The sequence below is a fragment of the Lynx canadensis genome, chromosome B2 (assembly GCF_007474595.2).
Source record: "Lynx canadensis isolate LIC74 chromosome B2, mLynCan4.pri.v2, whole genome shotgun sequence".
Lineage (NCBI taxonomy): Eukaryota > Metazoa > Chordata > Mammalia > Carnivora > Felidae > Lynx > Lynx canadensis.
This window is the reverse complement of record NC_044307.1, coordinates 120,539,201-120,610,058: the sequence shown is the minus strand read 5'-3', so window position 1 is coordinate 120,610,058 and position 70,858 is coordinate 120,539,201. Positions and strand designations below refer to the sequence as shown.

The 70,858-nt window shown below is 42.1% G+C and overlaps 3 protein-coding genes, 3 non-coding genes and 1 pseudogene across 8 annotated transcripts; 2 read left to right on the top strand and 5 right to left on the bottom strand.

The window, feature by feature from the left end:
• Positions 1-3,218: 3,218 nt before the first annotated feature.
• Positions 3,219-5,978, bottom strand: RPS12 (ribosomal protein S12). Its single transcript, XM_030316382.1, has 6 exons — positions 5,898-5,978; positions 5,725-5,775; positions 5,423-5,539; positions 4,264-4,366; positions 3,729-3,830; positions 3,219-3,308 (listed from the first exon to the last, which is right to left on the bottom strand). Exons 2-6 carry the CDS (start codon positions 5,736-5,738, stop codon positions 3,246-3,248), a joined length of 399 nt encoding a protein of 132 aa, XP_030172242.1. The 5' UTR covers positions 5,739-5,775; positions 5,898-5,978; the 3' UTR covers positions 3,219-3,245.
• On the bottom strand, positions 3,435-3,564 carry LOC115515157. Its single transcript, XR_003969209.1, has one exon. It is a non-coding gene; the product is annotated as a small nucleolar RNA SNORA33 (small nucleolar RNA).
• Positions 3,930-4,006, bottom strand: LOC115515162. The gene has a single exon (XR_003969214.1). It is a non-coding gene; the product is annotated as a small nucleolar RNA SNORD100 (small nucleolar RNA).
• Positions 5,123-5,195, bottom strand: LOC115515145. The gene has a single exon (XR_003969197.1). It is a non-coding gene; the product is annotated as a small nucleolar RNA SNORD101 (small nucleolar RNA).
• Positions 5,979-17,173: 11,195 nt separating the features above from the next.
• On the top strand, positions 17,174-45,702 carry SLC18B1 (solute carrier family 18 member B1). 3 transcript variants are annotated; one of them, XM_030316379.1, is made up of 14 exons: positions 17,174-17,369; positions 18,540-18,679; positions 22,704-22,799; positions 23,509-23,582; positions 24,863-25,010; positions 28,088-28,244; positions 32,661-32,797; positions 35,812-35,913; positions 38,164-38,255; positions 39,395-39,490; positions 42,181-42,255; positions 42,943-43,036; positions 43,128-43,177; positions 43,856-45,702. In XM_030316379.1, the coding sequence occupies exons 1-14, from the start codon at positions 17,327-17,329 to the stop codon at positions 43,920-43,922; spliced, it is 1,371 nt and encodes a 456-aa protein (XP_030172239.1). In that variant the 5' UTR covers positions 17,174-17,326; the 3' UTR covers positions 43,923-45,702. The 3 variants fall into 3 exon arrangements, with proteins under 3 accessions (XP_030172239.1, XP_030172240.1, XP_030172241.1); XM_030316380.1 differs by lacking the exon at positions 35,812-35,913; XM_030316381.1 differs by lacking the exons at positions 23,509-23,582; positions 24,863-25,010.
• A 925-nt stretch (positions 45,703-46,627) lies between these two features.
• LOC115515004 lies at positions 46,628-50,984 on the bottom strand (annotated as a pseudogene).
• A 4,148-nt stretch (positions 50,985-55,132) lies between these two features.
• On the top strand, positions 55,133-59,911 carry LOC115515003 (vascular non-inflammatory molecule 2-like). Its single transcript, XM_030317111.1, is given in 5 exon segments — positions 55,133-55,304; positions 55,307-55,344; positions 55,427-55,557; positions 59,765-59,814; positions 59,817-59,911. Coding segments are annotated over 5 exon segments (486 nt in total).
• The last annotated feature ends 10,947 nt before the right edge of the window (positions 59,912-70,858 follow it).

Genomic DNA, 70,858 nt, shown 5'->3' with positions numbered 1-70,858 from the left:
GCTTATGCTACTTGAAGAATAAACCATGTTTTTTCAAAAAGGACTCACAATTATTATTTTTGCCTGGGGAGCAAGCACCAGTCTGAATCCCTCTGAACACTCTGATGCATTAATATGTGGCCAAAGTCCCAAATACCACATCACCCTCTGAAAGAAGTGAGACCCCTCTGCCCCCAATAGGGAGTCAGGCTTCACTCAACAGGTTCCATACAGGAAGATGAGAGTCTGATGGCCTCGGTGTTGGACACGTCCTTAGCCCAGCCATCGTGCCCCCATCGGTCTTGCTGGAACTTACTACTAGGAAGTTCTCTTCTGGCTTGTGGATTGAGCTGAGGACCCTGGCTGGGAAGACAAGGTCTTATCCTTCTCAGCCTGTCCTATATTCAGTCTGGAGCGTTGAAAGCTGTGCTCGTTTCCTCTCCTTGGCTAAATAGCCTCACCTCCTCCTTCCAAGGGTCTCAGGAGTACAGGAAGAGAAACTAAAAGCTTGCTTGTGCTTCACATATCCCTTGAACCTAACTCTGTACACTTACCTAAAAAGGAAAAAAAAAAAATTTACCTCCAACTTAAGGACTACATTAGCCTTAAATGGTATTTCCACTTTTTTAGGACTTGTAACACCACTGCCCAAATAATGGTTCCATTGCCTCTACGATCCAGCTGAAAATGAACAAATTCCTGTTTTTAACACATCCCAACTTAATTTGGCTTTTACAATTCCTCTGTGATGTCCTGGTTAATTTTTTAAAAGCATTTAGCTTACCAAGAATACATGTAATAGAAATTTTAATAAAATCAGGACCAAGCAAAAATAAAAACTAAGCTAAGGACAAAGAAAATGGAATATTCGGCTTGGAGGTTTCTTATTGCCAAAGTGAACAGGAATGAATGTCACTGACCACCAGAGCAAGAAAACAGTATGAAGTGCTTAGCTCAGGGATCTGTTTGGGTCCATGAGGTTAGTCCTCAAGATTAAGTGCACACAGCAACTGGTTTCACAAAACTACCATCTTCCCCAGTGAAAAATGAAGACGTCTGCTTCTACCCTGGCACCTCACCATGGTTGAGCTCCCTTGCGAATCCCATAGAAGCTACAGACAAATCCCAACTGTTGTATTTAAACTGGGTTTTGAAGGATGAGTAGAAGACTGCTAGGTAGAGAAAACTGCACTTGAGGCAGAATGAGCTCAGATGAATTACAAAGAGCCGTGTGGACTGACTGAATGGAGCCGTGACTCACACCAGTTAGCCGAGGGGCCACCACAATCCCTTGAAGAGTCTGCCATAGCTATACAAGGTAGAGGCTGGAGCTGAGGATGCCCCAGGCCTCCGCCTTAAGTTGGTACAAAGTAGAGGTCAACGCTTGGTGCAGCACTTGATACACACTAGATATTCAAGAACGCTACATTCTAACCGGAAACATTTTAAGATGTTCGCTTTGAGGCATACAAAACTTGAGCTACAAATGGGTATTCACGGGATACCCCCTAGTGCACACCATTTATCTAGAGTGAATCAAACACAAAACAGAGAACTCAAATTGGAAAGGAAAGGAAATCTAGAGTAGAAGCTACAGGAGTAGGATGTCCCAGGCCACTAAGGCTGCACGGAAGTAAACCGGACCACAGCCAAATTCTGTTACAAAGCAGCAAAAGGGGCTGAGGACTGAATCTGGCCAAGGTTAAAGTACAGACAAAATTATTCTAGAAAATGCCACCAAGAGGTAAAGAGGAAGGCTGTGAAACTACTGGATTTGACCAGAAAGAGGTCTTGGTGACTACACTGACATTTTACCTGAGGACAGAAGACAAAAAAAGAGAACAATGAAGTAGAATAAGAGGATGGAAACCATCTCTAGTAGGATTTTGAAGAAGTGCCATACTAAGGTAGTACTTAAAGGAAGATGTAGGATGTAGGATCAAGGGTAGAATATTCAAGAGATTTGACTAGGTTTTGCAGCTGAAGGAACAGTAAATACGGTAATCCAAAAAAAAAAAAAATGCTAAGTCAGTGGGAGGGAATATTCAGACTAGCATCAGCGAAAAAATCAAACGCAAAGCTATATACTCACAGCTGTTTTCCTTCACACTAACTACATTTCACATAAACCACCAAACCTAGTATTTGAAAGATAGGGTTTTTCCTACTGCATCAACAGCTCCAACAGTGCCAGATGCAGAATAAGTGTTTCAGATGTTGGCATATACCAGAATTCAAAGTAAATACAAACCCATCCCCTTAAATACCAGCTGGGTCTGGTTGCTTTAATGTTAGCAGATTGACCCCATGCTACATTATCTAAGCAACTACCCATGATGCTTTGTGAGTTGTAATTAGCTCAAATTTCATTTGAGGCCATTCACTCCACCACTGTAGTTACCACATGGAGGACAACTAGCCTTCAGCTATACCTGAGATGGCTACAAAACTTAAAAGTAGATCTTAGACAGGGGCTTAACCCTGTAAATTCCCAACATGCGGAAGAACACCATACAACTTAGCATTCAACACACCTGGAGCAACTGGGCGGCTTAGAGCCCAACAGTGCAGAGCCTGCAAGGGATTTTCTGCCCTCCCCTGCTTGTCTCCTAAACTTACAAACCCATCTGGCTCCAGTTGTTTCACATGTGCTCCCGTAACTGCATGGCAATACTGGGAAACTATAGAAGATAAACTCAAAAGTATACCCAATTTACGTGAAATTGTGATGACATTTCCACGAATCCTACCTAGCTCAATAATTCATGCTCAAACCAATATAATCAACTTGTTCCAGGCTTACTAAAATAACATGGATCATCACTAATTCCCCCCCCCCCCAGATTGTGACTTGAGTATCCTGCTTCTGAGCTTTAATACTTTATGTGACCTTCAGTCTGTGGTCACAAGTTGTAAAGACACACCCACCCTTGACCAGCCTCAGCCCATTACTCCAGGTCCTAGGCTGTTCTAGCCTCAGTTGTGGTGAATGTGCACCCACCCAAGAAGCCCTGGCTGTCACGAACTGATCACTGCAAAGCCAACTTTACTCAGGTCATTCTGTTTTCAGTTGTCAACACTGAAGCTACTTACTGGTTGGAGTAGGCCTTCATTTAGACACCAGGAGACAAATAACCTGCTTCTAGTCATTTGGCTAATTTTACGATTATCTTTTGTCTTTTGCTAACAGAGACCTTATTTTACTGCCCCCAATAAAATAAAAATTAAAAAAAAACAGGTGAGGAACAAGAGTCAAGTTTATTTGTTCATTTCTTGCATTTGAAGTATTCCTCGATGACATCCTTGGCCTGAGACTCTTTGCCATAGTCCTAAAAAATAAAAAGCAATTTTTTTTGACTAACATTAATAACTCTACCAAGTTGTTAGCATTAGTTATGGTGAAGCTTTACAAAACTAGTTCGTGTCTTAGGAAAATGTTTCCCATCACTAAAATTTCTTGTAGCCATTTTCAGGGACCTTAATGACTTCAACGTCTTTAAGGCTCGTAACATGGCGTTCCTATTGCCAGCGTTTTTTAAATTTCTGCAGAAACACATTCAGCTAAGCAGATTCATTGGCCGGCTTCATTACAGCCTATTTTCCTTTTCTGAAAAGCTGAAAACGGACTCCGAATGTTGAAAATCACACATCTTTTTTGTTGAGGTTCTGGACTTTAACAATGAAAACTGAGTACAGAATTATGCAGTTTCCCAGCACAACCTTCAACCCAGAGATAAAAACGGACTTACCTTAACCACCACACAACTGCAACCAACCACTTTACGGGGTTTTCCCTCCCTGTCAATTTTACAGAGGCCGACCCATTCCCCTAGTTTCTTGTTGTCATCAACCTATTGGGACGGAATTTAGAGGGGGTAAAAAAAAAAAAAAAAAGATCACCGTATTAGCAGACATTAATACTAAGGACAGTAAGTCAAACAGAGACGGTAGCTGTAGTCAGATAGGGTGACATGGCAGTTTCCTCATAGCAGTTCAGTAGAGGGAGCCAGTTGTCATCATGTACAGCACCAAAATCACCCAGAAGCACTGCCACTTTTTTCTGTACCAATACCAAAATTAGCAATTCATTCTGCACGAATGAAACATTCCCATAAACTAGCCCAAAATACCAAGTTTAAGCCGTGTTTTTCACAGCACCAGAAATGACCCATTTTTATACAGAACTTGCTCTGGTATAATAGCTTTAACCCAAACATGACCCTAACTGGCTCTATTTTCACGAAGCTAAAGCATCTCTCAACTCAAAAAAAATGGACAACTCACCTTAATTAGGTTGATCTGGTGCTCAGCACAAAGGGCCTCCACCAACTTGACATACATAGGCTCGTCGCAGTTGGATGCAAGCACACAAAGATGGGCTTGGCGCCTGAAATGCACAATCCAACAGAAACCGCAACTCGAATCTGAGCCTACTACTACCGACCCTTTAAGAGAGTTATCCTGGCAATGGCTACACTGGGGGAACACAAGCAGCACCCCCACTGGAGAACAACACAACTGCCTCAGTTTGAGAAGCCGGTCAAAAAGCGTATATATTCACACGTCTTTAGAACCACCAGGCCTGCAGTGATTCCCTAAAAATACCAACTTCACATACAACCGGTTTACCCATCTGTGGCCAAAGAAAAATCCTTTCCTGCGAGCCACTTACACGTTTAAAAGGCAGTATGAGAAACGAACTACCGATATCAAAGTCGTTACCGGCTACCGGCCTAAAAACTTAATACTGCCCAGCACTACCATTGTACAAACAGCGCAGGGGCTTCACGCCAGGACCTGAAGGGCTTCCGGCAAAGTGCGACTTCGCAGGGTTCAAGAAGCCAGTCTACACCAAGGCGAACTAAGAGATCTTAAAATTTAACCCAGCTGTAAGAAATTCCTAAAGGACACAGATGCTCCGCTGCAATAGCGAACACATACAGTTGTCTTGCCCGCTTAAATAACTGAAAACCTAAACGGGTGTTTTTACGAATATTTTGTACTTACGTGGGTTTCTACGGCTACCACTTTCTGAACTCGTTTGTAAGTCCAGTTGCTTCTGCAACGTTAGCTTGAAATCCTCTAGTTTCACTCAAGGTTACCTATCTGCCCTCTAATGTGAAATCAGCCCCACAACCTACAGGTTTGTCAGACTGTTAGGTTTCACTCACAGAAAGAGTGAAGGGGTATCCGACAACTTAAGTCATCATTCAAACACTGTAGTCTTGCTTTAAGAATAAAGCGCTCATCCCCACTCCAAACGAACCCACATACTTTAGGTGGGCCACACAGATCTGAGTTCTGATACCTTTTCCTAGGTTTCCTGTGGAACGGATGCCATTCAGAACTTTTGTGCTAACACCATGAACTTCACGCTTTCTCTCCTTGGCTGCAGTTTTGTTCCGGTTCCAACAACCCACAGTATTGAGACTGATACACGTACTTGTCTAAGGCTTTGGCAGCTTCGCGAATTCCACGTGCCAGGCCATCGTGGATGAGGGCGGTCTTCAGCACCTCTTGTAAAGCAGTATTAACGTCCATTACACCTCCAGCAGCAATGCTGAAAACGGAACAAGTCAAAACCATCACTAAACTCCCCACGCACCACCGGACGGCTTGGGACTCAAAAATCACAAACGAGGCACAGCAGGCGCCCTTAGGAGGCCGCGGCTGACCCTGAGACCCGACAGCAGGCTCGCTGCCCATGCCCTTCCCCGCCCCCCACGGCTCCGACCCTGGACTCACCCTTCCTCGGCCATGGCGGTGGGTTACGGATGGAGCCGAATCTTGACCGCACTGTAATGCAAAGAAAGAAAAAAAGGTTAAGAAACTAAGACAGCAGTTGAACAAACAACTCCGCGCAAGCCCAATCCTGGCCAAAAGCACCACAACCACCACCCCAGTACCGTTCAACTCACCCCGAGCCTCCGCCTCCGCGCGACTCGGCGGCGGCAGGGAAAGAGGTCGTGCGCGCCCGCATGACGGTATTTAAGGGCTTCCCAGGACCCCCACCCCTAGGCGCATGTGCACTCCCTTTCACGAAAGAGGTGGCTCTGGTGGTGCCGGGCCTCGAGAATTTCTATTTCCGGATTGAGGCCAATCCGAGGCAAGATCACTCTTAGTCTTCCGACTCTCCGCGGCCACTGTTACGCGCAACAGGCACCAACGCGGGCAGCCCCACATCGTCCTTCCCCGCCAGGGGCGGGGCCTACGGAGGCCCAGAGAGTGGGTTCTACGGAGCGCGAGAAGGGCCAAGCGCGCTTCTGCGTAGTCTTAGCTCCCTGGTTCCCTGTCTTCCTCGTTAAGTCAGTACCTTGTAATTTCCTGTCGAACCCATTAACTGGGCCTTCCTGCACGGCCCGCTTTCGCATCGCTTCTCAGTTACTCTAGACGTCTGCGATTGTGTCGTTTTGTGCGTGTTTTGTTGTGAAACGAAAGCCAGCACGTCTTCACTGCTAAGTACGCCGCAAATTCTTTACCGGCGTTGTATGACTAAAGTGGAACCTCTGGTTAGGTGGTTGGTTACAGTTTCTAAATGCAGTTGGTTCTAAAATTGTTTTGTTTTGTTTTTAACGCCAGATTGTTCCCGAAATTCGTAAACCCGCGCAGATCGGGATTCAGTAGGTGCATTTCATTAGGTGCATTTAAAACGCCTACGACGCGCCAGACACAGGAACTGGGTTAGGGATACAGTAAAGAGAGAACGTAGTCTTTGAGAAATCCGGCATGAATTTCGCCATACAGACCTAGAAGAGTTAGGAGTGGAATCTGAGATCCCTGAAACTGACTTTTACTGGAAGCAACATTTTGAATTTTGCATTGATTGGTCATTCTCCTGTCCCCATTTCAAAACGCAAACATATGAAATACGGCCGCATATAGTCAGTAGTCCTTTTGCCTTTTATTTTATTTTATTTTTTGAACTTCCTCTCCTGATAAGCCCCCAAGCCTGTTGTTGCACGATTTTTTTTTACGTCAATACCCGGGGTTCATCATTGTCTTGCGGCTTTGGAGAATGAAGAGGTGGAAACAAAATAAAATGAGCAGCAGGCAAAAGTTTATTAGAATGTAAGAAAGGAAGAAAAGTATGGAAGCCCTCTTTTCAGAGAGGTGGCATTCGAAAGTGAATGCCCAGGATCGTAGGCAAGGGTACTTGCTTTATGAGGTTCTGGTTGCCCTCCCTTCCCCCTGGTTCTTTCTCTGCTCCTACCCGTATTGGCTTGATAACTAGGCGCTGGGTTGTCCATTCTGATTGGCTCTTTTCCATTGTATGAGGGGTGGTCTATGGCCATACCCTTCCTGGTGGGTCACACGGTGTTGTGGTCTCGTTTTTTAGTCAGGCCTTTTGTCAGATTTCTGAGGGAAATCTGGGGGGTGGGTAGTGTCTGTTAGATTCTTAAGAGGACCCTTGTGCCTGAGGGGGTTTGCTGTGGGCCTACACTCTGCATTGTTCCAAAACTTGTGTTGTTCCCCACCCAGGGACCTTAGGTCTTAATCTTCCCCTCTCTGCCTCTTGTATCCTATCTTTTGCCTATCACTGTCAGCAATTATTAGGTGTTTGATAAGTGCCAGCACCATGGATACAGTGAGCAGATAATGTGAGACTCCCCAAGTCTGTGAAGAAAACAAAAATGGGTAACATGGGTGCGGGGCAGAGTTAACCAGAACCGAGAGAGACTGGAGAGACTGGAAGTATAAGACATTTACATAGTTCCTTTTTAGCTTTTTGTGTGCTTTCAAATTTCCATTTTTTTTTTAATAATTTTTTTTTTCAACGTTTATTTATTTTCGGGACAGAGAGAGACAGAACACGAACGGGGGAGGGGCAGAGAGAGAGGGAGACACAGAATCGGAAGCAGGCTCCAGGCTCCGAGCCATCAGCCCAGAGCCCGACGCGGGGCTCGAACTCACGGACCGCGAGATCGTGACCTGGCTGAAGTCGGACGCTTAACCGACTGCGCCACCCAGGCGCCCCTCAAATTTCCATTTTAAAAGTGTTGAGCTGCTGCTTTCTACTCATAACTCCTCCTAAAAGGATGCTGCTCACTTAGTTGTCAATTTAGTTACCTAGTTAACTTTGGCTTAAAAAAAAAAAGCTGCAGGATTTTTAAGGATGAGATTTATTCCTGCCACTCTCATGTTTGTGGCCGGATTAAGATTTGAACCGAAGATTTAGAATACCTAAAGGCCACGGGGAAGGTACAAAGCGGCATGGGGGTCAGAGAGTGGGGATGATGTGGAAAGACAAAGGATTGAAGGCTGTGGCAACATTTGAAACGGGAAAACACAACAAGAACAATTAAAAGCATCCCAAACAGGGAAGATGAGAGAAATGGAGAGAGTAAGGGCAGAGGCACAGATGGCTCCTTGGCTGTTTTGGAAGTTATCATACCACATTTGTATCTTTGAAAGAGAATGCGGTAGTTTCAGCAAATGTGTAATTAAAGTTAATAAAAGTTAATATGCTAAGCATTAGGTTTCATATTAGATGTCTTCCCCTCCCCCCCCAAACCCAAATTGGAAAAAAAAAAAAAAGTTTAACTTTTTATTCATTTTTGAGAGACAGGGAGAGTGAGGGAGGAGCAGAGAGAGAGAGAGAGAGAGAGAGGCACAGACACAGAATCCGAAGCAGTCTCCAGGCTCTGAGCTGTCAGCACAGAGCCCGATGAAGGGCTTGAACCCACGAACTGTGAGATTGTGACCTGAGCCAAAATCCCACGCTCAACCAACTAAGCCACCCAGGCGCCCCTAAATCTTTTTTTTAATGTTTATTTTCGAGAGAGAGCATGCACGCAAGTGCACGAGGGCAGAGAGAGGGGGGGACGGAGGATGTGACGCGGTCTCCACACTGACAGCAGAGAGCCAGATGTGGGGTTTGAACTCATGAACTGTGAGATAATGACCTGAGCCTGAGCCGAAGTCAGACGCTTAACCAACTGAGCCACAGAGGCGCCCCCAAAAAGAAATCTCAGAATGTGAGAATTTGGTAAAAACTCAAGATACATAAAAGGGGAAAATAATCATTTCCAAACAATGTATTTACATGGGGGAAAACAAGTACCTTTTAGCTTATGTTGTTGGTTTCTGCCTTCTAGAAGCTGGTAGTCTAAAATATCATGGGTCTATGCCTTAATATTTCACCTTATAAATACCTTTTCTATCAGTTATAAACCCCTCTCCTTAAAACCAGAGCTACAATTTTTTTTGTTTTTTAAAGTTCTAGTAATATAGCTGTTTCTAATCCCAGGAATGAGCTTAAAAGACACACTGGTGATTCAAGGAAACTTTAATATAAATTCTCCTAGTTCACTTGTTTAAGTTTACCTCCTTTCAACTTTAGATATTGCCAACAGTTGGAAGACAATGGTTACATAGAGACTAAAGGCCAGTTACCGATTATAATACTTCTAGACTGTACCCCAGTGTGCATCTGAAATACACATGAAAGTTAAATTCTGAAGTTTGCTTTAGGAACAATAAACAATAATAAGTAATTTTGTTTAGCACTTTCTATATGCCAAGTAGTGTGCTAAATTATCATGTATTTTCTCCGTTGATCGTCCTTGAGAGCCTATGTGGCAGTGGTCTATTTAGCCCCCATTAACAAAGTAACAAAGCAAGCTCAGAGAGTTGCTGAAGATCACACAGCTAGTAAATATTGAAGCTGGTATTTGAGTCCAGTGGACTTCAAAGCTCATGCTTCCAACCCTACATCCATTCAGATGATTGCCCAGATGCAGATGAGAGGTCACAGAATTCAGCGATGACTCTTCACCTCTCAAGTTGGGAACAATGTGACTGGTTCTACTTCATCATGCTAAAAAGTTGGACAGACGGAGAAAGGGAATATTGCAGTTTTAGGCAGAAAAAGCAGTAGAAATTTAGGTTCTTGATCTAGGTGTAGATGTATTAGTTTGCTACAGCTGCCATAAAATATCGAAAGCTGGGTGACTTAACAGAAAGCTATTATCTCACAGTTCTGAAGGCAAGCAGTCTGAAATCGGGTGTCTCCAGGGTTGCCTCCTTCTAAAGCTGTGAGGGGGAATCTGTTCATGCCTTTCTCCTGGGTTCTGGAGGCTTGCCAGAAATCTTGGTGTTCCGCTGTGGCAGTACGAAACACCAGTATTCACGTGATGGTCTCCTTATCTATGTCTGTGTCCAAATTTTTCTTTTGTTTTTCAAAGTAGGCTTCATACCTAGTGTGGAGCCCAATGCACGGCTTGAACTCATGACCCTGGGATCAAGACCTGGACTGAGATTAAGAGTCAGATGCTTAACCGACTGAGCCACCTGGGTGCCCCCCCAATTTTTCATTTTTTAGGGCTACTAGTTATCTTGAATTAAGGGCCCACCCTATTCTAGTATGACCTCATCTTAACAAATTACATCTAGAACAGCCCTATTTCCAAATAGGGTCTTGATGTGATTAGGACTTGAACATGTGCATTCTGAGGGAACACAATTCAGCCTGTAACAGATGTCAAAGAAGGAAGAGATGTAGGACAGATTAAATGCTAGAAAAGATCTTGGAGTTGAACTTCAACAAGCTTACTTGGAAAACCAGAGCTGGGAAGAGAAGCTGGGCCAAGGCACATTAAAGATTATACATCTTGGAGAGGTGGGGACCAGCTAGCTGAGCGGAGTCCAAATCAGCTCACTTTGTAGCCTTGGGCAAATTACTTCCTTTTCTGAGCCAGCCAAATTGTGATAATACTGTGATATTGTTACGAGGATTACATGGAATGGTTGCTTAAAGTGTTTACCCCTATAGTTATTATCTTATAGAGAACTTCATATGAAAATAACTATATGTGGAAAGGTTCTTAACTATTACTTTCTCCTGTCCTAAACCACACAGCACTTAGTAGAATGATTTGTGTGTTGGAATCACTAATGTGTCCTGAAATGAACACATCGAATGAAATAAGTTTCAAGAAGCAACTGTGTAGATGACATACCTAAAAGAAAGCCATGTGGAGAATTGCAGGCGTAAATTAACATCTCTTAGGACTTAGCTGGAGGCTTAGGGCATCCCTGGAAACCACTATTAATTTGAAAACTTTAAAAATGTCCCCACCTTTGGGGCTAGAAAAAAAGCCCAAAGGATGGAAATGGGAGCTAAGAAATAGGAGAAAACTCAGGAACCATCATCCCGCTGCAGCTCGGGAACATATAGGTCTAGTCTTGGCTTACATAGCATATGGTTTTAAACATACTGCAGAAAATTAGTTGTAGCTGAAGAGAGGTTTGGGCCAAAGAAGATAGAATCCTAGCATATCAAGGGTAAAATCAAAGGAGAAAGAAAGGTTGGAAAGAGGGAAGAGAATAAAAAAGAAAATAAAGAACTAGACGAGTAAGAATGGAATGAATTCATAAAGACTGTAGGTAGTAGCTTGTAAAGTTAATCTGTGAGGCCTTTAATTGGAAAACCTAGTTTATTAAGGGGGAAAATGGTGATAGGGGAGAAGGGGGCGAGGTGATTGAAACGCTAACTAGGAAGCCTATGTCACTAGGTTGTATATTTGGAAGGTTTTGTGTGATTCTCATCGAACTTTTTCATAAGTCTTACTGAGAATGTTTTCTCAGTCCTTATTTTGATTGTTCCCCAGAGTTGTTTGGGTGCTATAGCTGCTTGCTACAGGGCTGATGCAGGATTGTGGAAACTAAACATACTGAGGAAGATAAATAGAGATAATACTTAAAGTTTATGAATAATCTAATTATGTACCCAGCGACACCGGTAATTTATAAATGAAAAAGAGTAGTGGCCAAGAGAGCAGACCCTGATTCTCCTCTCTATCATTTTCTGAGTCTGTAGCTTTGATCAAAATACTTTTAGCCTCTGATCCTCAAGTACCTCAGCTGCAAAATGTAATAGAATGAGATGTTCTTAAGACTTTTGGTTTGGACATTCTATGTCACCATCTTGAAACAATAATTTAACTTCGAACAAATGTCGAACGTTTATGTGGTCTGTTGTATTCATTTTCTGAAATCATGACTTCCTGACATGACACTGAGCTATAGCTGATGCCAGCTTCCCTCCTCTGTATCCAAGTTATAGATGATGTCTTTATTTGTAAATGATGGTTATTGGTGGTGGTTGTTGTTGTTGTTTTTTTTTCTGTTAGGACAAGAAAGCATGTTCATTGTAGAAAATTTGGATAATATTGTACCAATTATGGTAATTTGGGTACAACCGAATGACCTATGGCCAACATTTAAAAAAAAAATGAATTTACTGGTTAGCTTTTGGATGGCTCAGAGAATTAAAGGGTTTGCTGAGCAATCAGATTTGAGGAATGCCAGACACAGGGTGGTTCTAGGGATCTTGGTTCTAGGAACTCATGAAAAGTCTCAAAGGCAGTGCTTTTCAAACGAACTGACTGTATGGGAGATTTTTCACCCAATACATCACAGGTTATTAGCTTAATAAAATACAGCATAACTACTAGGAGGTTCTGCAAGACTAACCATCTTGCATATAACAAACGTAAGCCTAAAATTTTTTTAAACAGCTACCTAAAGACACTGAACAGTAACCAAAGGTAGACAGAACTGGGGTGGGTGGGTGGGGGGTGGTGAGGATCGTGGTGATCAACACTTGAAAAAAAGAATAGCAGTGGCTAAATTCCCTTTTTTTATGGCTTCTAGTATAAGGGCAGACCCAGTCAGTGCCCTATGGGGCAACTAATAGCCCAGATTTGTCAGTTTTACTTCCTGAAAACCCAGAAGGCAGAGTTTAGAACAACCACAGCTACTGGAAATGGAGACGAGGGGAAAATCCCAGAGAGACTCAGAAAGGTGGAGGCCAATATTCTGCCTAAATCTCTGGCTGGCTTTTGAACTACACATGCATGGGGCAGACTCCTAGAATCGCAGCCAGGGACAAACAAAATGCATGGCAATTTCAGCTGCTTCCCACTAGGGAAACAGATACAAGGTTTGAGTCAAGGCAGGTGAACTCTTAGTGAAATTTTTTAAAAAATCAATATTATTGGGAAGAATACAACAGAATCCAGAGTCCCTGTGACATATTACTCATGATGTCCTTGCTATGATAAAAAGTTATTACATATACTAAGAAACAGGAAAATATGACTCATACATAAGAAAAAAGGCAATATGGAGACTGAATCCAAAATAATCAAAATGCCAGGGCACCTGGGTGGCTCGGTCGATTATGTGTCTGACTCTTGATATCAGCTCAGGTCTTGATCTCAGGGTTGTGAGTTCACATCCCACGTTGGGCTCTGTGCTGGCACGGAGCAAAAACAACCAACCAAACAGAGTAACCAAAATGTTAAAATATCAGACAAGCATTTTAAAGCATCTATTAAAAAGGTGCTCCAGAATGTAAAAAAAAATAGTAATTTTCACAGTGAATGAGCAAATAGGAAAAGTATAAACTACAAAAGAGGATCAAATAGAAATTTGAGAATTGAAAAATAACATGTGAGACATTTACTGGAAGGGCTAGCAGTCGACTGAAGATGACAAAAGCAGGACTCAATGAATTTTCAGCTACATCAGTCTGAAATCATCCAACTTGAAGAACAGAGAGAAAAACTAAATACAGCTGTAATGATCTGTGGGACAAAATCTGAAAGGCTAACATATATATAACTAAATGCATATTTCTAACACATATGCAATTGGAGTTCCAGGAGGCAAAAGAATGAGACAAAAACATTTGAAAAAATAATGACCCAAACCTTCCCAAATTTTATGAAACACACACACAGATTCAAGAGGCTCAGTGAACCCCAAGAAGTATAAATACAAATAGACACATATCTGGACACATAGAGGGGAACTACTGAAACTCAAAGAGAAAATTCCAAAAAGCAGCCAGGAAAAGAAAAAGGTACGTGACATGCAAAATTATACCGATTTCTCTTGAGAGATTATGGGGACCGAAAGCAGTAGAAACATGTCCTGAAGAGGCTAAAAGATAACAACTTTCTCCTCATACTTCTATATCCAATAAAAAGATCCTCCAAGAATGAATTTATCTGGGGGAATAGCATTCCAATGGAATAAAATACTCCATTTTAGTTTGTAAAAAAAAAAAAAAAAGGTTCCATATGTGTCCATATGTTTATGACGAGTATAAAAAAATGTGAGTGGATACTTGTGGTAGACTAATAAATGGCTCCCAAAGATGTGTCCACATCTTAATCTCTGGAACTTGTAAATGTTACCGCATTTGTGAAAAAAAAAAAAAAAAAAAAAAAAGTCCATGCAGATGTGATTCAGTTAAAGGTATTGACATGAGAGCATTTTGGACTTTGGCTCAGCGAAATTAGTGTTGAACTTCTGGCCTACAGGGCTGTGTTGTTGTTTTAAGCCACCAAGTTTGTAGTAATTTGTGACCGCAACCACGGAACACTAATATGATAATATGTTAACCTGTAATACTGACCGTGTGGAGGGAAGGTAGGAAGTAGAGATTAGAAGTGGAGAGAAAGTTAGGCATATGAATATATGCGACAATACACTTTATATAAATGAAAGGTAGATGGATGCAAAATAAGAATACACATTTTATGGGGGGTGCCTGGATGGCTCAGTCGGTTGGGTGTCTGACTTTGGTTCAGATCATGATCTCACAGTTTATGGGTTCGAGCCCCGCTTCGGGCTCAGTGCTGACAGCTCAGAGCCTAGAGCCTGCTTCAAATTCTGTGTCTCCCTCGCTCTCTGCCCTTCCCCCGTTCCCACTCTGTCTCTCTCAAAAATAAATAAACATTTTTAAAAATTTAAAAAAAAGAATACACATTTTGTGAAAATACATACCAACAAAAAAAGAGCTGTATTAAACATACAAGAACGGGATACCTGGCTGGCTCAGTCGGTAGAGCATGGGACTCTCAATCTCAGGTTGTAAATTCAATCTCCATGTAGGGTGTAGAAATTACTTAAAAATAAAATCTTAAAGGATGCAAAAATGATTGCTGATGGAGGGGAGAAGAAAAGGAATGGAGATAGAAATAAATGGCAACAGAAATGAAAAATCCAGCTGAAAGACTGGAAGATAAAGTAGGGGGAAACTCCTATCAGATGGACCAAGAACAGTAAGGGATCAAAAGTAGAAGAGAAAAAAAAAAATAAATAAGAGGGCCAGTCTGGAAAGAGAACAAAAAAGGAAATGTAATCATCAAAAAAATAATGCAAAAAAAAAAAAAATAAAATCTCCTTTACAGTTTGGTGTTAGATTGGAGACGGAACATAGATTGGAGAAGCCAGCAGGGGTTAGATCATAAAGATTCTAGAAAGCCACTGGAAGGAAACTTGCTAATGCTAATCCTTCTGTTTAGTATGGCTTGAGGCTCTCCTAACCTACCCAGGAATTTTTGCACAAACTTCAAGACCCAAGGTAACCTCTCTTCCTCAGGAAGCCACCCTGGACTGGTTGAGCCAAAGTAAATAGTTCTGCCAATATGCTTCTATTACAGAGTTCATTGTATCATAAGAAATTATCAATAGATGTCTGTTTTACCTGCTAGATGGAAGTATGCTACTTGAGGCTGGTTGGGGCTTACTCATCTTTAAATTCACCATGTCTGGAACAAGGTGGTCATTGGATAGTCTTTTAAATTTTATCTTGGCCCCAAATCAAGAATTTCCCAGATAGTTAGCTCTTCCCAAGTAGTAAATAAGGTGAAGATAAGTGAAGCCTCAGTGTGTGTGTGTAGGTGGGGTGTGGTGCGAGCAGGGAGTGTTGTGATGGTGACAGTAAGGTGGCGGCTTTTGTGGTCCAGCTCCAAGCACTTTACAGACCTTATCACCAGTGCTCACAGCCACACACAAGCCAGGCATCAGTGCCCCAATTGTGCACGTGGAGAAATTGACCTTGTCCTCCAAAGTCACCAACAGAAAGTAAGTGCCTTGTATTCGAACTCAGGCCATCTGCCTCGACAGGTGTACTCCCAGCTATGCTTCCTCGACATTCACCATAATTCTTGCAAATATTTTTCTACTCTGGGTGCTTCACATCAGTTAATCCAGTCAATTCATTTCAAGTTTACTCGCGTATGATTTAAGGGATTACAACCACTACGTCGTTTACTCACCCGGAAGTGACCAAGAGCAGTGCGGACGGACACCTCTCGGTGGCGTGCGTCCTGTCCCCTTTACCCACGATTGAATTGGCTTTAGCTTGGTTTGTTTCAGAGAGATTCAAAACGGCTGGGGCCTGAGGGTGGGGTTCAGGTTAGAGCTTCTTCTTCCTCTGCAAGGGGTTCAAGTTCAGGGCCTGGGAGAGTTCTCTCAAGACTTTTCTCCTCTGTAGCACTGCTTTTATAAATACCGTGTGTTTGGGGGTTGATGAGGACTAATTTTATTTTTCTCTCTCTCTCTTTTTTTTTTTTAAACATTTATTTATCTTTGAGACAGAGAGAGACAGAGAATGAACAGGGGAGGGGCAGAGAGAGAGGGAGACACAGAATCCGAAACAGGCTCCAGGCTCTGAGTTGTCAGCACAGAGCCCGACGCGGGGCTCGAACTCACGGACCGTGAGATCGTGACCTGAGCCGAAGTCGGACGCTTAACCAGCCGAGACACCCAGGCGCCCCTCTTTTTTTCTCTTAATGGTTATTTATTTCTGAGAGAAAGAGAGAGAGAGAGAGAGAGAGAGAGAGAGAGAGAGAGAGAGAAAACGCAAGCAGGGGGAGGGGCAGAGAGAGAAGGAGACAGAATCTGAAGCAGGATCCAAGCTCTTGAGCTGTCAGCACAGAGCCCCACGCGGGGCTCGAGCTCACAAACTTGTGAGATCATGGCCTGAGCCCACGTCGGACTGACCTGAGCCCATGTCGGAAGCTTAACCCACTGAGCCACTCAGGCGCCCCATGAGGACTAATTTTCTTAGTTCACATTAGCACCTTTCAGTTCAGGCACTGTAGCTCTTCTGTGCCTATATAAGCTTCCTTTCTTACTGCTAGTAGAAATACATTTTACTCATTTTAAACTTGGCGGTTCAGCTACCTGGAATGTAGATTAGCCCTTACCCACCCCACCCCAAACATATCCAAGGTCGTGAATTACTATGGTAGCCTGTGTTTTTGGGGGGGGGGGGGGGGGGGGGGTGCTCCACCCCGCCCCGCCCCCGCCCCCAGCCCCGCCCCGCCCCCGCCCCCGCCCCGCCTCCCGGAGCCCCTAGGTGTCCGCCCCCGCTGCCTGCAGCTCCCGGCCCAGCGCTGCCCGTTGGGAAGCGACGATGCCTGGGTCGGGCTGAACAGGCGCCGCCGGCTCGTCTGCCCGTGCGAGGTCGAGTCCGAGGAGCGGGCTTGGACCCAGGAGCCCCGGCGCCGGAGTCCGCGCACCGTGCACCGCGCATCGCGCACCGCGCATGGACGCGCCGGGGGACTGCGAGGGCCCACGCCTCTCCGGAGGTGACCGATAGCGGCACGGACGGACACCTCTCGGTGGCGTGGGTCCTGTCCCCTTTACCCACGATTGAATTAGCTTTAGCTTGGTTTGTTTCGGAGAGATTCGAAAAGCCTGGGGCCTGAGGGTGGGGTTCGGGTTAGAGCTTCTCTCTCTGCAAGGGGTTAAAGTTCAGGGCCCAGGAGAGAGAGTTCTCTCAAGACTTTTCTCCTCTGTAGCGCTGCTTTTATAAATTACCATGTGATTGGAAATGCATTCAAATTAGTATGCCATTAGACAAAGGTAAAACATTCCATTGTTGTTCCTCCCCTTTTAACTTTCACTTCCCTTCCTCATCTACTCCAGAAGTTTTACAAAGATTCTTGAGACTTCCTCATCTTGCACAGATTTCCTTTCTTTCCTTCTTTCTTTTTTTTTTCCTGGACCGCAATGACAACCTCTGAAAAGTAGAGCAAACCAAGTACAGTCTTCTTCCTTAAATTTATTTTTTTTCCAAACCATTGAACTTAAAAATGACTGATAGATTCGCTGAATATTTGAAACTGAGTAATTGACCTGTTGTCTTTAAGTTAGATGAAGATTTAGCCTTGGGAATCAGTATGAAAATGATCGGTGCAAAAGGCCAGTTATTAGTGTAAAATGTGTATTGATTTACCGATTTATGGGACTTGTCTCTCCAGGAGCATTACCATTGTAAGATGTCATTTGCCAATTGAATATTTTAGCTTGTTTTCTCCCACTTACACTTCACTTGACTTCTACACTACTCCAGAATGCTTAACCAACAGCTAAGGTGACATGTTTAGAACACTGTTAAGTCCATGGAACGTATGAGGCTGGTAACTTCATTATAGTTACCTTATACTTTAGAGAGTAGCACCCTTTGGAGATCACCTTGTTGCCTCATCCTTCTTGAAGGAATTTACCAAAGGTGGAAGAAATAGTGGAGGCAAAACAGGTTTCAGATGGTTTGATAAATTCTGCCCTGAAAATGAGGTGTTTTCAAAATGACAGTGTTGTACCAGATTTTGTGTGACATTTTATCAAATGTGGTATATTCAAAATAGCCCTTAGCTCAGCATATGTTATCTTTACATTGCACAGAAGTGACATGTGTCAACTTCAATCAGCAGTCCCAATTACATGCCTGTGACTGTAGCATGTTTGCATTTAAGGTGATGGCCCTCCAGGAGGTACAAGAGAGACATCCAGACAGCTTTCAAGAGAACAGCTTTTTGTGCTGATATCGGCAGCTTCCATTAACTTGGGTTCTATGATGTGCTATTCTATCCTTGGACCCTTTTTCCCCAAGGAGGTGAGACATTTTAATATTGTTATGAACTCTAATTTTTTAAAAAAAAGCCCTTTGCATTATTTCATTTTACAGTATGTGAAATGTGAAACTCTGCATTTAGTAAAGATGATGCATAGAACTTCAGTAAACAGAAAGACTTCTGACAGAATATTTGACACCAGATATAAAAACAATCCAGTTGGGAAGAATATCCTCTCGGGAAATAACTCACCTAAATATAACTGACCTTCTGAGGATTGCTTTGCTTACCATGTAGTTTTATAAATCTTTGTTTGGTTTCTGCAACTGAAACAAAGGGGGTGCTTTGAGTAACTGAGATTTGAGTGTTACTGCAAAAGGTCTGTGCTGAGACAGGAAGTCTGTCTCCTGGAGTTTTTCGCTTATTGATATTTTTGGAATTAGGAAGACATGATCCACTAAATTCCCTTTTTCTGACTTGAATTTCTGATGGTATCTAATGGCAATGGTTTGTCCCAAGGAAGAATTCTGGTTAATACTGATTAGCTCTTTGTAATCATTGCCTTTTATGTGGTATTAGGGTTTATAGTTCATGGCACAGACTCACAGGGAGTTAACCCCTAGAGAATCCACCTGGAATCTGGAGGTGAGTGGGACATAGCATGAAACTATGGCTTGCAACTGGCTTGGTTGCATGGAGATGATATACCCATGTGTTTATTTTTTATTGTTTAGAATGTTTGTTTGTTTATTTATTTAGAGAGAGCGAGCAGGGGAGAGGCAGAGAGAAAGGGAGAGAGAATCCCGAGCAGGCTCCATGCTCAGCACAGAGCTCAACAAGTGGCTTGATCCCCCAAATGTGAGATCATGACCTGAGCCGAAATCAAGAGTCAGACACTTAACCGACTGAACCACCCAGGTGCCCCATCCGCCATTCTGCGTGTTACCAAGGAGAATGGATATGGTTTCTCTGCCAAAGGAACAATGTGACTCTGTACCCATACAGAGTGCTTTTTAGTTTTCAGTGTGATTTCCCACGCATTTATCCCATTTGGTCTTTGCAGCTACTCCCTAAGGCAGCGTAGTGAGCACGCCGTCCGTCATGTTGTCAATGAAGACAAGACTCAGAAGTTCAGCGACTGGCTCAGTTCGGTTCTATTTACTGAGTGGGAGCGGGAGGGGTAACCGTCTCCCACTCTAGAGTGTGCAGGCACTGGATGTGTTAGGACAGAAAAAAGATCGGGAAAATGCCCCTCCCTTGTCTACCAGTTGGGAGTGAGACAATATGAAAAAAACATTGGTCTTCAGAAAGGTAGCTCTCAAGGTGAACCACAGAGGCAAGGGTGTTCTAGGAAAGAAATCACTTGAGATAGTCATGGGATTAGCACAGGAAATAGCACGTTCTCCGGGAAAGCAGACAACTTGATGTGGCTTGAGCCTGAGCTGGAGTGAGGTCCAAGAGGCAGCAGGTCTGGGGAGGAGACAGAGCTAGAATGCAGGGGTCCTTACGCGTATGCCGGAGACATTAGTCGGTGAGAAGTTATCAGAACAAGACAGGCTAGACTGATCAGTTTTGGGATTTGGAAAATATAATGATGGGTGGAGCCTGCAGAGTTAGGGCAGAGAGGAACTGGAGGAAGTAGGATGATGCCCAGTTAGCAGGGCATTTCCTGGCTGAAAACTGGGCAGCTGGCTCAACCTTCAGGGCACTAGAGCAACTAATGTTAGCTTCTGCTTAGTGGAATGCACACAAAGGAACACCAGACTACAGATGTGTGTCTTTTGATTTTGTTAATAATTTTTCCAATCCCTTTTAAAAAAAATTGACAAAATGTTGACGTACCATGTTAATTTCACGTCTACAACATAGCAAATACACAATTCTGTGTATTATGCAGTGCTCACCACGGTAAGTGTCGTCACCATCTGTCAACATACAAAGTTATTACAGTATCTTTTAAGTTTAGTTATGTATTTTGAGAGAGAGAGAGAGAGAATGAGCGAGCGGAGGGGGGGGGGTGCAGAGAGAGAGAGAATGACAGGCATGCTCCACACTTTCAGTGGGGTACCCGATGCAGGGCTGGAACTCCGGAACAGCGAGATCACGACCTGAGCCAAAGTCGGATGCTTAACTAAGCCACCCAGGTATCCCCAAAGTTATTATAGTATTATTGACTATATTCCCCATGCTATACTTTTAAGTTTTTGATTTAGTTTTTTTTTGCTTACAAGAGGGAAGGCTGAAGGAAAGAAAACACAGGCAGGGAGAGAGCGCTCTAATTTTAAAAGGTCTAGATACAAAGAGTGGGCTCTTCCTTTTTGTTTCTTATTAGAACCCTGTGAGGGGCGCCTGGGTGGCGCAGTCGGTTAAGCGTCCGACTTCAGCCAGGTCACGATCTCGCGGTCCGTGAGTTCGAGCCCCGCGTCGGGCTCTGGGCTGATGGCTCAGAGCCTGGAGCCTGTTTCCGATTCTGTGTCTCCCTCTCTCTCTGCCCCTCCCCTGTTCATGCTCTGTCTCTCTCTGTCCCAAAAATAAATAAACGTTGAAAAAAAAATTAAAAAAAAAAAAAGAACCCTGTGGTTGACAAATGCACTGGAAAAACTTACCCTTCCTCCTGCATGCTCTGTTTTCCTTCCTTCTAGCCAGAGCTAATTAGGCAAAGGAAAAACAGGGCCCTTCTTAAATTCTAGAGTAAGATTCCTATTTCTAGTCCTCCTTTTTCTGGCATCCTCTTTTGTTGTCACAGGATAACATGTGAACCAGAAATTGCTTTTAATAGCTCTTCTTGCTTACTGATGTGAAGCAGGATCCACATTCCAAAAGTCATATTTAGCTGCTGCCGTGGAATGTGATTCTAGGATATCTGAAGTCACCATCCCGTCTCTACGGTGAACGTGGGAACCTGCTCAAGATGGAAACTGTCATGGCTTCTGTGACCCTATAAACTTTGCAAGTCTGTACCCTCATCTATAAAATGGGGCCCACTAAAAATACATGCTTTATTTCATTGTTGCTAGAAACCATGTAAAACAGTGCTTAATAATAGAGATCCTGGCTCATAGTGGGGGGCCAGTAAGTGTTAGTTGTGAGGCCATTATATAAGTAAGGCCAAACTCTAGAATACTTCTCAGATCTATTAAGCAAAGAACATGGATAATGTGGCTTGACCCATGAGTGTTCTTTCTACATCTTTATTGACTCCTTCGATGATACCTTCCCTCTGAGGTACCTGTTTTAGTTTGCTGGTGCTGCCATAACAAAGTACCACAAACTGGGGTGGCTTCTGGAGCCACCAGTCTGAGATGAAGGTGTTCACGGGGTTAGTTCCTCCTGAGGACTGTGAGGGAAGAGTCTGTTCCCGCTTCCCTCCTTGGCTTATGGATAGCTGACTTCTCATCCCATCTGTCTACTTTTGGTTTTATTGCCCGAGCTCTTGGTGTCCAATCCAAGAAATCATCGCCAAGACCAATGTCAAGAAGCACCTCCTCCTCCATATTTTCTCTGAGGAGTTTGACAGTTTCAGGTCTAACGTTTAAGTCTTTTTGAGTTGATTTTGTGAGTGGTGTAAGATGGGGGTCTGATTTCATTCTTTTGTTGGTGCATGTCTTGTTTCCCCAACGCCATTTGTCAAAGAGACTATCCTTTCTTCGTTGTGTGTCCTTGACACCCTTGTGGAAGACCAATGATCATATATGTGTGGGTTTATTTCTAAGGTCTCTAATCTGTTTCATATGTTTGTATTTATGCTGTTTTAATTACTTCAGCTTTGCAATTTATTTTTGAAATCACAAAGTACGTTGCTGCCAGCTTTGTTTTCCTTTCTCAAGATTGTAAAGCTGACAGTTCTTTAGGGGTGTGTTGAGTGAATAGTTTCCATGCCAGAGACTAGGTTTTACCATAGTTTCCCTTCCTTCCCCATCCAGCTTATTTTAAAATAATAATCTTTGAAAATTGCTACACAGATAAAGGTTATAAGAAAACAATGCTCTGATCTGATAGCTCCATTTTTCCTCACCGATGCTAATTTGTCTGTCAAACTTTGTTTCCTTTTTCGTTTCTTTAAAGGCTGAAAAGAAAGGAGCCAGCAATACAGTTACCGGTATGATCTTTGGATGTTATGCTTTATTTGACTTGCTGGCATCTTTGGTATTTGGAAAATACGTGAGTATTAAAGTTCATGGGAACATTTTAAGTTTTGAAAGTTGTGTAATGACCTATTCTAATCTATAAGCCTCGAATTTCCATTGATTCAGAAATAACCACCATTATATTTTATGAAATATGCTTCTGTTGATAACTCCGTTCATAGGGTTGATTGATTTTTTTTGTTTTTATTTTAATTTCAGTTGACATCAGTGTAATATTAGTTTCAGGTGTGCAGTGTGGTGATTCAACACTTCTATATAACCCCTTGGGCTCATCACAACAAGTGCCCTCCTTAGTCCCCTTCACCTATTTCACCCATTCCCCCCCCCACCGCCCCCACCTCGTTCTGGTAACCATCAATTTGTTCTCTATAGTAAGAGTCTGTTGTGTGGTTTGCTTCTTTCTTTTCTTTTTTTTCTCTTTGCTCATTTGTTTTGTTTCTTAAATTCCACAGATGGGTGAAATCATATGCTATTTATCTTTCTCTGACTGACTTATTTTGTTTATCGTAATGGGTTGATTGATTTTTTTGCTTCTTCCATGTTTTTAAGCAATATGTGTTGCCATTCCACTAAAGAATTATTATAATATTACATTAACTATATTTCCCAAACATATGTTTCCCAAATCTTGTATATTTCCTGATACAGTGGGTTTGTGTTTATCTGGATGTAGACTTGTAACAGTCGTCGATTTACCGACTCTTCTCTGACATTTATTATAGCTTGTACATATTGGAGCAAAATTTATGTTTGTGGCAGGAATGTTTGTCTCAGGAGGAGTTACAGTTCTCTTTGGGTAAGTCATGCTCTGATCTGTTTGGGAGCTTGAACAGATTTCATAATTTATCTTCAGTTTAAAATGTTAATGAATTCTTTAAATCAGTCCGTCCCATTGATTGTCTGTTGAGGGCTCAGCGTATAGCTATTGGGTGATTTAGAGGATGGGACTAATGAAGGACAGAGTCTTCTAAGGGCTGAGCATTAAGTGGCTTCTGAATCTGTTCATTAGGACTGCTATGAGTGGGAGTGACAGAAACTTAACTCACTTTTCGGAGTCACAGATACATATTGCCTCGAGCAGAGAAAGTGCAATAAAGAATGAGCTGGAGAACATCAGGGCACACATATTAAAATACTGCCTTCGGAAATCTATCTCAAGCTCCCAGTTTTGCTTTCCTCTTCTTGTGCTTTGTTCATGGACAAGCTGTCTGCTTGTGGTGGCAAGAATTCTCCAGCAGCTCCCAGAGGAAGAGAATGCCACTTTTCCTGGAATTCTAGGAGATTCACAGGATGGAGCCCCTGGCTTGATCTTTGTTGGTGACCTATCCCTGCATCAAGGTTAATGTAGGGGAGGGTGTACTCTGATTGGCCAGGCTTGAGTCATATGCTCACTTCAGAATGGTTCCCTCCATTGCTATTTCCAGGAAAAGGGAAAATAGAGGCAAAATAGCTGTGGAAGTTCTTAAGCTTAAGAGTCCTTAAATCAGCAGCCTAGTGGCAAATAATATGTATGAGCCTACACAGCTTCTTGGGGAACATAGGAGAAGGAAGAGTGCTGTAAGATTATGGTGAAGTAAGCTAGGAAGCCTTCGTGTCAAACTAAGTGGTTTTTTTTGTTTGTTTGTTTTGTTTTGTTTTTCCTTTTTCTATTTTTTGGCAGGGAAGGGGCATGGTCTTCTATTTTCTGCCCCACCCCCCTTTTCCCCCCCAAGGTTTGAGTCCTACCACTGAGGGATACCTGAAACTAAGAAGTCTTTCTTTTGTATATGTTCTGGTCAGAGTGATTCTACGTATCTCAGAGAAACTAATTTAGTGTTATCATTTAAACGGCCAATTGCATCAACAGAAAAGGGCGACTAAACCGTCATTATGAATCGAATGGTTACCCATCTCCCCCCCAAAAAGAGACTTCCCTTTGTATAATAAAGCAATTGAAAACATTCATATTCTGAAGAGATTTATTATAATAGCTGTGTGAGTTGCTACTCTTTTCAGTGAGTAGCGGTAAAAAGGAAAAAACAGCAACAACAACGACAAACCAACTTGGCATTTGAGAATTGTCTTGTTCTTTTTTAGTGTGTTGGACCAAGTTCCAGAAGGACCAGTATTTACCACTATGTGTTTTCTAGTGAGAATAGCAGACGCAGTCAGCTTTGCGGCAGCAATAACTGCGTCTTTTTCTATTCTTGCAAAGGCTTTTCCAAACAGTGTGGCCACGGTGTTGGTATGTATTTTACGCATTTTTCCTGTTTTCCTTTTAGCGTAGGCTCAAGTATTTGTTTGCCCTTCCAAGTTAAAGCTGAAATCCATTCTTCTAGACCTGCCCTTTCTTTTTCTTTTCTTTTCTATTTTCTGTGTTTTGGTTACCTTTTACCCCAATTACTGCTTCTAGCAGCGCGCTGTCACTGAACATACCATTAGTCTTATTTAGGTCTCTTCCTGGGTTTAGAGTCTACCACTTAAAAGAACAACACCTGCCCAGTAGTATTTTGTTGCCTCTCTGTAGCCCAGATTGTGGCTGAGCTGCCGGAGGCATTCCTTTGCTTTAGAAAAGTCATCCCTAGTGGCCACTTGAGTATATACTAATGTCCTTCCTCTACTCTTCCCAGATTCGTGGAAGTAATCTTAGAGACCTTAAAGCCTTTCCCTGCCTCTGTGCCGTTTGCCGAGTGCTTTCTTATTTTCCCCCAAACCCAGAACTTGGTAGCATTGTATTAACATAATATATTGGCTAGGTGCCTGGACGCCTGGCATTGGTGACGTACCAGATTTCTGTCCCAGCTCTTGGCTACTGCCTCCTTCACCCCAAGCAGGCTCTCTCCTGCCTGTCTCCTCCAGACCCATGCATTTCTGAAGGACGTGTGGTTTGCATAGTAGACCAAATGCAGCCCTCCCAACAAATAATTGTCCTTGAGACTTCAGGGCCTCATCGGCTTAGTACCAAGAATTTCCTCCTTTGCCCATATTAATACTATAGCTTTGGCCATTAAGTACACTATTTGCTGTGGAGATCGTTATTTACTCCCATTTTAATTAAATATCTATATCTACAGCCGGCTAGCTAGCTGCTTAGGTTTATTTTGGGTTGTACAGCCATGTGGCACGCAGTGGTGGCCACTGTGATAGGCGTACTGCTTACATTTCCCAGAAACAACATTTCTCAGAAAGGGTTCTGGAGAACATGAGCCCATTGACGTGCTCTGTAAAATAAGGTTTTGTGGGTAAAATGTTTGGAGCACATGTCCCTTCCAACTTAGAGACATCCAGTTCACGGGAGTGTATTAAGACTCCGAGAAATCCTGTAGTACAGATATTTTCCCCAACTCTATTTGACTATGGCCACACTTTTTAACTCTTAAAGAGCTGCCGTTCTGTGGAACACTCTGGAAGGTGCTTTCCAAGAAACTCCTGTGACGGCGACAGGAGTCCATTTGATTTTCTGATCGACAGGGGAAATTAATGTTGCCGTACTGAGTTTCTGTATAAAAACTGTGGCCAGAAACTGACACCCTAACACGATGGTTGTTCTGGATGGCTTCATGGTGCTTAAATGGAGAATTCCTGTATTCTTTAGGAAATTGAAAGTTACCAATGGAGTACTTTCGTGTCCTCTCTGAGGTCTGAGGGAGGATGTGAGGTTGTAAACCACAGTCTCTGTTTAACACCCCTAAAGACTACATTGATTTAGGGGCGCCTGGGTGGCGCAGTCGGTTAAGCGTCCGACTTCAGCCAGGTCACGATCTCGCGGTCCGTGAGTTCGAGCCCCGCGTCAGGCTCTGGGCTGATGGCTCGGAGCCTGGAGCCTGTTTCCGATTCTGTGTCTCCCTCTCTCTCTGCCCCTCCTCCGTTCATGCTCTGTCTCTCTCTGTCCCAAAAATAAATAAACGTTGAAAAAAAAATTAAAAAAAAAAAAAAGACTACATTGATTTAAAATGGCGCAATTTCTGTGAGGGTTTTTTAATGGTAAAATATTTCCCATAACACCGTTTTGTTTATTTTAATTTTAATAAACGCCTTCTACATGGTACAAAATTCAAAAGTTATAAAAGGAAATAGAGGATAGAGTGAATGTATTCTATATGTTACTTTTCCTCAAGCTTCATAGACCCACCTGTTGTCCAGGCATCCAGTCCAACATCGTTCTCCCAGAAGGCAACAGGGATTATCGGTTCCTTCTAGAGTGATTCCATGTGTGTATGAACATGTATGTACATGCTCACACAAGTGCACACACACACGCAGGGCATGATTCCTTCCCCCTTTGTTTTCTTTACACTCGTGGTCGCATCCTCTCTACGCTGTTCAGAACCTGGCTGATATGCTAACAATGAAACCATCTTGGAGATCTTTCTATGCCTATGGGTGAAGAGTTTCTTACTCTTTACCTCCCTTTAGTAGCAGTAGACGGTACTTCACTAGATGGAGGTAACATACTTCCATAGTTTCTTCAAATTGTCAATGAATATTTAGATTGTCTACGTATTTTCCTGGTGCAAACAGTGCTATAACACACAAGCTTGTGCATACACCATGTCACATCTTTACGGTTCCCCATATAAATTCAATTCCCAGAATGGCATTCTGGGCCAGAGAGTATGTGCGTTTGTAATATTGATAGATTTGCCAAATTACCCTCCTGTGTTCACTCACCAGCTGTGTCCAAACGTGCCTCTTTCCTCACTTTGCTGCCCCTGCTGAGCGTTTGATGGGTGATGGGTAAAAATTGTTATCTTGTGGTTTAACCGTTTACTTTTTTTTTTTTAAAGTGAGGGTGAGCTTTCTTTTACATGCCTGAGATGTATTTGCATTTTCTTTCATGTGTCAATAGTCTGTTTGTAGCATTTGCTCATTTTCCTATTGGGTTGTTCATTTTTCCCCCATTGATTAGTATTAGCTCTTTTGATATATTTGGGGAAATTAGTCCTTTGTCAGTATTTTTTTTTTTTTTTTACTATTCTTCATTTGTCTTTTTTATGTGCTTAACATCCATAGTTTTTTCACATTTTCATGTAATCAGATTTATGATTCTTCTGTGTCTTCTGAGTTTTGTGTCATAATTAGAAAAACTTCCCCACCATAGAAAAAAAAAAAAAACCTCCTCCCATATTTTATTTTTCTAGTACTTCTGTGGTTTCAATATGCATGTGTAAAGTTTTGGTTCATCTTGGGTTTGGGTGGGTTTGGGTGTGTAAATTGTGAAGTGGATAGCCTTTTTCTCAATTAGCGTCCATTAAATCTTTATTTGTGAATTCTTCAAACCAACTGTATTGACTCAATTCTCTTTTTTTCCCCCATTTTTAGGGAAGTCTTGAGATTTTTTCTGGCCTGGGACTAGTGTTAGGGCCCCCTTTAGGTGGCTTCTTGTATCAATCCTTTGGCTATGAGGTGCCTTTTATCTTTCTGGGATGCATAGTTCTGCTGATGGTACCACTCAACATGTACATTTTACCTAATTATGGTAAGACTGCATTTATTACTCACTTTAAGAATCTTAAATTGAAGTATTTTTATACATGTATAGGGGACCAAGTTAACAGTACTCACTTTCATCTTGTATGCTCCATGGTAGATTTCTAGAGTACCCTGAAAGAGCTGATTCTCTTTTGAGAAATGTTGCTGTAGGCAGTTTATGTGAATCTCTATATATTACAATTTTTTTCTGACCTTTAGAACTAACGAATATTTAATTCCTTGTCATAAAACATCACCATATAAAGTGTCCACCAGAGGTGTTCTTGGACTTAATTAAATATTTCAGAATGACGAGTTACCAAGGGCCACACATGGCACTGTCTTCCTGGAAGGCCACCAGACGGGAGGGCAAGGCCTAACCTTCTCCCCAGTGGTCCTCCCAGCTGCCTGTGAAGCACAGCCCAAGTACAAGGACACAGGGCCACATCAGGCAGTAATGGGGGTCACTCTGGCTTCAAACCTTCACACCCCATAAGAGTCAACCTATCCTGTAGCAACTCCCTGGACATAGCTCTCAGGATCACCACGAGGGACGCGCCGGGTACAAGAGTCAGAACACTCAGGGCACAAATCATGGTGTGCAGGTTCATGTACAGTTTCTTCTGTACCAGGTAAGGGTTATTCTCACTGTAAGCAAGATTGCCTAGTGACATAGCTGGCATTTTACACTTATCCGACGACAAAGGGAACAGAGCTGGAGAGCTAACTTGAAGGCTAGAGAGGAGAGAGCCAGAGAATGTTTCTAGAGAGGCACCACCATGCTGAAACATGTAAGACGGTGGTTTCTACTTGTGAGAAGTACAACTACTTCTTCTACTGTGGTTTCTGTGGTTGAGCGTCCTGGTTGCTTGGTTCACAGATGAACAATGGACCAGTAATCAAGACACTGACACCAGGTCACATTGTCATGGAGCAGGGAAAAGAGTCACGTTCGCCCTTTACCACACTGTATGGGGGAAAGACTGTGTTTATTAATTAATGGTAGGGCAGGGTATTTAGAACTTGTGTGATTAGGCACTGGACCGGCCCCAATATCTGTTTCTCCTGGAGTCCTGGCCTGCTCCCCTCGCCTCCTCCCTCCCCCGACAATCTTTTGCGGCCCCCTCTGGTTGCCACCAGCCTAGTTACTTGATGGTCATTTCTCTTCATTTCTGTTAATCCTCAACTAAAATCTCCCGGCATTTTCATTGAACTCAACAAAGTCCCAGTTAGCTATATTTCTATGAACAAACTTTTTGGCAAACACTGGTTATCTATGGAAGGACCTTCTATTTAGATTGAATGGAAAAAACTGGTATTAATAAAAAGATCTCTGAGATTGATAATGTAAAGCCTGTAAGTATAGGTTTAGGTGTTCTCATTAAGGAGTACTTTTTAAAATTAGTGTTTTGGGAGGCACCTGGGTGGCTCAGTTAGTTGAGAGCCCAACTCTTGATGTCGGCTCAGGTCATGATCCCAGGGTGTGGGATCGAGCCCTACATCGGGCTCCACTCTGAGCGCAGAGCCTGCTTCGGATTCTGTCTCCCTTTCTTTCTCTGCCCCTCCCCGATTCACACATGCACTCTCTTTCTCTCTCTCAAAAATGAATACATAAATATTTTAAAAAATGGTTCATTAAAAAAATAAAAAAGTTAAATAAAATTAGTGTTTTGGGAGAGCTTATGGAGAGAAGCCTGACAATTAAATCGTCTTTTATTTTGATGATATTGGCAGAATTTTGTGTCCTACAAGTTCTACCCCACTCCTTTACCCCATTCTAGACTCATAGCCAACATCGTTCTAGAGTCAACTTTGGTCCCTCCCTCTCTCTCATCCTTTGAATCTGTGCATCAAGTCCCCTCTCCTGTACTGCTCTAAAGAAATATTTCTAAAGCACAGTCATGGACGTGCCGATCCTCTTATTAAAAATCTGTAAATCTGTGAAATGTGAGCCCTATCCTGAAAGCTGTGAGGAAGCTGTTGTGCGATCCCAGTAGAGGAGTCACATGATCTGAAACCTGTCCCTTTCGCTTCCACTCTAATCCCTCCTCATCCTTCAAAACTTAACTTGTATTACCTCTTCTGGGAAATCCTTCTGAAGCTTCTCGGTCATTGGAATAAATGCTCAGTAAGTAGTGCTGCAGTGATCAGCATGCTTCCTGCCCCTTCACACCTGAGGGGTTCCCTGTTTCCCTCCCCTGCTTCCTCGCCTCTACCAGTAGCTTCCTGTGGCAGGCCAGGTCAACCAGGGGGTCATGTCTCTCTCAAAGAATATGTCAGAATTGTGGGGAGCAGAGAGAGTAATTGAGTAGCTTGGAAAAGCTCCTCATCTGTCTCTTAAAGCAGATAATCAGCCTAGGTTTTCATTACTTGGGCTTCTGCAACAGTTTAATTAAACTCATTATGTATTTGTTGCTATGGACGTTCTTACGTACTCTCATTATGATTTCTCATCTTTCCCACTTTGGATTTAGAGAAGGGGGCCATTTCTGCCATAATAATTTATCTTCTAGCATAAATCCATAATACCTTTTATATGCAAGTAGATATAACCAATTCAAGTTGATCTTTTATAATTTATATCTTAAAGGCGACTAATGAACATCTTTAATAAACAATTCAAAATACTCGCCAAATGGAGTCTCCTTGCTGGCCCTACTGCACCGAGCCATATGCTAGTGCTTGTCCCCTTTCTAAGTCTGTGCACTTTCTGTGGTTGAGCATCGTGGACTGTTTAGCATTGAATATTTGGCTAATAATTAAGAAACTGACATCATGGTTTAACCGTTATCCCTTGTATCCTGACAAAGTCTAAATGTAGCACTTAAAATACTTGAACCGATCTTTGTGTTTCTTTGAATTTGTTCCATGCTAGATCATTATTCACCAAGAATTAAGTAATGAAGCATGGTGGGTGTTTTTGGAGAAATGGGAGCATAACAGGGGCTAATCCTCATCCTCAAAGATCTTCCTTACCCAGACCTGGCCAGTATCATCTCTGGCCTGGCACTCCCAACAGCCTCCTAACTGGTCCTCTTGTCTCCATTCTCCACAAGGCCACAGAGAGGTCTCTTTAAACCACAGATCTCATTCCTACCCCTCGGTTAGAATCCGTAGTGATTTCTCAGGCCTGTTAGCATGTTTTACAAAGTCTTGCATAACATGCTTCTGCAGTATGATCTCTCTCTCCACCGTGCTGGTGTCCCCTACTCTAATCTCCATCCTCTAGCTTTGCTTCTCTTCTTTCATTTCCTTCAAACTCAGAATAGTTTTCCTCACTGCTGAGTCTTGGAATGTACCATTCCTGGAATAACATGCCTGGATTATTCTTTCCTCCTTCTTTGCTTGCTCATCTTAAGCTCATGCTTTGGGCACCAACTTAGATATTATTACTTGAGGAAAGTCTTCTTTATATGGCTTTCTCTGTTTTTGTTGTTGTTGTTTGTTTTTGTTTTTGTTTTGTTTTAGCCAACTATCTGCTGTGCTTTGAAAGATTCCCTCCTTGTTCCATCCTTTTTCTCTCCACTCTTTACTGTAACTTCTCTGTGAGAACAGGGTCTGAGCTTGTCTTCTTTGTCTTTGTCTGCCCAGCATTTTGCACGGTACCTGACTCAGCAAAGACATGGCTCAGTAAATTAACGGGAAGACAGGAAAATCACCAAACAATAGTAAACAATGTAAAATGAAATGTGGTTTAGTTGCTGAAAGGTATGGTACAGAGCAGAAGTGCAGTAGGAAACAGAGGAAGGTAAGATTTGTGGAATAATTAGGGCCAGAGCCAGACCTCACAGAGTGAATAGAATTTGAAAAATTAGCAGGAGAAAAAGAAAGGAATCATAGCATGTGACTGGAGGCTTGGATACAACAGTTCCTGTTGCTGGGAACAGTAAAGAATCTGGGTTACTGCAAGGGGGATGCTAGAAGTGAGGTCCGTGCTCAGTTGACCTTGAATGCTCATGTGATTTATGCATGATTCAGTAACACCCTTCTCAATCTGGTGTTTTCTTTGCCATCAGGAAAAAAAAAAAATTTGTCTGTGCCCTTTGATGAACTCAGATTTCTCCCTTCCTTGATAAAGCTTCTGGCTCTTCCCATGCACCAAACCTAACTTCATATAGTCTCTATCTCATTGGGGGGAAGGCCTCAACTTGCTTCAAAGTTATAACCTATAACCTAAGGCCCCCTCTTCTCCTCACACTCTGATTCCAGTGGATTCTTTATCAATTTGAGAAATTGTCTTTAAGAAGACTGAATGTGGCTTCTAGGTGTGAATAATTTATACGCAAATGCAGACAATATGCAATTTTAGGCAAACTCAGAGGTGCAGTTATTCTGATTACCAGATAAAAGATGACCTTACCAATTTCATTTCTCCAAATAGGTTAGAATTTTAATTACTCTTTTTTGGATTTTTTACCCTTAGACTCTGATCCAGGTGAACACTCATTCTGGAAACTCATCACGTTACCCAAGATCGCACTTATAGCCTTCGTCATCAACTCCCTCAGCTCATGTTTTGGCTTCCTTGATCCTACTCTGTCTCTCTTTGTTCTGGAGAAGGTGAGTAGCCTGCTTGTCAGAGAGCTCTGCACTGTGGAAGGTGGGTGCACTTGCTTGCTCTGGGGCCCCACTCTGTAGAAAGACTCCGAGTGGCTGTGAGGAGACAGAATGAGATCTACACCCCGACACAGCCTGTCCCCTCCCTCTGTGGCATCCCTTTCACCAGGGGTCTGATTCAGGGCAAGTGAAAGAACCTTTTCGCCAAGTGGCCCAAACATTGGTCTCCTTTTCAAGGTCTTGCTTGAGTCATCACATGTCTGGCTTGGGAACTATCCCGAGTGCTTGACAAGGACACTTTTCCTCTACTTGTTTGAATTCCAGTGAAGCATCTGGGGTACTCCGTAGCTCATTTGATGTTCTTCACTAACAGGTCCCCTGTGGGTCCACTTACTTTTTAGGCTGTTACATATAATTGAATGACTATGGGATATATTAATCTGGGATGGTAGAAAGGAACCAAGACTCTTCTTCTTCTTCTTCTTCTTCTTCTTCTTCTTCTTTTTTTTTTTTTTTTTTTTTTTTTTTTAGTGCTGGAAAATAAATTCTGAATGTAAATGGTTGTTGTAGAGATTTGCTCTTAGATATTTCTTTTCCTTTTCTTCTTTTTTTAATTTAGAGAGAGAGGTTAGAGCACGAGTGAGGGAGAAGGGCTGAGGGAGGGAGAGAATCTTTAGCAGTTTCTGTCCTCAGTGCATAGCCTGAAGTGGGGCCCAGTGTGGGGTTCGATCCCAGGACCCTGGGATAATGATCTGAGCTAAAGAGTCGGAGGCTTAACCGGCTGAGCCATCCAGGCGCCCCACTCTTAGATATTTCTGGAAAAAGGATTATCAATGATGTGATAAAGTGTATGACCAACTCTGGTAGTTAATTATACTGAAGGATTAACATGTGTTTATCGAGGTAGAAATCTAATTGCGGCCCATGCTGACTTTATGTGAGGTACTGGAATTAAAAAAAGCAGTTACCAGAAACACAATTCCTCAAAGGCACTAGGGATGGTTTTGTGTTTGTGAAATATCCAAAAAGATAAACATGGACACTGTCATTTTGATGCCTTGCCCAAGACTTAGAAAATAATATAATATCTTGTTTAAGCAGTGAGCATCCATAAGGTAACAAGAAACATTTTGTGTTTATGAGGACACATTCCAGTCACATCAACAGTGTATCTCTCCAGGAGTCATTTTTGTATCTTCTTAAGAGTTTCTGCCCACATGAGGAAAAAATATCTTAGCCAAAGTCTGGTAAATCCCAGTTGCGCATGTCTATTTCATAAAAAATCTTTACAAGTGTCAATTTCTAAATACACTTAGAAATACATCTTTGAGGGGCACCTGGGTGGCTCAGTCGATTGAGCGTCCGATTTCGGCTCAGGTCATGATCTCACGGTTCGTGCATTCGAGCCCCGCCTCGGGCTCTGTGCTGATGGCTCAGAGCCTGGAGCCTGCTTCAGATTCTGTGTCTCCCTCTCTCTCTGCCCCTCTGCTGCTCATGCTCTGTCTCTCTCTGTCTCAAAAATAAATAAAACATTAAAAAAATAAAAAAAATACATCTTTGAGTTTTCCTGTTTTTTTATAGAAAGTTTTTTTATCCTATTGCCATTCTTCTGACTTTACATCATTGTTTGAATTGACAGTTCACTGTCCAGTCACTGGTGACCCAGCCTTTTAGGCTGCGAGGGCTCCATGCTGTCTTGACCAGTTATAAAACTGGAAGAAGACATCTCTGACTTTTTTCTTCCTCCTCGTATCTTTCAGGGACTAATTTGTCATAAAGTTGTTGAAATGTACATGGACTCCTATATAAATCTCATGTGCTTACTTAAGAAAATCAGTTAAGGAAATTAAGGAAATGAAAACAATTCAGTTAACTAAAGAAAGGTGTTTGTATCATGCTGGTAATAGTAACAATATCACAGAGTGATGTGGTTAACTTATTGTTTTAAAAGCCTTTTGTAAAGTGTCATACCATGTAATTCTTTAAATTAGATATTAATATCCCTTTGAAATGGATAGAATAGATATTATCCTCCGGGTTTTTCACATCACTATACTGCAGTCCATGGACAGTAAGCATCGCCTAGTTGCTTATTAGAAGTCAGATTCTCTGGCCCCATCTCATACCTTTTGAATCAGAAATTCTAGGTCTGAAGCCCAAGAACCTTTTTGTTTTTTTCCATTCCTTGAACCAAGGCATGTTAGCACTTGGATCCAACTAAGAAATCCTTTTAACAAGTTCTCTGGGAGGTGCCTTGGTGGCTCAGTCAGTTAAGGGACCGACTGTTGATTTCTGTTCAGGTCATGATCTCAAGGTTCAAGCCCTGTGTCTGGCTCTGTGCTGCTTGGGATTCTCTCTCTCTCTCCCTGTCTCTCTGTCCCTCCCCTGCTCTCATGCTCACTCTCTCAAAATAAGTAAACAAACATTAAAAAAAAAAAAAGTTCTCTGGGTAATTCTCATGCACATAAAGTTTATGCAGCACTGGTTTAAACGTAAAAATATATGTAAAAATACTACGGTTCATAGAAACAAATTTATACGTACAATATCAAATGCTGCAAAACAAGATATCTAGGACTTTTGACCTCTGATTAGATTTTTTTCCCCCTCATAAAGAAAAAGTAATCCATTTAAAAAAGTAAGACCAAAATTAGGAAGGATGCTAAGTGTTAATAGTGGGCTCATGGTAGATAACAAGAGCTGAAGAAGTGTGTAGAAAAGATTTATGTGTGGGGCACTTGGGTGGCTCAGTCAGTTAAGTGTCCAGCTCTTGATTTTGGCTCAGGTCATGATCTCACGGTTCATAAGTTTGAGCTCTGCATCGGGCTCTGCACTGATAGCACGGAGCCTCCTTGAGATTCTCTCTCTCCCTCTCTCTCTGCCCTTCCCTGCCCATTCATTCTCTCTCTCTGTCTCAAAATAAATAAATCAACTTTTTTTAAAAAAAAAGAAAAGATTTTTGTTTATGTAAAAAAATGACTTAATGGTGTAACTCTAATAAAAAATTTCTTTTACAGTTTAATTTACCAGCTGGCTATGTGGGACTGGTATTCCTGGGTTTGGCACTATCCTACGCCATTTCTTCACCGCTGTTTGGTTTACTAAGTGATAAAATACCAGTACGTACACTTAACCTACGTTTGAGAAACACCTTTGTGTATTTAGATTGCTGAGCTTTCCAGCTGTACTTCTGGAACTCTAGAGGTCCATTGATTAGAATTGACATTCAAATTTAAAAAAAAAAATTAGCTTATTACTGTTTAATTGAGAAGTAAAATTGTAAGATATTTAAAGTGTGCATCATGGTGATTCGGGATCCGAATACATTGTGAAAGGATGTCCTCTGTCAGGTTAATTAACACAGCCATCACCTCTGTATTATCTCTCTGTTTTGTTTTGTTTTTTTACTTGAGGGGGCGAGAACACTTAAATTGTACTATATTCAATTTTCGGAGTTGATGGAGAGGTTCCCATGTCTTCCAACCTGCCATCACTCAGAGAACATTCACTTTTAATTGCTTCTTCTGGGGAAAAGGGGTCTGTGCTAACAAGGCTGTTGAAAACTATTGGATTAGACTCTCTAGAGGATGAAACTCACTTGATGCAAAATACACGGATTGGCCTTAATAATTAGGGCAGGGGGCGCCTGGGTGGCTCAGTCAGTGGAACGTTCGATTCTTGATTTCAGCTCAGGTCATGATCTCGCGGATGGTGAGTTCAAGCCCCACATCGGGCTCTGCACTGACAGTGCGGAGCCTGCTTGGGATTCTCTCTCTGCCCTTGCCCCACTCACGCTCTCTCTCAAAAATAAATAAGCATTTAAAAAAATAAAATAATTAGGGCAGAGTCCCTAATTAGGACTCGGTCAGACTGAGAGGAGATAATTTAGTTTTTTTTTCTGTGGGAATGAAAGGGGTGGCTACATAAATGTACATTGCTTATCCTGTAGCTATCCTGATAGAAATTCCCTTCTGTTCTCCTTTGCTTAGGTCTAAACCATTCACTCCAGATGCTGGTAAACAGTACTAGTAAGTACTGTTAACCAAATACCAAGCTTCTGTGGCTTTAGTGCTTTTTACTTGTTTGCATTTCCTCTCTTTGTTAAACTTGCATAAATATTTATCACAACCTAAATTACATAGAGTTTACTTAGTAACCCAGGTGACAAAAAGCAAGTGTCTTAAACAGTGATTGGAGCTTGTTTTAAGACAGTCTTATATAACTGAGCAGGTATTTTACCCCTAGAATTTTCAGCCTGCATTCAAGTAGTTTAAAAGGAGTAATTTTATTGGGTGCTTTTTAAATAGTGTGAATTTTTCAGGTACTGTATCTACCAGGTGGTTCCTTGTGCTGACTGTTTTTTTATTTTTATTTATTCTATTTATTTAAAAAAATGTTTTTAAATGTTTATATTTATTTTTGAGACAGGGACAGAGCATGAGCAGGGGAGGGGCAGAGAGAGAGAGGGAGACACAGAATCCGAAGCAGGCTCCATCCAGGCTCTGAGCTGTCAGCACAGAGCCCAGTGCGGGGCTCAAGCTCGTCAACTGTGAGATCATGACCTGAACCGAATTTGGACGCTCAACCGGCTGAGCCACCCAGGCACCCCAATTTTATTTATTTTTTTAAATGTTTATTCATTTTTTGAGAGAGAGAGAGAGACAGAGAGAGAGAGCGAGTAAGAGAGGGGCAGAGGGAGAGAAGGAGACAAAGAATCCAAAACAGGTACCAGACTGAGCTGTCAGCACAGAGCCCGACATGGAGCTTGAACTCATGAACCCGAGCCTAAGTCAGATGCCTAACTGACTGAGCCATCTAGGCGCCCCAGGATGGCTGCTTTTTAAATTGTTACTTTGGGGATAGTTCATCATGTGTAAAATCTACAATACACTCCCTTCCCAAGGAATCCTTGTCCTTAGAAACTCCCTATCTTGGGGTATATTGTCTCGCTTTTCTGTTTACCATCTACCTATTTTCTCTTAAATGTAAAGTTTCATTTTCTTCAATGTATTTGGATTTTTATTTATTTTTTTTTTAATTTTTTTTTTCAACGCTTATTTATTTTTGGGACAGAGAGAGACAGAGCATTAACGGGGGAGGGGCAGAGAGAGAGGGAGACACAGAATCGGAAACAGGCTCCAGGCTCCGAGCCGTCAGCCCAGAGCCCGACGCGGGGCTCGAACTCACGGACCGCGAGATGGTGACCTGGCTGAAGTCGGACGCTTAACCGACTGCGCCACCCAGGCGCCCCTGTATTTGGATTTTTAAATGTCAGGGCTTGTGTTCTTCAGTGATTTTTGTGTATATGCTTTGATTGTGGAGGGGCTTTACCTCTCAGGGGTTTTTCGGACTCTCCTTCTCTTTACCAGCATCTCAGGAAATGGTTTCTGGTTTTGGGAAACATAATCACAGCCGGATGCTACATGCTCTTGGGACCTATCCCGGTCTTGCACATTCAAAGGTAATGTTTTTTCCTTCTTCTGTATTTTTGGCTGAATAACATTAAGAATTACTACAGAAATTTTTTGTGTGCTGCTGGTATGGTTTCGTATTTTGAACCTTATTATTTAAATAGCTGCCTTGATTTAGGACGCTATTGAATTGTTGGGTTGGACTGGCAGTACTCTACCTTACCAGAAGGTGGCACTGCTACAAGCAGATAGAAAATGCATCATCACATCTGCATCAAATGCGAAAACCGCTTCTCCCTTTGTGTTTCAATTGCACGCTTATTTGTACTTTATTTTGAAAATAGCATTTGTTGCCGCCTCCCTTTGGTTGATAGCTGTTAAAACGTGTTTTTTTTTTTTTTTTTCCTACTCTTTCTCAATCCTTGAGTCTGGGATCAAGTCTTTTTTTTGTTTGTTTGTTTCTGTATCATTTTTAGCATGTGGTACCGGCTCATTGGAGCTTGTTAAGGGTAATGTATTTGCTAAAATAAAGGGAGCTTAGAGCTTTTCAGCTGGTTCTGGGATCAAGTGTGACATGGAAAGGGCAAGGATTTCAGAGTCCTTCACATTTGGGTTTGCATTTTGCTTTGCCACTTACTAGGTATGTGAACTCCGGCAAATCATTTAGCTTCCGAGAGCCTTAGTGTTCTTATCTCCAAAAAGGAGCTGATGATGGTGCTTACTTGGCAGAATATTGCTGCAAGGATTCAATGGGGGTAATGGATGTTAAGCCATTGGCACAGTGCAGGAAGCCGAGCAAATTAGTTTCCTGCCCCTTCTTTACCAGTTCCCTTCTATGCCATTTTTTTTCTGTCCATTGAATTTCAAAGCCAAGTGATTGAAGGAGCAGCGTTAACATTTAACCAATTTTGAAAAGATTCCGTATGGTGACAAGAGGGCATGTGATATATGTGACCAAAGAAATTGAGGTATCGTGGTGAATTGATTCGCCACCCCCCTCAAAGTGGGAGGAGCCAGAGGGTGCTGTCTCGGAATGAAGTGGGATCAGATGGGAATGAGGCCGGCTAGTGATGCCGTCTCGGAAGCACGCTTCTCTGGGATTCAGCCTGCCCTCCTTAACTTGAGCCCTGTGTCTATCAACATGCTCATGTCGTTTCGTTTTGTTTCTTTTTCCAAAACTCTTTTGCAGTCAGCTCTGGCTGCTGGTGCTGATATTAGTCTTGAATGGCGTCTCTGCTGGAATGAGTATCATTCCAACCTTCCCGGAGATTCTCAGTTGTGCATAGTAAGTTACCTCTGTGCTTGCGGAGCTGTGTTGCAAATAGCAGTGAGCATCACAGGCTTTCTTGAATTTCTCAATTTTGTAGGATGTTGGATTTTTTTTTTTCCACAAGGCCAAATCTTCATGATTTTATGTCACCCAATAATCTGATATAAATACTGCATGCAATAATACTGTAATTGAAATGAAAATACAGTAAAACCTTGGTTTGTGACCAGAAACATGCTTATAATCCAAAGCACTTGTATATCAAATCGAATTTCCCCTTAAGAAATGATAGAAACTCAGATGATTCGCTCCACAACCCAAAAATATTCATATAAAAATGATTATAATACTATAATATAATACAAAATAGTAAAGCATAAAATATAAAGAAAGATAAACAAATTAACCTGCGCGTACCTTTGAAAACCTTCGTGGCTGGTGTGAGGGAGACGAGAGAGGAAGGTTATTGTGTAGAATGACTTTCACTATCACTAATGGAATCACTGCTATCTATTGGCTCAATGGAATCTTGTTTTTTGTTGTTTTTTTTTTTTGCAACTTTAACAAGGAACCTATCCAATGACGCTCGCCTTTGCCTCTTTTTGAGGAAATGTGACATTGCATTGATGATCGCCCACAGTCTTGCAGTGAGAGAGAAGAATCATTGCCTCAGTTGTGATCCTGTCCCATTCATGGTCACATGCTACTCTTGTTGCAAGACAGTCACTCATTTATCAAGTTAAAATTTGTGAGAAATGTTTGCCCGTCTTACAGAGTCTTACAGAACACTCGTAGAACAAGTTACTCGCAATGCAAGGTTTTACCGTATATGGTAATATTATACAATGATAGGTAAAATGAGTTGTGGATGGAGGCTTGGCTTGGTTGACGCCTAGGAACAGAAACACTTTTGAAAAGCTAAAGCACAATGGAAAGGCCTCAGCATTGTTTCCTTCTCATGGAGAAGGTCCATACATGGGCACACAATGACCAGGTAAAATGATTCTAGTCCCATTTCCAGTGCGGGGTCGGGAGAGGGGGCAGCTCCCACACCACCAAGCAATTCTCCCAAACCAGCTAGGTGTCCTACAATGCAACTCCGTTCTGAGACTATCCATCTGGTGATATGATCAGATCCCACAGGTGAGGGACTCCATCCCACAGATTGCCCTCTGCTTCAGGTGCTAGTTACAAGTTCACATGTGCTTCCGACTGACTGGCCCGTGCATCAGAGGTTCCCTTGATGACCTCCTTAGATTCAATTAATCTGCTAGAGTGACTCACAGAACTCAGGAATCCAGCGTACTCGTTAGATTCAGTGATTTGTTACAAAAGAGATTAAAGGATACGAATCAACAACCAGACGAAAAGACACAAAGAGTAACCTGAACAAAGGAACTTCTGTCCTTGTGGGTTTTGGAGCCCTGGCACACTGGCATGTGGAAAGGGTCTGGTTTACCAACTCAGCAGCTCTCTCGCCCTGTCCTTTTGGGATTTTTGTGGACGCTTACATACTGCTGATTGGTTAAATCACTCACCATTGGCCATTGATTCCTCTCCAGCCTGGCCCCTCCTCAGAGGTGGGGGGTTCTGGTCTTGGGATTGGAAGTTCCAATCCCTCTAATCACATGGTTGACTCTCTGGGCAACCAGCCCCTAAAAGCCACCACATGAACATAACAAAAAAAGGTACTTGAAATTGTTTTAATCACTTAGGAAATTCCAAGGGTGTTATGGGTTCTATGCTGCAAACAGGAGGGAGACCAAATATATATTTCTTATTATGAATCACAGTGTCGCGCCGGGTATTTGTCACTTGGCCATCGGTGTTGTTTACTAGGCATGATGGTAAAGAACACCACGTGAACTAGAGCAGGGAGGAGATCCACTGGGTTGACTCAGTATTCTCTGAGGAATAATGAGTTGCCTCCGTGTTTTCTAAAAGTTGCCCATTATTCTCTTTGCATGTTCATCTCATTTTAAGAATTTCTTAGGGGCGCCTGGGTGGCTCAGTCGGTTGAGTGTCCGACTTTTGCTCCGGTCATGCTCTCACGGGTTCGCGGGTTCGAGCCGCACATGGGCTTGCTGCTGTCAGCAGGGGCCCACCTCTGAGCCTCTGTCCCCCCCTCTCTGGCCCTCCCCTGCTCACCCTCTCTCTCTCAAAAATAAATAGAACATAAAAAAAAAAAGAATTTCTTAATTATGTATTTTTATGAGACTTCATGCAAATGGGTCATGATTCTTAATATCATGTTTTAGATATGCAGTAAAATTATTTTTAGAAAACCATGGAGTAGAGGTAACTATGAAAATTCCTTCAGATTAGATTCGCTTTTATCTTAGAGACGGAGTGTTCTATCTGTTGGTTTTGTTCAGATTATTCCCAGTCTCTTTAAAAAAAAAAATGTTTTTTTAACGTTTATTCATTTTTGAGAGATAGAGTGTGAACAGGGGAGGGGCAGAGAGAGGGAGACACAGAATCCGAAGCAGGCTCCAGGCTCCGAGCTGTGCGCACAGAGCCCAGCACAGGGGTTTAACCCACTATCCAGGAGATCGTGACCTGAGCCAAAGTCGAACGCTTACCCCAGTGAGTCACCCAGGTGCCCCCAGATTATTCCCAGTCTCTTAATTTATTTGTCACACACTGTTCTTTGCTTTCACGCAGGTTTCCCTGTCCATAACAGATCTACTCTTGTCTCTTTGCAGCGAAAATGGATTTGAAGAAGGGTTAAGTACCTTGGGACTTGTGTCGGGGCTCTTCAGTGCCATGTGGTCAGTTGGGTGAGTAGCCATTTCGTTCACACCTGCAAGATGGAAAATACTATCTGCATTTGCCTGAAGAAACTGACACCGAGAGGTCTGATGAGGTGCCCAAAGGCACTTAATTCATTTAGGGCAGAGTTGGAGTCCTAACCCCACACCCTCTGACTCCAAGATCACTGGTTTATACCAGCAGTTTAATACCTAATCAAAATGGTCCCCATATACTTTGTCTTAAGTGACCTTTCTAAGTTCCTTTAACAGGTCACGTCTCCGTATTCTTCATTCATTTGTTTCGTTTTTATTCTTTGCTATTCCTGAGGAATAAATGTATGCTGGAACTGTAGAATATCTCAATAAATATGTGCAGACTTAAGTTATTTTAAATACAATTATTGAGAACAATAGAGAGAATCATATAAGGGTTCTTTTGTGTGCATGTCACGTTTTTAAAATTTTTATGTAAGGCACCAACTTTTTAGAAGCAGTTATAATTTTAGAATTGTTTAAAAAGCGTTAAACATCATCATTATCGGGTAGAATCAGTTTTGTCGCACCCAGTGCTCCGTCCAGGAATTGGCTTCTGTCTTCAGTACTTACAGTTCCAATTTAATGAAGATCTATGATTGAGGGATCATGCAGCCTTTAGGAAATAATTCCTTGTTTTTTTTTTTTTACACTATTTAATACGCTTTCTTCTTTTCTTAGTGCTTTTATAGGACCCACACTGGGTGGATTTCTTTATGAGAAAATTGGTTTTGAATGGGCAGCTGCTGTGCAAGGTCTTTGGGCTCTGACAAGTGTGAGTAGCCTTTTGTTTTCATCTTCCTGGCATTTGCAGAGAAGTGTGATTTGGAGCATTGGCATTAACTGCCCCTTTCATTGTGTTAAAGGGATTGGCGATGGGCTTGTTTTACCTGTGGGAGCACGCACAGAGAAGAAGGTATGGTCGGTTCTTGGGCTTATTTTTTTCCCTTTAAAAATCAGCCCTCGAAGCACCTGGGTGGCTCAGCTGGGTACCCATCAGATCTTGATCTCGACTCAGGTCATGATCTCACAGTTGGGTTCGTGAGTTGCAGCCCCTCGCGTGCTCTGCACTGACTCGTGGAGCCTATTTGGGATCCCCCCCCCCCCCGCCGACCCTCCCCTGATCATGTGCTCTCTCTCTCTCTCAAAATAAGTAAACATTAGTGGCTCCTGGGTGGCTCAGTTGGTTAGGCGTCCAACTTCAGCTCTGGTCATGATCTCACAGCCCATGGGTTTGAGCCCCTCATCGGGCTCTGTGCTGGCAGCTCAGAGCCTGGAGCCTGCTTCGGATTCTGTGACTCCTTCTTACTCTGCCCTTCCACCTCGCACGCTCTGTCTCTCTCTGACTCTCTCTCAAACATAAACATTACAAAAACATTAAAAAAAAAAAGTAAACATTAAAAAAAGAAAAGTCAGCCCAGGGCAGTGGAAAACAAATCGCCATTTTACACCCTTCCTTCAGGCAGAAGATTTCTGGGCACTGTAAGCCTCATCACTTGGTAGATGGCATTTAAGGGGAAAGGCAGAGGTGTAGGTACTGGGTCTTTTTAAGGTGAGAAATAGTAAGGTACTCCTCTTTTTCCGTTCAATGCAGATCTAAACTCCAAAATATCCTCGGCACAGAGGAAGAGCAAACTGCTCTCTTACCTGATGAAATCTAGCCTTAAGAATCCTGGATGGATACCCCTGGGGAGACTGATGGCTCCTGGCCTTGAACATCAAAGTTGAAAGGGGTTTTCTTACTATTACACGTAAAACTCCACAGACCCTACCTACACCACCATCCTGAAAGTCTCAACATATTTTTGGAGAATCCTGTGTTGGGCTTTCCTGAAAAGCTGGCCTGTTGAACCAGCCATGTGTGAGACATTAAGTGTGAGAAGAGCGGTTGAGAATCAGCAAAAGTTTGTGTTTTTAGGTGATCGAATTTGTCCGTCAAGAGGTTATTGACTCCAGGTCTCCTGATTCCTCTGTTTACTTTTTATTCTAAATGCACTAATTCTGTGAATGTACCTTTTCTTTATTAACAGGGAAATAAATGAATTAATTTGATATGCCTCAAAGTAGTACCAAGATTTCTCAAAATGTATAGAATAGTTACTGTGAAATCAGTTTTTAAAAGGCATGCTTTATCTGTGTCCTAAGAGTTTTGTTCTATTCAAAAGGCAAAATTCCTTCCTCCCATGCAAAAGTTGCATAGTATTCCCAGGCCCTCAGCTCTTCTAGAAGTTTCGTTTGTGTGAGAGTTACAAGAATAACCTTACTTCAGATTTTCCCTTTTGTGACGTACTTTATGAATTATGATCTGGATTTATAAACAATACTTAGTATAACATTACTTATTTCCCTTAATGTCTGTATTTCAGTTCTGTCATCTTTTTTTTGTTTTTTTGTTTTTTGTTTTTTTTTTTTAAACCTACTTCTGGTAGATGTATCCCATTCCCAAGCAAGTAAGCCCACAGGATTGCTTATTATATTTCAGGGAAGGGGTTTGTCTGACTTCACGTAAAATCCGTGCTGTTGCTTGAAGTGGGTGAATCCCTACTGTGTAGTTCTCATACCTTCTGCTGTGTTTCCATGGTGTGGTAGCCACGTTTATCCCCCCACCCCCCATTTTTTAAATAGAAGAAGTGTATTAATTCAAAAATATTTATTGAATGACTTCTCTAAACTGACAGTCTGTGATGTGCTAGGAATTGAACTGTGATCAAAATAAACACAATCTCTGCTTTTTGGAACTTGGTGGATGGACAACATATAAATAAATACCAGACTCTCCCGTTATCTTACAGAGTTGCTATTAAGGGGAAAACATGGTGATAGGAAAGAGAAAGTGGCTGGAGTCATTAGGTGTGGGGTTCTAATTTAGATAAGGCCTCTCCATGGAGGTGAGACGTTTGAACTGAGACCCGAAGGGTGAGAATAAGGCAGTCATCCTGAGGGAGAGCCTTCCCTAGCCCGTGCCAAAGGGTTTGTCATGGTCAAAGATGACCCTGTGGCCCATGTGGCTGAAATCTAGTAAACAGAGGATGTTGGGGAGGTAGGAAGGAACCAGCTTCTCAACAGGGGATGCCAGAATTTTATTCATGTTTCAGGAGGGCCATTGTCTAGCAACGATGGAGGGAGATCTATGGGAGCTTGGAGACAGAGAGAGAGAGAGAGAGACATGAGTAGTTTGGACCATGGAGGTGGTGGCGGAGATGGAGCATAAAAGATGTGTTTGGAAGGAGAGCCAACAGGACCTGCTCATGTAGAAGGAGGGGAGAGAGGAATTTAGGGGTGACTCAAGGTTTTGGCTTGAGGATGCATGTGGGTGGATGAGAGTGCCTCTTAGTGAGATGGGGAAGAATAGGAGCAAATCAAATCCTGAAGGGGAAAAATAACCCAGGGTGGGATGCCCTGTAACAACACCACCAGAGCGAAAAAAAAAAAAAAAAAAAAGAAAAAATTAAAAGGATGATGGAGATGGGGATGATGGAGAGCAACCACGTGTTGGAAAATTGGCTTTAACCGCGGAAATCTTCATTGCCCTTCTCCCCCGAAGTCCCTCCGTTGTGGGAACTCCAAAGGGTGGTCCAGTGCATGTGAGAAGGAGTGGCCGGTCACCCAGCCCCCTGTGCCCCACTTCCCGGAGTGGAACCGGGATGGAGTGTGCCCCTGACCCGCTGCACCCCAGCGTGGGCCCAGGGGCCCAGTTTGCCGCTGAACACCTGCAGTTCCCGCCGCTGCCGCACGGGGCCGCTATTAAATCACTGTGGCGATGGATCCTGCAGCTCCCAGCTGGGGCGCTGCGACCGGGCTCGCGTGCCACATGGCTCCGGGCCACCAGCGCTGTCGACCGTCACCGCAAAGATTCCAGGCTTTCTGGCGAGAGGTTTCTGCCCCCCTTCCCAAACACGATGCTTCCAATACCTGCCGCCGTCTACCTGTGTATTTACAGACACTTTGTGCAAAACCACCTTTGCTATTTCCTCATTTTATGATTTTGCAGATGCTAAAATAGATGACAAAAATTTAAAACTATGAGAAAAGAGAGAGGAACTTTGATGAAAAGGTGGGTCAAAACTCTCAGGGAAATCACTGTATGTGTGTTTATATTTTTATAGATCTGTATGCCTCTAAATGTAACAAAGATACCCAGCTTAAAAGAAACCCCCTTTTTTTTTAAATGAGACCGAATGTAGAATAATAAATAAAAGGTATCATATATGCATATAGACATGCAAATTAATCCAAATGGAAAATAAAATAAGAAGGGCAAATAAAAATTCACAAATCGTTTTTCTGAAACTTTTTTTTTTCGCCTTGATAATTGCTGGTTCACATGCGGTTGAAATAATACACAGAAATAATACGGAGACCATGTTTACTCCATACCCAGGCTCCCCCAGTGGTGACATCTTGCAACAGGACGGTACAATATTAAAACCAAGATGCAGTCAAGATACACAACAGTCCCATCCTTCATGTTGTCCTTTTATAGGCATATCCGATCCGCTTCCTTCTCACCCTCACCCCCTCCTTAATCCTAGGCAAGCACTGCTCTGTTCCCCAGTTCTATAATTTCATCATTTCAAGAACGTGTTCAAATGGAATCCTATAGTATGTTACCTTTTGGGATTGTTTTTTCTCATTCAGCCAAATGCTCTTTAGATCGTGTACATATTGGTAGTTAATTTCTGTATATTGATGAGTAGCATTCCATGCTATGGATATGCAGTATGTTTACTCATCCACTTAAGAACATCTGGATTGTTTCCATTTTATGAGTATAAACACAAATAAACTATGCTATGAACATTCACTTGCAGGGTTCTTTTTTGTGAACACAAATCTTTCCTTCTCTGAGATAAATGCCCAGGAATACAACTGCTAGGTTGTATGATGCTTCATGTTTGCCCCAAATAACCCACTTATTTGCATAGGAAATTTGATTTAGACAATACATGTTAAATATCATACCTTAACGTAATATTCTATTGTTTATTAATTTATCGAGATCCAATGTGTTAAGTATACCCTCTTAAATCTAGGTGGCAAAAGAAGTGAGTAATAATACTACACAGCCAACTAATTTTCATTAAATACAGTTAATAAATGAGAAATAAAGAAGCAGATATCTCTATTTACATACAATCGTATCAAAAGGGAATGATCCAAAAATGACTACTAGGACAGTTACCTTTCCTTTGGTATCACTGTCATATGTCCTCAGTTTATGAGATACATGCACAGAAGAGTATGTCTCAGAAACAACATAGACTGAAAAAATACCTTTCTAAGGTATGAAAAGAAACTAAAGTCTGCTTATTTAGTCTTCATTAGGAAAACTTGCAACTTTGAAATATTTGACCTAGTTTCCTTCAGAAAATTCACAGCTTTACTTCTAATCCCAGCCTATTTATAGTTTGAGTTATAGGGAATGATCTAGGAAAGCATGATAATAACTTTTGATTAATGGTTTAGTGTGATTTTGTCATCAGTAGTAACACAAAGTGTATTTCTTGTTGACAATGGTTCAACAATAGTGTGACAAATACAAATACAAAAAACAATCGGTTTTAAGTTTTTGTCATTCAAGATAAATTTGAATACCAAATTAGCTGTCACATTATTATATATTTTAAAAGTGATGGATACAAGATCAGTTGTTGGATGAATTCAGATAGAGTTTTCTTTTTGCTTTTAAGAGAAAACCAGTGTAGATAAAGACTTCATTTAAACATAATACTAATACCTTTTCTTTTCTTTTTTTTAATATGAAATTTATTATCAAATTGATTTCCATACAACACCCAGGGCTCATCCCAAAAGGTGCCCTCCTCAGTACCCATCACCCACCCCCCTCCATCCCACCCCCATCAACCCTCAGTTTGTTCTCAGTTTTTAAGAGTCTCTTATGGTTTGCCTCCCTCCCTCTCTAACTTTTCTTTCCCTTCCCCTCCCCCATGAAACATGGCCTTTTGTAGCAACGTGGATGGAACTGGAAAGAGTGTTATGCTAAGTGAAATAAGTCATACGGAGAAAGACAGATACCATATGTTTTCACTCTTATGTGGATCCTGAGAAACGTAATACCTTTTCTTTGTACACTTGGAGAACTTTGGGCTATACTCATTTCCTCTATTGTTTTCTGTTCTATCACTGTTACTGGTTGGCTTTTGCCTCTTCTATTTGTGTGATAAAAATCAGAGTCACTTGGTTGTCGATGAGTCCATTCCTAAGAGATCCGTTCCCCGGATCCGGAACATGGTGGGGAGGGAACAAGGATGTCTGTGAGGAAGCAACCCGGTCATCTCATGGTAAGGTGGCTGCCACATTGGATTACATGCATGCCGCTGCACATTTTTTTTTTAAGAAAACATATTCTTGAGGTAAAGCAGCATTATTAATTGGAAAAAAAAAAAAAAAACCTGCCTAGAACAGTAAGATCTGCTGACAACGTCTTCATTCCTGTAGCTAGTGAATTTATCTTCACACGGCTTTCAAGACCACGTTTAGTGGGTTGAGAAGAGCGAGAGCTCCCCAGCAGATATTACACATTAATTGATCACCCATGTAAATGAATTCCGTGTAGCAGGGCTATGACATAAGATTGGGATTCTGGGTGTTCAAAGCAGACAAACACAAACCTGCAGCTTTTTTTTCTCTGTCTTGGCACATGGTCACTTTAGTTACTGGTGTGGCCCATAAGGAACTGAAGAAACATCTCCTAAAGCATTTCTAAATTGGGGTCTCTAAATTCTCCACGCTGTCCTGTCTCGTTTTCCAGAGCAGGGAACACGAGGATAGAGGAGGCACAGTGACCCTGCCCCGCCTCCCTGATTTGCCTGTCATCCCAGAGGGGGCCAGGCAGTGGATCGTTTTTTTTTTAAGAAACTGCCAACCTGTTTTCTAGAGTGGCAGGGCCATTTTCCATTCCCCAGAGCGACGCCTGAGTAATCCAGTTTGTTGGTAAGCTGTTTTTCTCTCTGTGTGGGAGGTTTAAACAAAATAATGAGGCAAGAAATAAGGATAGAGGGCTATTGATCAGAGGGAGAGTCTCTGGTCGTGTTAGAAGGAAAGCCATCCAGATTATCTAGTAGGAATAGACTTGAATAAGTTCAGGAGAAACCATTCTGGTCAGGCTGACGCAGAAGAGACGGAACAAAGAAGGACTTTGTGGAAAGAGACGGAACAATGAGAAAATAGAGAATGTGGATTAGCTCATGTTCTTTTAACCAGTTATTAGTCAGGGATGGGTGGCCCACTGATCAGCAAGAGTTAAAGATGTGGGTCAAAGATGCGCTGGGCCTTGCCCTCAGAATGAAGCCTCTGTCTTGTAGACCTGAGGCAGTAATAATAACAGCAAAAATCACTTCGCCCATCACTATTTTGCAGATGAAGAAAACTGTGGCACATAACTTGCTCACGGTTGCACAGCTAGAAAGTGACTCAAGCCTCTGGCTTCCTTAACCATTACTCAATACCATCACGACTCATAACTGTAGTGAGGAAAATTCATGTCACCTAAGTTAGCAGTAATTAGATGCAGGACCATACAGAATGTAGTTATCTCCACCCCGAGGAAAGTTCTAGAGTAGATCTGTGTTATAATAGAAGAATAATGTGCTAAAAAAAAAAAAAAGAATATGACATGAACTTAAGAGTCAGCTTAGGCCCAGAGGTAGAAATTCCCAGCTTCTGTTGCCCTGTTACTTCTCCTGGCCATTTGGCCTTCGTTCAGTAGAAATCATGCAGTCCCATCGTGCCAGTGTAAACCTGGCCTCCGATGGCTTGAAAGAAAACCCCAGAATCAGAGTTGTCAAGCTAGATAAAACAAATACTCCCTTTCCTGGTCCCTGAGTAGGAGGGCAGAATCCTCTGGAAAGTAAAACAAAACTGAAAGGGGTGATTGGAGGAACCACCGGCTTTGGAAAAAAAAGAAGCAGATGGGATCCAGGGGAACAGAGGGCTTCACTTCGACAGAACCTGTAACTAGTTATCTTGGGCCTCAGACATGCTTTTCTATGCCTTTGCTCACTGAAAAAGAACAAGGCGAATTATGATAGATTAGTGTGGTGCTTTCATATGACTCAACAAAACGATAAATGTACCGCAGCTTGATGGACACTTTGCTCTTTTCATCTATCTTTTTCCTCTGTAAGTTCCTGAGATTTCACTTTTGTTTTTTGTATCATATCCTTTCTTTCTTTAAGAAAAATTTTTTTAACATTTTATTTTATTTTTTGAGAGACAGAGAGAGAGAGAGAGCTTGAGCAGGGGAGGGGCAGAAAGAGGTGGGGGACGCAGAATCCAAAGCAGGCCCCAGGCTCTGAGCTGTCAGCACAGAGCCCGATGCAGGGGCTCAAGCCCATGAACACGAGATCGAGATCGCGACCAGAGCCAAAGTTGGGCGCTCAACCAACTGAGCCACCCAGGCGCCCCAAATATCATATCCTTTTAAATGCATGTTTCTTCACCTGCCTCATCAATTAAACAAATGACTTCGATCCATTTCCTTTGGATTTGTTTTAGTTGCAGCGGTCACCCTGACCTTGAATCCAGCCGTGCTGGTCAGTTCAGGCTGCTGTAACAGAATACGGTAGACTGGATGGCTTATAAGCAACAGAAATTTATTTCTCACAGTTCCGGAGGCCGGGAAGTCCAAGAACAAGGCCCCCGCAGATTTCAGGTCTGGTGAGAACCTGCTTCCTGGCTGCAAACTGCCAACTTCTCACCATATCCTCACAGGGCAGAAGGGGCAAGGGAGCTCTCTGGGGTCTCTTTTATAACCGCAGACCTCCCATTGGTGAGGACTTCACCCTCATGATGCGATCACCTCCCAAAGGTTCCACCCCCTACCACCATCGTACTGGGGATCAAGATTCCACATATGAATGTGGGAGGCAGGGGGGAGTGGGGGGGGGCACACAGACATTCAGTCTATAGCACCAACCGAAAGAGTTTTTACAGGTCTCTGCTGGTGAATGCGATGAACTTTTGGCAGGGTTGGATCAGAGCAAAAGTTAGCAATCTGCAAGTGACATCAATAAGAGAGCTCAGTACTGTTTTTCTTCTGAGGAAGTCGCGGCCCTCCGAATGGGAGCGTGCTACCTGTTCTCTGTGGCTCAGCACACCTTCATCCTAACCTTCCGAGAACAGAAAGGAGCCGGGCAGGCTGCTGTTGTAGGCCAAAACCAGTTGGCTAGTGGCACCTTCCTGTGGTTTAGCTCTGTCCAACCAGTCGGGCCTGCGGGGAGCACGAGGCTATCGTGCGTCATTATGATCTCAGATCCTGTCTTGGCTTCAGTTGCATTGCGGGTCTCAAGAGAACGCCCACGCCAGGCCAGGCCAGGCCAGAGGAGCACCGGTTGAAGTTCAGACCGGCTCTGGTCAAGTTCAGGCTGGTTCTGCTCAAAAAAAGACCTTCCCTTCCACGGAGGCTGATTCAAACTGTCTTGCAGAGGACGCGGGCCAAGAATCCAGGGGGTGGGGTGGGGGTGGGGGGCAGGACAGAAACGTTCTTTAACTCCATGTTCCTTTTTTGGGGTACGGGATCTCTGTTGTCTTCTGTTTTTGGCATGTGCTATCCAGAGAAAATCGTTTTACAAGAAGGGCCCGAGTTTTCTGTTCTTCTTGCTTCCTATTTTGATGTGTCATCCTGGCTGCCTAGGAGGAAATGCTGTCAAAAATTGTACATGCTGTTTCCAACCCTGTATTTCTTAACTCGCTTATTATCATCTCATAACTGGGAGAGAGGCCAGACCAGTCCTGTAGCCCGTGTCAGAGCCCGGAGCTGCTCCCTCCTTCCTGTCTTGGTGCCTTTGCTGTGCCTCTGACGACCACCCCCCCCCGCCCCCCCCGCCCCCTCCCCCGTCCCCCCACCCCGTTGTGCATCTGCTGTTCCTGCCTTGGCTTGATATCCTGTCCACAACCTGTTCCCAGCTGTTTCCCAGCACAGCACCCTGAAAGTCATAGATGCGTTTAACTGAACAGCAGTAGCTCTCGGAACTTAACAAAGAACATCGAGCAGTCAGGATCGTTGCATTGCTACATTGGCGCTCCTTTTTGTTAATGCTTGTGATCCCATCGTAATCTTACAGAGGACTTTCCTGTGTCTTTGGCTCTCCGAATAACCTTGTGAAGGCGATAGAGCAGGTATGATGACCTGAACTCTTAGGTGAGAGACAGAGGTTCAAAGAAGGGGAGTGCAAAGCAGAAACTACGCTTCTATTCTTTTCCCTTATTACAGATGCGAAACCTAGCCCCAACTGAGCACCGTTCTTAGAGACAACCAGATTCACAATTATTTTTTGTATGTTTTTTCAGAGTGACTCCTTGACCAAATAACTTTGAATCGATTGTAACTTTTCACCCTTGCAACTAAGTCCGTTAATCACAAAATGGTAAATCAGAAGGTAGGCACTCTTAGAAGTAAATTATGATTCATCCGTGCTCCTGTGACGGGTAACGCTATTTTATGACTGAGCTAAACTAAAGAAGTTAAGCTTTATTTAGTCAATCACTTTAATGAACATGAAAATGGGAACTCTGGAAGTTCTATGTCTTGAATTGAATCTTTTACTTCTGAAGATTTCAGGCAATAGCAACTGCCTCGATAGCAAATGTTTGTAAAGATGATTCATTTTTCCTTTCTATCTCAAGGATCTTTCTGTGTTTTAATTGCTGTTTTCCATGCCTTTACTTTTGTTACACCTCAATTGTAATGAGACAATTTTGAAAGGCTGCAGAGAAAAGAGGCAACTCGGTCATCCTCTCGACTTCACATCAGAAGCCGTTGCCCCTTTCCCCCTGCAGCTGAAAACCCTATTTAACACCCTTTCTCTCTTGCATAGCCACAAAGAAGAACATCGTCCAGGAAACTGGGGGATGCTAAGACGTGAAAGACAGACATGGCTGTTTCTGCTCCTAGCCTCAAAAAGAAAAGGTTGTAGCTCATCTTTGCCAGCTTACCTGACTACTTCTAAGCAAAGGAGATAATGAAATATTATTAGTGAGTTCAGTCACATGAAGGTAGGTCATGATCCCAATAGTTCTTGGAGAGATGGAAAAGCTTAAGGGTCTTCACTAGGCATTGACCACATCAAGTGCCCATCTAGCACTTAGCAGATTCATGTGAGATTTCCTTAAGGCGATCACTTTGAATTGAGTTCTTTAAAAGGCTCCGGGGCTCAGACCCTGGGATGCAGACATTAAATCAGAGCACAGTCCCACGCGTGATCTCTTGGATATAAGGAGAAGATTCTGGAATCAGGAATGAGAAGTTGCACACCGTCTCTAAGTTACTCTGCTTCTCTGTGCCTCAGATTCCTGTCCTATAAAGTGTGGGCATTTGGTTTATATGCTCTCTAAACTCTAAAGGCACTCAAAATCTACTGTATAGAGATGAGTATATACCAATTACCTATATTAATATAATAACTATGGACAAACTATATATACAGTACGATCACATACTAGTAATCTATTGTACAATCTGCTAAAAATTCCCAAACATATCTCTCCCCTCACATTGTCCACTAAAGGGCTTGACCATTTTTCTCAAAATTATTTGTATTGTTCTATTTAAGAAGTTATTTCTTAAATAGAAAATTCTATTCAAAGCAGAAAATATGAGCAGACTTGTTTATAGCCCTTAGGCCTTTCCTTTACCAAGAATTTTATCTCCGTATGAGGGAAAGCACAGAATAATTTATTTGTTGCTAATCTACAAAAATATTTGAATGGCTTTTACTAAGAAGGCCAGATTTTTTAAAACAAGAACAACAACAACAACAACAATAACAAAAAACCCTAAAACAACTGGAAAAACCTCTTGCATGGTAGAATTGGGAGCAGGGGAGTGAGAATATGGATGTCCTAGGAAAAGCATATTCTTAAAACTCTATTATGTGATTAATTTGTCTTTGAGAAAATGAAAGTTATGTCTTCTCTGAGTTATAACAGTTTATGATGACTGGCCTGAGATACTTCTTCCCTTGTATGTACTTTGGAAGGAGGGAAGGAAGGGAGGGAGGGAGGGAGGGAAAGAGGAAAGGAGAGAGGAAGGAGGTGAAGGAAGGAAGGTGGGGGGGAGGAGGAAGGGAGGGAGGAAGGGAAGGAGAGAGGGAGGAAGGAAGGAAATAGGAAGGGGGGACAGAAGGGAGGGAGGGCAGAATGGAAAGAGAGAGGGAGGGAAGGAAGAAGTAAGTTTAGTTCTCCTAGGGCTGGGTCCAGCTAAGCAGTGACCTTGATTTCTCCGCTGGCCTAACACCAGAGAACCTCACCTGCACAATTCATGCTTTGGGCACTGAGGGTTTGGCAGTGAATAAAATAGACACAAAATCATGCTTTTATGGAGCACACATTCTTAGTCTTTAATAAGTAAGCCAGAGTGTCAATTTGGGTGAATTTTCTTCCTGATGTTGTACCATAGTGCATTTTCCTAGTAGCAAATATTTTAAAATTGTTCTCCTCTTCTAAAAATATACATGATGTAAATCATTTAATAGAGCAGAAAAAAATAGGTTTTGTAATTTAATAAATGAAATGTTTATTGTATTATGATTTTTCACGAGAGTTAATTTATTTTCTTTCTATCAATAAAAGGGTACAGTGGGCTTACATTTGAATTTTGTGTTTTTTAAATTCGATATCAAATCTTATCAATAGTACATATTGTGTAATCCTTGTAATAGTTTCTGATTGTATTCATTGAACTGAAATGTTTTTTTTTTTTTCCCACAAAAGTAGTTAGGTATAATATTCCTAAGATTATAAAAGAAAAGTCTGTTAGCTGGAAGTTAGTTTTATGTGATATAAATGCTTCCCTCTCTAGAAGTACTGAATGAATGTTGCTTTCACTTTCAGAGCTCACTAGATGTTGGCTATGATCACTTCTTCTCTTCAAATCTCCGTGGCAATTTTTGCCCTAATCATCCTGCACATTAGTGCCTTGGATGCTTTTACAGTCGCGGTATATGAACATGCTGTTATATTGCCAAATAAGACAGAAACGCTTGTTTCCCAGGACAATGCCCTGTTCCTTATGAACGAGAATATAGGTTTCTAGACAGAGCAATTAAGCGCTCAGCTAAGCAGGTAGGGAGAGCGAGTAGGAGAATGGAGTGTTGAACTATGTGACGTATGAAGAAATAATTTTGATTTCGCTTATTTTAAGCAGAATGCTCAAATGACTGTGACTCCAGAAGATGCGCTTTATGGATGGAAATTTTCCAGGGAAACCATTTCTCTTTATCGGAAGGATATCCCGGCCCCTCAGGTGAATTGGATTACATGTCAAAACACCCAGAGGTATATATTTCTTAAACTTAAAAAAAAAAAGTTTATTTATTTATTTTGGGAGAGAGAGAGAGAGCATGAGCACGTGTGCATGGGAACAGCGGAGGGCCAGAGAGAGAGGGAGAGGGAATCCCAAGCAGGCCCCATGCGGTCAGCACAAAGCCCACCGCAGCACTTAATCCCACCCACTGTGAGATCATGACCTGAGCCAAGATCGAGAGTTGGACGCTTAAGCAACTGAGCCATCGAGGTGCCCAGGAAGATATTTTAAATATCCTCATTGTTTGTGCAAAAAATGCTGCAATTCTCTAAAATGCGCATGTTCACCACAGCGACATGATAAATCGTGAATTATCACAGATGTGGCATACGATATTGTTATTTTTATCTTGGCATTTGCTTAAAAAATTTGTGCTTAGATACCATTTAATAATCATTTATAAATGAATAGCTTTATTAAATTTGGAGAAAATATGTAAACAAGATATTTATTGCTAGGATTAGAAGCTAAGGGGAAGAGAATCTCATGGAGTCAAGTAATAAATTAATTTCTGAAGTAGACAGTGGGTTGTATTTGGGAAGTAGCCCAAGGTCTCCATTGAAAGTACCATACTTCGGGGGCATCTGGGTGGCTCAGTTGGTTAAGCGTCCCACTTCGGCTCAGGTCATGATCTCATGGTTTGAGTTCGGGCCCCGCATTGAGCTGGTGCTGAGAGTTCAGGTCCTGGAGGCTGCTTCAGTTTCTGTGTCTCCCTCTCTCTGCCTCTCTCTCTCTCTCAAAAAATGAATAAACATTAAAAAAGAAATTACGAAACTTCAATCTTATGGAGTCTTTCTGTTCCAGAATCTACTTCTCAGGCAGAAAGAGCTTACTATGTACATTTTCGTGAATCATAAGACCTTATGCTTTGAAACTTAGTGTTTTCTTAGGCTCATAAAGCTAATTATCTTGAGGAAAAATAATCTAGAGACTTTCTAATATAAAATATTTAATATACATAAGTGCATATTTAATGTATAAATCTTACTGTCTAATAAGGCTTGAAAATTAAATTACTGAGGTACAGATCACACATTTCTATTTTGGCACTCTCTCTCTCCTGTCAAATCCTCTCTCTTACTCTCTCATACTTTCTCTCCCTCTTTTACCTCAGATTAAGTTTATTAAACATTTATCCGCCATTTTTTTTGGTTTTACTAGAGGATTATGAATACCATACTTTTTTTTTTAGGATGCCTGGCTCTTCTGACATTTATATAAGGGTTACCAGAAAACAGCTTTTCTTAGCTCTGAAGAGACACAAAGAAGAAAATATTGGGTGACATGATAAAAGACAGTTAATCTTTCCACTCTTCTTGTCCTGAGTTGATGCTGTCTATGGTGTTTGTAAATTTTCTTTTGTTCCCAGAAAAGAGGTCAATAGCTAGACAGTCTTTCTGCATAGAAGTTTTGAAAATTGGGACAACTCATTTGTTTTTCAACTCACGGTAGGGTTAAGTTCTGGGTTTCCTGTTAATAACAACATACGCTGGGGGTGCCTGGGTGGCTCAGTTGGTTAAAGCATCCCACTTCGGCTCAAGTCATGATTTCATGGTTCCTGGGTTCAAGCCCCATATGGGGCTCTGTGCTTGTGGTAGGGTCCCCTCCCTAAGGAAAGAAAAAAAAAAAAAAAAACCTCAAGGCAACCTGGCTATCCTCACATATAACATTCCTCACAACCTTGTAACAAGACCTGATCAAACTGCACGTTTGTGTGTTACCATATATGGGAGACAGAGTAGCAAAAAATATATAGAAAACTATGCCATGTGTCATTCAGGGCTCAGTTCCTCTGTGGGAACCCCACTGAGTCATGCCGCGGGGGGGGGGGGGGGGGGGGGGGGCGGGGAATAAAGTTGCTTCCTGGAAAGAAAAGCCTCCGTGTTGCATGTCACGACTCCCTGGGAGTATTCTGCTACATGCTGACAGCTCAGAGCTTTGATCCTGCTTCAGATTCTTTGTCTCCCTCTCTCTGCCCCTCCCCCACTCGTGCTTTGTCTCTCTCTGTCTCTCAAGAATAAATAAATGTTTAAAAAAAGTTGAAAACAACAACAACAACCACTACATGTATTGGGGGCATCTGGATGGCTCAGTCGGTTAAGCGTCTGACTTCAGCTCTGGTCACGAACTCGTGGTGCATGAGTTCGAGCCCCGCATAGGGCTCTGCGCTGACCGCCCAGAGCCTGGAGCCTGCTTCAGATTCTCTCTGCCCCTCCCCTGCTTGTGCTCTGTCTCTCTCCCTCTCAAAAATAAATAAACATAAAAAAATTAAAAACAACAACACATGTTGTAAAGTTATGGACTAGTCAAAGATCACAATAGCTATGGAAACTAGTGAAGTTTGGGGGAAAGGATGTTACGTATGGTTAGTAAAGAGCTCTGTCACAGCCCTACAGTAGAAGGAATGAATTTTGACAGAAAATGGGTTTGCATCGTCATCCAGGATAGTCACATTGAATTCACTTAATTTTCACTCATTCAGCCATTATTTATCGAGCATCTATGATGTGCCAGATATTATTCTAGAAATAGGAGATACAGCGCTTAGTAAATGAAGGTTATGCGCCCCCCCCCCCCCATGACTTATGAATATTTAGTGAGAGTAGGTAGAGGTAAACAGACTCATTATTATTTAGAATGTTGTGTGGTGATCAGAATAGATATATTTTAGATGTCAAGGGGACAGGATTTGTTGCCGGATTTGTTGTGGGGGTATGAGAGAAAGACAAGCGTCAGGAGTGACTCCCATTTTCGGCCTGAGCAAATAAAGACACGGAATTGCCATTTACAGATATACAGGGCACTGAAGGAACAGCAAGTCTGGGATGCCAATTAGGAAGCCAATTTTGTGCACCTTACGTATAAGCTGCCCTTTCAACATCCAGGCGGAGATGTAAGCCTGCCAGTTGCATATACAAGTCTGGCATGGAAGGACAAAGTCAGGACTGAGATAGAAAACCCAGGGTCAGCACACAGATGATTTTTAGCACCATGATGGTTCACCTATGGAGTGAGTTACAGAAGAGAAGAAACCTAAGGCTTGAGATCTAGGAAACTCCGATGTTTAGACTCAGAAGGGGTGAGGAGGAACCAGCAAAGGAGTATGAGAAGAGCAGCTATTGAGCAGGAGAAGGAGAGAGCGGGGTCCAATCAGCAGGGTGAAGTGTTTCTGGGAAGAGGGTGTCGTTAACTGTGTCAAGTGTTGCAGACAAGTAGGATGACATCAAGTAAGATGTGGAGGTCATCGTTGGCATCGGTAAGAGTTGTCAGGTGGGATGATAGAAACGGGAGCTCATTTGAATGCCTCAAGAAAGCATGAGAGAGAACAAGCTGGAAACAGCCAGATGGACAACTCTTTCTATGAGCTTTGCTGGAAGAGGGAGCTGAGCAACGGAGCAGTATTTAGAGGGACATATGGATTCAGGAGAGGTTTTTAATTATTTTTTTTTTTAAGTACTAGAGCACATTTGCATGCCGGTGGAATGATCCAGTAGAGAGGAGACAGCCAATGACCCAGGAGAGTGAATAAGGAATTGTCAGAGCAGTAGCTCCGATGTGAAAAAAAAAAAAATCATGAAGTTTAACTTATGGCTTTTTTTTTTTTTTCAACGTTTATTTATTTTTGGGACAGAGAGAGACAGAGCATGAACGGGGGAGGGGCAGAGAGAGAGGGAGACACAGAATCGGAAACAGGCTCCAGGCTCTGAGCCATCAGCCCAGAGCCCGACGCGGGGCTCGAACCCACGGACCGCGAGATCGTGACCTGGCTGAAGTCGGACGCCCAACCGACTGCGCCACCCAGGCGCCCCAACTTATGGCTTTTAATGATGATCTTTTTCATGAATAGTTTTTACATTGGCTTGTAAATCGACTCACACTTAGATTCTCACTACTGTTTGTTTCTGGATGAACTGAATAAAATACTCTTTTAGGTTATGTTGTTAAATGTAATCACTATGCAGTGCGTTGAATCTCCAGGACATATTTATCTGCTAGCTGCAACTCTGCACCCTTAAGTGATATCCCCAATTCCTCCTTCCCCCAAGCCCCCGGTAATCACCATTCTTATTCTTCTTTTATGAGTTCAGCTTTTCTAGATTCCACATATAAGTGCTATCACACAGTATTTATCTGTCTCTGTCTAACTTATTGAAATGTTTCAATTAAAATTTCATTTAGATTTGGTCACACACCAGTACAAGCAAGACTCATCGACCTGGCCAAGAACAATTCTATGTCTTGGCAAATATTGGGAACAAAAAGTCATGTAGTTCCCATGACTCCACATGTCCTCCTGAGGGGGGACCTGGTGGCACATTACCATAAGTAATAGGGAGGGGATATGTAAAATGGAGCCCTGCTGTGAGAGTGGTCAATGCTGTGTTTGAGTTGGATCTTGGGGCACCTGGGTGGCTCAGTCGGTTAAGCATCTGACTTCGACTGAGGTCATGATCTCGCGGTTCTTGAGTTCGAACCCTGCATCGGGCGTTGTGCTGACAGCTCAGAGCCTGGAGCCTACTTTGGATTCTATGTCTCCCTCTCTCTCTGCCCCTCCCCTACTCATTCTCAATCTCCCTCTCAAAAATAAATAAACATTAAAAAAAGTTTGATCTTCATTACCTCTATGATACGACAATACTAGAGATTTTTTTTTTTTAAGTGAGCAATTAAAGAAAATAGCATTTCAGAAAAAAAGTACTCTGGGACAAAATGTAGGCAAAGATCTATTAGAAAGGTGTAATATTCCAGGATTGAGATTTTTTGGCATATAAGAAAACAAATCATTTTAATATTGATACCAAAGACAGTAAGTTAACTATAATCTGGATACAACTTAATATCAAAAGGATACAAAGATGTTTCCAAACTGTATGAATCAGTTTTATAGAAGTTAAATTCCTTATTATCTTTCAAATCACAAAAATCATCTTTCTCTTTATTTTCTATACCAGTTCATTTAATTACCCTTTTACAGGTTTAAGGTCAAATCCTAAAATTTCTACGTTAAAGTCTGAGTTTCAAGACTAAAATAACCCTATGCCATAATTTTATACTAAATGGGGGTAGGGAAGTATACTAAATTTTATACTTCAGTGGCGATGTGATGTACATATCAGTGTGAATGGCCTTCTTCCTCCCTATATTTTTTCTAAGCATCTTAAATTGTAGCCTCAGAATCCTTTGAGTAGAGAAATTGTCTCCTGGAAGTTCCAGTTAAAATGTAGATATCAGCCAAAAGGAATGATATTGAGCCAATGATTTTCAAATGTTTTGATCATATATCCCTACTGGAAAAAAAATTTTAATGAGTCCTCGGTGTGTATATATTTATTTATTTTTGCATTTATACATAAAACACAAAACTTCCAAAACCTTTCCTCATAGCTTTGTGGGTTTTGACAATTTCTTTTCATATGCAAGTAAACTTTCATATTCTCCTCAAAAATGTGTCTCATACCAGGAATAGAAATGTCAGCTGTTCTTTTTTTTTTTTTTTTTTGAGACCGTTCGCATTATTAGTATCACTTTTTAACGCACTTTCTTTGCAAGAATCATTTTAAGCTATTCTTCTATTCTGTAAATGTTGATTTAGTTAAAATGGTAGCCTAGTTGGTTAAGCCATTTAACCAGGCCCATGTAAACTGCAGGATGGCACAGTGCAGTGAACGTGGACAAGCTAGTGAGGAATCTGCAGTCATCCTGTGTAAATTAAGGATCGTTCTCCCCTCAGGGTACCTTGGAGACCATTTGTGACCCATGACCTCTGACACATGGACCTATTAAGAGTACCTTTGTCCATCAATTCTTAAAATGCTAGTAAATTTCACTTTCTTTTTATATTTTTTTATATAGAAAATAAATGTAGGGAGACATTTTAATAGTTTCATTCCTAACCTTTGGCATTCCCTATGTTGCAGACCATGTTATTAAACTGTTGACCCTGACTACTGTGTTAAACTAGGTTAGTTTTTAAAGGTTACCTGGAAGGAATCAAAGAGAGTTGAATAAAATGTTTAGTTTCAACAGCAATTTTGAAAGCTGGATAAGAGTCTCTAAAATTACTTTGGATGGAACATATGGTAAAGAGGGAGGTGTTATCCCTCATCTGATTAGCAGATACTTACTGTTCAGGACAATAACGTGCACTATTCTTCTTTGAATCCCTGATACCTGGAAACATAAAAGAGGTTCTTCAGGTTTCAAGAAACTCATAATCTTCAGGATTCATAGGAAGGTATTTGGCTCCTAACTGGGAGGAAGGAGTAAGGATAAGGTGGGGGGCATGGAACAGAAACAGAGACAGAAAGAGAGAAACTGCATTTTCCCCTGTTTTCCTTGGAAATTTACTTCCAATCACCAGATTCATACACTTCCTATAGGGTACCTACCATTGACTATAGCCAAACTTATTACTAACTTTGGAGGGTTTCTGTGAATTATGCCTTCAAAAAACAAGGTTTTTCTGACTTTGTCCTTTACCTTTGTAACAGTACCACTTTTATTCTGAGCCTGTTTGGTGCCCCTAAAATGTCAGAGATAGTGACTTTCAACACCATCTTTGAAGAGTGGTATTTTCATATGCTTTAATATAGTTTTCTGTGATTCTGCTGTGACCCTGGTGGAAGATTTGCATGCGGATACCATACTGTTTCCCATAGTTTGGATGAATGTCTTGTCCCATTGGACAGCTATTGAATTCCATGTGGCTTAGGCTGTGGGGATGGGGATTCATTTTCTTGTGACCAACACAAGTCATGTCAGCCTACCTTCCAGAAACTACCAAATACAAAGATTTTTATATTTGGTTTAATTATTCATAATGGTAACAAATAATGCCTATTATATTCAAAGTTCACTTGAAATGAGACCTTTGTAATTTTATCCAATAGAGCATAGGGAAAGTGCTTGAGTATTCAGCGTAACTAGAAGCCTGTGTGCTATCTCAATGTAACTAATATGGTGACATGATCACATGCTCAGTTCTGATGGGGAATCTGGCAACGTTGGTTTCATTTTTGTTTTTAGAAGATTTCTATTCACAGTCGGTGGTATCTATGCATCAACCTCTCCCAAAGTTTACCATTATGATATGGAAGCAGAGTCGGGAAAGATCTTCCTTTTGGAAGCCATAGATTTTTTTTTTTTTTAATTTTTTAATGTTTCTTCTTGGGAGAGAGAGAGAGCATGCGCGCCAGCAGGGGAGGGTCAGAGAGAGAGGGAGACACAGAATCTGAGCAGGCTCCAGGCTCTGAGCTGTCAGCACAGAACCCGACATGGGGCTCAAACTCACAAACCGTGAGACCATGACCTGAGCTGAAGTCGGAAGCTTAACTGACTGAGCCACCCAGGCGCCCCTGGACACATTCACTTATTAAAAAAAAAACAAAAAAAACAAAAAAAAAAACGCATATTGCAAGTTATTTAAGAACGTATTACGACAATGTGACACACAGAGGTGTATAAAGGATTGCATAGCAATCACCTGTGGATCTGCTGTTCAGTTTGTGTCATGAAGAAGGCACCCCTTGTATTCCCTTCCAATCACATTCTGGTCCTTTCTTGGGAAATAACTACCTTAAGATTTTTCTAGATCATTCCCAGGACATCCTGGTTGTTTATTACACACGTACTTATTCCTACTTGGTACTTTTTGTATCTTTTTGAACTTTGTACATATGCAGATTTATTGCATGCAAATATATTGCGTATTTCTGATTTCTATATAAGAAATTGTGAGCTTAATCCATGTAAATAAGCATCAGTCTAATTTCACCCATTTTCACTGCTGTATGGTGTACCGTTATATGAATGTGTTCGTTATTAAGCTGTTGTCTTTCAGCTCCAAACCTACCCTTCAATATTCTTCTTTGTGATGCTGGGCTAGAACTAGGCAAGTATGTTTCTCCTTGGCCGCCTGGCTCTTTATTAGATTCTGCCCAGAGGGGGCGCTAAAGGAATACGGAAGGTTGGAGGAAGGGCAATGGGACCTCCTTCTGTTTGCTCACCAATCAGTGTTGTCCCATCCGCCCGGCAGCAGACCAGTAGTTTGTTCCGATAGCAGGTGCTTCCAGTTTTCAATTCGTCCCCATTCTTTCAGAACCAGTGTCATTGCCTTTCTTCCAAACTACCAGCACCAGCCATTGTCCCCTCAAGAGAGGTGAGTTCTAGCTCCCTGGGGACAGTCCTCTCAGGATCTGTTCCTCTGCTCCAGCTGGAGAGCACACCCTTCTCAGGGGTTGGAGCTTCGGCAACACAGGCTCCTCTGGAAAGCTTCTGGCCCCTAACACCTTCTCTTCCTTCTGTCCCCCCAGCACTAGGAGTGGTAGCTGCTTTTTGCAGTTGCTTTGTTACCTAGGTGTTCCTTTCATGTGCTTCAATCATCAAATACCTCTTTAACTGAATCCTTATGTTCTCTGAAAATAACTGGTGTGGATTCTGTTTCCCTAGCTGCACCTTGTCTGGTGCCTGGATGAAAACAATCTTCATGTGTCCTTTCTCTTATTGATAAATAGGGCAAGCACGGCCCGGCTGACTGCACTAACATCTTGGGTAAACTCCATGATGTAGCAACAAACAAAATGTGCAGAAGTGGGGCAGTGGTGGTTCCACGCATGCTGTCAGGACTGCTCCCCCAGCCACCAGTAAAAAAGCAACAGGCCCATTGTCTGGCTTCCTCTGATCTGCTGTGTTCTTCACTTCACAAGGTCTGTGGAAGCCATGAACTTCGGGTGCACATCTGTGAGAACACAGGCTTTGCGGCCACATGCAAGCAAGTGATTATGTGATTTCTTAGTAACAAGCTGAACCAAGAAGCAACCTTAGCTCACTCTGAGTCATCATTTTTCATAGTCTTTGTCCCTGAACTTGTTTCTGTGGTTTAGCTTGTTCAACAGATGCTTCGGTTTTCGAATTTTTTTTATTTATTTATTACAGTTATTACCACTATTAATTCCTATTTTAAGTAGTTTCTCTGAACGTCCTTGTATGTGTCTCTTTGATCTTAAGTCCAAGAGCTTTTTGGATGCTTACTATCTGTCAGGGAGGCCTTGTGCTGGATGGTGATAATGAATAGAACAAAAGTTCTTTTCTTAAGGATCACAGTCGGGAAGAGGAAACAACATCACTATCATCACTGTCTTTCTTTAGCAGAGTAATAATCAAATTTGAACACTTAGAAAATGCTTCACACTGGGCTAAAGCATTTTCAAGCATCTCGTTTCATGCTATAATAAAAGCCATAGAATATGATAATGCTGTGACCAATATCAGGGCCAGGAAGGAGTCCATTTTACCTTGGAAGACAAGAAAGGTGACTGAGACCAGCTGGGCAAGTCAGTAAGGGCATTCAGGTAGACTTAGTCATGCATACAAAGACATGGGAGAATAGCATGTTGCAAAAAGAGTCCAATAGATTTGGAGGGGTGGGGTGGGCAGGTAAAGGAGGAAGAGGAAGGGGAAACAATAAGAACATGAGCCAAGGACCAGATCACTGAAGCACAAATAAAATGTAGACTGTATCCTGAGCCTAAGAGGAAACCCATTGAAAGATTTTAGAGTCTAATATTATGGTGAGCTAAAGAGTCTTTAAATCATTGATAGTGGTTTGCAGGATGGAGTAGAAAGGAGTAGAGAGAAATTCTAAATGCAGCGTGGCCGTGTAGGAGACAATTCTCAGGGTAGTGGCGGCAGAATAGCCCATCGCGACATGCTTGAGGAGCAGCAAGGGGACCAATACAATTGGAGCCACAGGAACCTGGGGGAAGTTAGTAGGAGTTGATGTTAGGAGCAACAGGAGCCCGGATCATAGTGGGGCTTGTAAGCATGGCAAGAACTTGGCTTTTTGCTCTGAGCGAAGTGAGATGCCATTGAAGGATTTTGAGCAGAGGACCGACACAGTTGTTTTTGCGTTTTAATAGGATTGCTATCGAGCAGAAGTAGAAGCAGAGGCACCAAAACCAGGTAGGAAGTTATTGGGGTAATCCAGGCCAGAGATGATGGCGGCTCGGACCGGGGTTGCAATAGCAAAAGGTCTCCTGATGCAACATGTGTAGAGCGAGAGACCAAGAGAGAAGTAAGGAGAACCCCAAAGGCTTTGGCCTGAAAAACTAGAGGACGAAAAGCCATTAACTGAGATCCGAAAGATTGTAGGAGCGGCAGGAGGGGAAGGCTAAAAGCTCAGTTTTGTTTGTGTTGATTTGATGTGTCTCTGCAGCCAAATGCAGGTTTTGAGCAGACATTGTGGGCCATGGGCATCTGGAGTCCAGGGGAGAAGTCTGAGCGAAAAGTTATAAATCCGTGAATCACTGAAATATATTTATGGTGTTGAAAGCCATGAAAGAAAGGTAATCACCCAGGCAGCGAGTGCAGATAGGAACAGAAGATTTCCAAAAATTGGGATCAGGACGCACTAATGTTAAGAGGTCTGAGGCGGTAAGAAGCAACTAGAAAAAGACAAATAGATCCACAAAAACATCCAAAGTAAACAAGCGCAGAAACTGAGAAGGAGGTAATGGCAAGTGTGCTAATAAGTCAAGTCAGATGGGACCGAAAACTGACCGATGGATTTAGTCACGTGATGATCAACGATGAGCTTGATAAGATGGTGGAATCATGGGGGCAAAATCTCGGTGGGAGGAAAGGAATTAAAACAGAATGGGCACAAGCCCGTAAAGGAGTTTCGTTGTGAAATGGAGCGGGGAAATGGGGCAGGAACCGTAAGGGAGTGTCAGATCAGGAGAGTTCCTTTTTAAGATAGGTGATATAATGGGGTATTTGTATGCTGATTATAATCACCCAATAGGCAGAAATTGATGCTGAGTAAGCGAGAAGGATTCCTAAAGATATATCTTTGGGATCCGCTGCACTAGGATGGAAAGGGGCATGGGCAGTCATTTACAGTGACAGGAGGGGAGGCAGAGTTGATAGGCTAAGATGCTGGCAAGTGGGCTGATGCTTGCTGGGAACTTAGGGGAGTCTCTGTCTAGTTGGATAAACAGGCCTGGAGTTCAGGAGAAAAGTTTGAGCTAAAGGTAGAGACAGCATAACAGGTAGTCGAAGGTATGCAATAGAAAGGATCTGCTATGGGGAAGAGACAGTCGAATATGGCATGAGAACACCAATTAGCAAAATGTGGCTTCTGACCATAAGCACATTAAAAGTTCAGAGAAGAAATGAGCAACAAAGAATGACAAGACTTGAATCAAAGGGGCAGGATTTAGCGAGACATCATTCCAGGATCAGGGCAGTAGCGAGTGTATTAAAAAGCATAATAAGAAGAGTGGTCTGAGCTAAGAACAGGAGAGAGAAAATGGCACCAAGTGGGAGAAAGTTCTGGTTGTCTGCCTTGATTTGCTATACATATAGGAAGAATTTTAGTTAGTGGGAGCAATGGTTAAGGGAACTTAAATGGTTTGCAATACTGATTGAAGATTAACATGTCAGGGGTGGGATCAACCCTGTAAGTGAGAGGAATGCTTGGCCACAGAGTTAGGACTCTGATAATGGGAATGGGGAGGAAGATTAACCATGGATATTAGAAATAAAGACTTGGGGAGGGCAAACAAATTCTTAGAGATTTTATTCTAGGGTGCTTTTCCCCTTTAAAATTTGTGCTTTACATATTTTAAAGCAGAATTATATTTATTTTAATACAAAACTCTCCCTAATCCTGCAAGAATTTCAAACTGTCATTCAGGTTACATAGAAACACCTTGTTTAAATAACTTACACCCACAATCCCTATTCTTTATACACATATGAGGCAAAGCCATTGCTAACCACATTTGATAACACTTAATCCGGGTTTCTGTTGATTTCGATATAATAAAAGTTGGTACATTTCCTGGAATTGGGTACTGGAGAGTAAAGGGAAATTCTCATATGTTTTCTTTTGGTTCTATTCGCACAGTCAGGTGAACCAAGACAATAGAATTTCAATTTGAAATATGAAAATAGTTTCCTTTTTCTCATTACAAAGTAATCCATTAGTTTTACAGAATTTCTATGTCACTTTCAATTTTTTTTTTTTGCCAAAATGAAAATTTGCATCTAATGAACATCATTTCAGTGTATAAGGACACATGGAAACTCACTGGGGAAACTGGGAGAAGAAAGGAGTATTCAGATAATGGAAAACGGTTACTGGAATGGAAAGATTTTGAACTCTAGAACCAACCAACCAAACAAATGAGAGACATTAATCTCCAAAACCTATCGGTTTCTCTATGTCAGATGATTAGAAAGAATCCCGGAGAGAGAGAGAGAGCAAGTACCAGTATTAATGATTCCAGAATCAGAGATGTAAATCTTAAAAAAAAATTCCTTCACATGAACTCACTTTCAAAAAAGGGGATTCATTCCAAAACTAGGACAGGAAATTGAGTTTAACAAATCAGAAAACATTTACAGAGCTTAGCACAGTACAAACCTCCACAGAAGCAGCAGAGAGAATCAAAATGCGGCCCCATTCTTAAGGAATTTATAAGGGTAATGCATCAGAAAAATAAAAGAATTAAGAGACAATTTAGAACTCTCTTTGAATTATCTAATAGTCTGGAAGTAGGAAGCAAGAAGCAGGATTAGATTTATTGTTCTAAATCGTAGAAGATACATGATGTAAATTGCATCTCAGTGCAAGAAAGGGTGTTCTAAAAATTCGCAGTGTTCAAACATGAAACAGACTGAAGTTTCAGGTAGCGGATTTCATTCAACAATCATTCATGTATCGGGCTTCCTCACCTATTACACATGTGGGCTGGAGTGATGAGGTTCATCAGTCAGCAAGACGCTTTCTTATCCTCCAGGAGTCACAACCTTGGGACGCATCATCTATAGATAATTATTTGACATGGATGTTCTGGAAAGATACAACAAGATTCTTTTTTGAATATCTTTTAAGAAGACAAGACAAACATATACAGAACAAAATATCGGAATCGGATTTAAATTGAAGGTCAAGACAACAGCAAGCGGTGAGTGGCATTCACCAGGACAAGAAAAATGTGCTCTGATGGCTCAGAAATATTGCTTAGGACTAGGGGTAGGTTTGGGAGAACTGTACACGGAGTTAGAGCTTAGACAGCGAGCCAGGACATTTCAGGGAGAATTGGGCAGAGAATCATCTAGATGGAGTAGTGCATGGCGTGTTCAGAGATCAGGGAATGATTCAACTTCACTGAATAAAGTGTTCATAAAGGCAGCCGTAGAGATAAATCCAGGTTGTAGGAGAACTTGAACAACGTCAGCTTTTCCCACATTTCAGGAAATCATGTCATTATGCCATTATCTTTATGATTTTTGTATTAACCATATACCATTTTACTTACTTGGTAATCTTTTAAGACGGATGGACATCTTTTGTGTTGCCTCATCCTAAACTCTACTTCCATGGGTTTAAGAGTCTTAAATTATCTAATAAACATGATAGTTAATCTGTAACTATTAAAAGTATTTATCTGTATATCTGGCAAAATCAACCTGCTTTCCCCTCACGGAGCATGGACCACGTTTGGAGAATTAACGTTTTAAATAATGGAAAATCACGCTTTAAATAATGGAATTTAAGTGACATAACAGGAGCTGGATTTCGGAGACAATTCATCTGGTGGCTATGTGTCGAATGAACAACTTTGGCCATTGTGGGAGGTAGGAAGATCAATTAAAAAGCAGAACCTGCTTTAGCATAAACAATCAGGACAGGAAGAGATATTTTATTTATTTATTTATTTATTTATTTATTTAATGTTTATATTTGAGAGAGAGAGAGAGCATGAGTGTGGGAGGGGCGGGCAGAGAGAGAGGGAGACACAGAATCTGAAGCAGGCTCCAGGCTCTAAGCTGTCAGCACAGGGCCCAACGCAGGGCTCCAATCCACAAACCACAGGATTATGACCTGAGCTGAAGTTGGATTCTCAATTGACTGGGCCACTCAGGTGCCCCAGGACAGGAAGAGATGTTTAAAAGAAACTTTACAATGAATTAGATGTGGGAGCAAAGGGAGAGGAAAATGTCTGAGAGTCCAGTTAAATGGATGACACCTATATCTAATATTTTAAAGATGTTCAGCTCTTTAGAGGCACAAGGAAATCATTTCCTGAAAATGAGATTTTGGATGATGTAATAGTACAAGTATTTAGGGAAGAGGACTTCACTTAAAAAAAATGGGCAGATTTGGGGCGCCTGGGTGCCTCGGTCAGTCGGGCGTCTGACTTCGGCTCAGGTCATGATCTCGCGGTTCATGAGTTCAAGCCCCGTGTTGGGCTCTGTGCTGACAGCTCAGAGCCGGGAGCCTGCTTCGAATATGTGTCTTCCTCTCTCTCTGACCCTCCCCCACTCACACTCTGTCTCTCTCAAAAATAAATAAACATTAAAAAATTGTGTTTTAAATGGGCCAATTCTATAAAGATGAAGAAATTGTATGATCTGAAGCCTAACTTCTTGGTTTTCAGCACATGAGCTCTACAGCAGTAGCCAGATTCTGGAGACGCCCAGAGACTCAACTCAGTGGGCACTCATTAACTTATTGACCAGGTTATAATCTGTGTTTTCCAAAGCGGTCAGAGAAACTTCCTACATTTCAGACTACTTTACAGTCTTTCGGAGGGAAGCCAGCAACTGTGGTTCCTGCTGAAATCCTTTTATAATGCAAAAATTGAGGGCCACTGGTTGTGAACCCAATCATAAGCAGGTATATCTATTCTCCTTTGGCATTTTATGAGCTCCGTTGAAACTGGAGCTTGTCTTACGCTCTGTTCTGTTTCTGCTACAGCCACATGTATAAGTTCTTAGCACATTGTTGTTATGCTGGGTGCCTTCTAGAAGAGTTGAGTATTGGCCTTATTAATGGAACCATTGAGCTACCAGGAAAATATATTTTATTTAAAAAAAGAGTTCAACAGGGGTGCCTGGGCGGCTCAGTAGGCCAAGCATCAGACTTCTACTCAGGTCATGATCTCACGGCTCATGAGCTCGAGCCCTGCATTGGGCTCTGTGCTGACTCTCTCTCTCTCTCTCTCTCTCTCTCTCTCTCTCTCTCTCTCTGTCTCTCTCCCTTCCCCCACTCATGCATGTGCTCTCTGTATCCCAGAATTAATAAATAAACTTTAAAAAAGGAGTTCAACAGCCAGTGGTTTTGGGATTGGCTTGAACTCATCTGATTCACTCACTAATTTCACTTCTAGAGTTGAATAAACCTCTGAACCACTGTCAACAAGAACATTGCACACTTGAGTCAACGTGATTTTGTACTTCTGGCTGTCAGTTTTCTTGCGCAAC

Bases quoted from the DNA above. Each gene is read 5' to 3' on its own strand.
- RPS12 (XM_030316382.1), bottom strand. The intron at 4,367-5,422 runs GTACGTGTATCA...TGTGCATTTCAG, and splicing joins GCTGCCAAAGCCTTAGACAA to GCGCCAAGCCCATCTTTGTG. The intron at 3,309-3,728 runs GTAAGTCCGTTT...TTTATTTTTTAG, and splicing joins GCAGTTGTGTGGTGGTTAAG to GACTATGGCAAAGAGTCTCA.
- SLC18B1 (XM_030316379.1), top strand. From the start codon at position 17,327: ATGGACGCGCCGGGGGACTGCGAGGGCCCACGCCTCTCCGGAG. The intron at 17,370-18,539 runs GTGACCGATAGC...TTTGCATTTAAG, and splicing joins GGGCCCACGCCTCTCCGGAG to GTGATGGCCCTCCAGGAGGT. The intron at 23,583-24,862 runs GTAAGTCATGCT...GTTCTTTTTTAG, and splicing joins GGAGTTACAGTTCTCTTTGG to TGTGTTGGACCAAGTTCCAG.